Source organism: Pseudopipra pipra, chromosome 2 (genome assembly GCF_036250125.1).
Source record: "Pseudopipra pipra isolate bDixPip1 chromosome 2, bDixPip1.hap1, whole genome shotgun sequence".
Taxonomy (NCBI): Eukaryota; Metazoa; Chordata; class Aves; order Passeriformes; family Pipridae; genus Pseudopipra; species Pseudopipra pipra.
Window position 1 is genome coordinate 115,213,339 of NC_087550.1, and position 72,089 is coordinate 115,285,427.

General features: G+C 42.9%; 1 long non-coding RNA gene across 1 annotated transcript; it reads left to right on the top strand.

The window, feature by feature from the left end:
- The first annotated feature begins 13,364 nt into the window (after positions 1-13,364).
- LOC135407188 (uncharacterized) lies at positions 13,365-19,917 on the top strand. Its single transcript, XR_010426749.1, has 3 exons — positions 13,365-13,545; positions 15,632-15,893; positions 19,776-19,917. It is a non-coding gene; the product is annotated as an uncharacterized LOC135407188 (long non-coding RNA).
- Positions 19,918-72,089: the final 52,172 nt, after the last annotated feature.

Here is a 72,089-nt window from a genome sequence, read left to right on the forward strand (position 1 = left end):
AAAAAAGAAAAGATAGGAAATCCTGTATAAATTTGTCTCAGGAAGATACAAATAAAATTCCTTAAAATGTTAAAAAGAAGTCTAGTTATAAATAATTTGCACTTTCTGCTCACATGTTCACTCTCCAGGATGCATTTTTGTCTGACACTGCAATAAAGCAGCAGCCCGAGCCCTGTCGTGTAGGTCCATTCATACTCATGGCCACCGGGTGTCACTATGATATAGATAAAAAGAGGCTCCAGCACAGGAAGAAAAATTCCAGCTCTGCAAAGCTTTTCTACCAGAGTTTATTAGTCATGGCAGTCTTGTAAAGCACATTCGGCTCTTCAGGTCCGGGATAATGGAGTCTATAAGGAACAGCCATTCTGATGGCGCTGGCACTCATTCAGGATGCCAAAATCATGCCAAGGTTGAGGTTCTGATCTGGAACTCAGGGCAGAGTCTGGAGCATTGGGATGTTCAGCAATTAGGGCAAGTGGCAGGAAGGAGATTGCATTTGTTTATGAGCATCAAGGGGTTTCTGGTTTTACTGTTTTTCATTATAAATTCCTGTGGCCAAAATGTGAGGAAAAAACCCAACAACCTGCTGTTTCATCTATCCAGCACACTTCTGAATTTATGGCTTCAGAGCTGTAATGGCAGTTAATTGGAATTGGAACATTCTGTCCTTGCAATGCTCACATTTTCCAGTTTTTCCTGTTTTATTCCAACATCGCTTTGCCCTGCCTCATCTCTGAAATTGGCCTTAATCTGAAAATGAAGGTAGAGCTCCGTGAAAGACATTCATTCCATGTGGGAACTGTGCTGCTTTGAATGCTGGGAGAAGGAAATAGGAAGTCTTCTTGTGGAATCGATTGTTTCTTTGTTTGTTTCTTTGATTTTTGTTTGTTTTTTGGCCACCTTGTCTTGTTCTTGGCAAACTGAGTCACTGAAGCCTCCTGAGTTCTGCCTGCATGGGTGACAGCAATGCAATTAAAGGAAGGTGCTGCTAAAAACAGCAGGCCTGTTTTTTCCTGCGTGGGAGAAGGTTCCCTTCCAGTTGTGACTGTGCCTGGGATTAGTGGGTGGACATTTTCTGTGGGACTCAAGGGAACATTACTGCTCTCCTTGCCTGTTTCTCATGGTATCTGGGATTATGTGGCTGTCTGTGCCCCAGCCTCTGGCTTTTCCCACAGCTTCCTGCTTTAGGCTCTTCCCTGTGACAGGTCGTGGTTAGAGGTGGAGATTTTTCACCTCCTGCACAACAAGCTCCATTTGTCTTGGTGGGGTTAGACAGAACCAGGCAGGGTCTCAAGGCCAGCATTTTAAACAACTGGCAAACAGCAAATGATGGAAAACCTTTGAGGCTCCACATAAAAGATCAAAGGAGACAACTGGCTATCTCCTGATCCTATGGAAATGTTCAGGACATATCTTTCATGTGGAGCCTACCTAACCTTAAAGGAAACACTTCCATCTACTCATCTTTGTGGGGAAGAAGAAAATCCAGAGGTGTGAACTGATTCCCTTCAGATCAGCCTTGGAGTCTGGATCTTCCATAATCCCAACCACAGCTTGATCCAGCTTCCATAGCCAGACTGGGTAAGGCAAGAACTGGATGGTATCTCTTGTATTGTGCAAACTCTGACATTCATTTTTCAAAATTACCAAGGAGTGTTGTGCAGCAGAGTTTTTTATGTGCCTCATTATATTTTTTGGCTGGTGTATTGCTGGCTGCCATACGGCTCAATATAAAAATCTTTATGGGTATCTGCTGTCTCTCATAATACACAAAGATATGTTAATTAACACTAATTAAATCAATCTAAAACATATATGAAACATAGCCCCACAAATTAGATAATTGAAGTCAGTTGGCCAAGTCCTTAGTTTTTGGCTAAATGTTGTTGATGCCTCATGAAATCACTGATAACACTCTTCTGCTCTGTGTGTGTCTGTCTTGTGCAGACATTCCTGGTGCTCCTGACTTTTCTTAGTCATTGAGGGTACAGGAACAGGGATGTGCACGTTGTCATTTTGAACACAGTTGGAAAAACTAGTTGCAACACAATGGGATTTCTTGCTGTTGCTCTGAATGGGGGAATTTTTTCTCAAGTGTCCTTCTGACATCAGTGGCCAATTTGGATTCACAGCTCAAAACTGGTCTGTTCTGTAGCAGGGCTGAGTTTAAAACCTGATTTAAAAAGCAGGGAACATCAAGCAGATTTGTTTACATGATTGTATCTGGAAAAATTGTTCAGAATACTGAGAAAAGACAAAGTATCACAGGCAAAACATCTCTGCTCAAGGAATTTCACTTAATTTATTGTCAGTTAATGTAAGCCACTAACTACTGACTCAGACATTGAGAAAAGATGGAAAGACAAATAATTAAAAAAAAAAAAAAAACAAACACTTAAGGAAACACTTTTCCTCTCCTTCCCCAGGATAAAGTTCAGTCCAGCACTTCTCCTCCCTTCTTCCCACTCTCCACATCCCTTGTCCCTGTGTGCTGCAGTGAGTCTCCACTGACTCCTTTGGGCAGGTGACAGGCAGCACAGGAGGTTGGCTCAGTGTGCAGTGGTTTCTTTCTGCTAATACTTGCTTTGGTTCTTTTCCTCTACTGCTCCTTCCTTCTCCCTGCTCCGGCCTGGGATCCTCCAAGAGCCACCATTCCTTTGGGGGTGCCACTGCTCTGGAATGCCTACAAGCTGACATCATCAGTTCCCAAGTGCTGTCCTTACCCTGGTTTGGATCACCCACATCCTCAGACCCTTTTCTGTGTCCTCACTGCAGTGAGTCACCCACAGCCAGAGTCCCTTTGGGTGACCACTGCTCCAGCACAGCTCATCCATAGCCAGGGCCTCTCCAGGGTGTCCCTGCCTCAGTGGGGATCACCTGTGGGCTACAGTCCCTTAGAGGGGAAACTTCTTCTGCCAGAGAGTGTCTCCTTCCAGGAGTGTGTCTCCAGCCCTGTCCTCAGGAGCATCTTCCATGTGCTCCCTCTGTTCCTCCAAATCTCTCTCTTTACTTTCTCCTCACGGATTTTCTTGGGCATCCTGAGAAGATGCCTTTGTCTTCTTTGTCTCCTGTGCCTCCTGCCCTCAGTGCTTGCCCCCATTTCTTAAATATGTCTGAGCAGAGGAGCCAAGTGCTGGAGTCCTCTGGCTGGTTGAAATGTTTGAGGTATGGGTTGTTTTCATGTTTCAGAGCTGTCTGGCCGTGGCTGTGATCAGCCCAGGGCAGTTCATGGCCTCCTCCCACACAGGTCACCCCTGCAGTCCTCTGCTTCCCAAATCCTGCCAGTGATGCCCAGTACAAGTATTCCCAGTGGGGTGTGAAGAATGTCCTTACTTGCACTCCATGTTCCTATAAAGCACTGAAAACTTTACACAGCTCTGTTATCCAGAAAGAAATAGTCAATGCAGCAGTTAAAACACAAAATTAAAAAAAATATATAAAAGAAGAAAGAAAAAAGTGTTGTTGTTGTTGTTTGTTTGTGTTTTTTTCCTAAAAGATTTGTCCAGATCATGTATTTTCTTTCAGATTACTTATTTATTTTAAGGAACCAAAGTGTTTGCTGACAGAGTCATAAGACCTTTTATAGGCTAAAATAACAGCAATCTATCTCCTCCTGTAACTCTCTGACAGCTACTAAATCAATGACAATAAAGCATCAATGGTTAACGCTGTATGGTTTATTCTGGAAAAAAATAGCTATGAGGGTGCTTGTTGTGATTCCAAAGTTAGGCACAAAAGGGAACTTGGTCTAAAACTGGACATTTGGGATCTGCATTATGTAGAAAAACATGGCAACTCAAACCGACAATGTAAGAGCCAGACTCAGAAAAATTGTAGGGGCTAAAGGGCAAAATTCCTGACTCGGGCACTGATTTGCTGTTTGACCTTGAGAAATCACTTTAATCTTTGATGAAGGCAGGGCTGCTGATACTTTCCCGTTGGTTAGAGGAGAATAGCATCAGTTTTTGATCTGTTATTCGAGGATCTCTGGTGGAAGGCACTAAGCAAGTATTGGTTATAGCAGTTGTGTTATAAATGTTGGCTGGAGCAGAATTCAGTTCATGGTTTTCCCGCAGGAACAGGAGAGTCAGCACTGTGAGAGAACCTGCACATGATGTAAAGTAGATTCCTTTTCTGGTTTGGTTGGTACAGGTTGCTTACAGATAAATCCATGTTTGGAATGAAAGAATACAGCATCTTCTCAATTGGGTTTTTGCTATTAAAGTTACTTAGTAGTAAGTTTTAAACCTCGTAGTGTTCCTGAAAAGAACAGAAAGTACTAGTAAAGTATTGCATCTGCTTGGAGTGCATTTTAAACAGAGGATTATTTACTGTTTGAGAGAGGGCTATGTATGCATTTTCTTGAAACAAGACAATTTAAACACAAGATAGAATTTTGCCAACATTAGAAGGAGAAGTCACTTTAAAAAGCCTCATAATTAAAAGTTATCAGTGTTGCTTATTTAGAGGAAGGGGCTGTAAAATGGATTGTAGAATATGTTTCTGTTCAGAAAGCCCATTGATTGTGAGGTAAGGAGTGATGTGTGTGACTGCAGGAGAAAGTTCACTCATTAAGATTTGGGTTTGTTTGCTGTGGTCAGCTTATAAATCACACAGGTTATAGACACAGAGGGACCTCCAAACGTCTAATCCACTCCTCTAAATAGTATGAAGCAGACCTATATGATTTCTGATATGTTTCTCTAACATACCACTAGACCTCTAGTGATGGAGATGCAGCCTCAGCAGGAAACCCACTGCACTGCTTCACTAGGCTTTCCAGAAAAATGTTTTTCCTAATGTTTAATCTTTCTTGCTGCAAATTAAACCTCTCCTAGCTTATATTTCCACAAAGAACAGATTATTCCCTCCCTCTTTTTATGACAACTTTCTATTAGAAGATGGCTACCTTGTATGCTTTCTTCTTTACTTTCAGCTGAACATCCCAGTTCTTTCAGTTTTTCCTCCCTTCTGGACTCTTTTCTTGTAGTCCACACTTTCCTGGAGTGCTTTGCCCCAGCCCAGCTGTGTTCTTGCCAGTGCTGGGCAGAACAGAAGGATTGATTCATGTCTCAGAAACCTTATTTTTGTTTCTGTATCTCAGTATGACACTTGCCATTTTCACAACAATGTGATGCTGCTGACTCATGCTCAGTTTGTCATTGACTGTAACACCTACACCCTTATTTGCAGAGCTGTTACCTAACCTGTTTCTCCACATCCAATATTTGCACAGTCTGTTGAGTGTAGGGTATTGCAATTGCATTTTTTTAACTTTATTTTTTCCCCTATTTTTCTAGTTCACAAGTACAATTTTGCATTCTATTCCCGTGTGCCTCTAGTCACATTTAGCCTTATTCCATGGTGGTAACTATGAATGAAAACACTGAAGAGGACTGAACTAGGGTATAAGTATGTAGACAGCTCCTCCTAGACTGGGTTTTGCAACTTGCTTGTGTAAATGTTATGTCAGACCATATAAACAGACTTACCAAAGTCAAAACAGAGGACATAGACTCATAGAATCACAGAATGGTTTGGGCTGGAAGGGACCTTAAAGATCATCTGGTTCCAACCCCCTGCCATGGGCAGAGACACCTTCTACTAGACCAGGTTGCTCCAAGCCCCGTCCAACCTGGCCTTGGACACTTCCAGGGATGGGGCAGCCACAGCTTCTCTGGGCAAACTGTTCCAGTGCCTCACCACTCTCATAGTAAAAGAATTTTTTCCTAACATCTAATCTAAACCTTCTCTCTGTCATTTTGAAGTCATCCCCCTTCATCCTGTCGCTCCAGGCTCTTGCAAGTAGTCTCTCTTCATCTTTCTTTTCTGCCTCTCCCATATTAAAAAGACTCCTTATCCTTTCAAAGTTAGAAATTAAACTCACTTGAAGTAAAAACCTTTTTTCCCCTTGTGACTAAAAGCTTGTGAGTGTGTTCCTTTGCTCCAGAACGTTCACAAGGGTGACAGTTACAAAGACCAGTCATTGGTTCCCTGTTTTTTCTGTCCCTTTTTAATGATGTGCAGTGTTTTGCATCATTCCAATCTTCTACTGCCCCCTCACCTGCCCTCCCCTTGTCCTGGGAGGTGACTGCTGGTGCTTTTGAGGTTGCTTGTGACACTTCTGTAGAAATCCTTGGATGAAGTCCATCTTGCCAAACCAATTACTGCCATCTTCCCTCCATAAGGGAAGGACCCTTGGTTCTCTCTTCTGCTATGTCCTTTTTCTACTATTAGTAACAGAGTAGTTTAAAGGGTACAGTTTTCTAGGGGAGACTTGATGCAAAAGGGGCATTGACCACTATGGTGTTTTTGGCATCACCTGGCAGTCACTTTCCCTGCCTGTTAAATAGCTGAGTAACACTTCCCTTGTTTATAGTGAACAAAGATTTTCTCAGTCCCTTTATTACTATTAATGTATTTATGGAATGACTCTTGTTACCCTGAGTCTCCTGCTTATTTCTTTCTCCTTTATCCTTATGTGCTCATGTTTTTCTTTTATATTGTCCTTGGTGACCTGATTTAGTTCCCATCTATTGTGTTCCTCTGTCTTATATCTGACATCAATGAGCAGCTCACCATATATCTTAATTGCTCTATTATGCATGGTAGCAAAATGAAGGGTAAACAGTTTCAGCTCCTGATAATTTTTGCCTAAATTGCTGCTGTGCAATAAGGGTCACTCACTGAGAACCTTTATCATTCATCATTTTGGGAGATTTGACAAGGTGAATGTTCAGGGCTCGCTTTTCTCCCCTCACTGCAAAATCATAACAAATGCCTATCCAAAAAGTTCCTTGGTGTGATTAAAAGTAGGATGACCTATGGTTTAGTCAGCTGTTCTGCAGAGATAGATCCCTGGTAGTCCAAAGAGGTGCCAAATGTGTTACTCATTCCATATATCTTACTATGCAGTGGCTCATAATTAACAGGCACTGGTCTCTCTGGTGATCAGGGACAGGAACTGAGGAAATGGCATGGAGTTGTGTCAGGGGAGTTTTAGGCTGGATTTACGAATGTGTTCTTCCCCCAGAGGGTGGTTGGGTGCTGGAACAGGCTCCACAGGGCAGTGGTCACAGCCCAAAGGCTGCCAGAGCTCAAGGAGTGTTCGGACAATGCTCTCGGGCACCTGGTGGGATTGTTGGGGGGTGCAGGGCCAGAAGTTGGGCTCAATGATCCTGATGCATCCCTTCCAACTCAGGATATTCTATGATTCTATGATTCTGTGACTACTAACAACACTAAACCAATCCAAGAGCTGACTTCAGCTTGTGTTTTGGTTTTAGATCCCTGTTTGAGCTGCCAAGGCTCGGTGTGGTGAGATGATCGCACACGAGTGACGATCATCTGCACCTCCCACTGGGGTGAGCAAAGTGCTTTATATTAAGTGCTGCAATTCAGCATCTCATGGTGTATGAAAATGAAAGAGATTAGTGCATTTGTACTGAACCTATTTCCACATCAGTAAAGTGAAGGTGCAGTGACAAGACAGCTCTCTAAACCCAATTAGCTAAAGCAAATCCCAAAGATCTGGTCCTATCTTGTTTAAGAAATGTCACCCAACATTGGAACATGTGTTACCAGGAAACACACCTTTTGATCATGTCAAAAGCCTTCAAGGAACCAACGTTCAGATAACCTGCAGATTTTCTGTCAGGAGACATGTGAAGGGAAGAGCAAGGCAAGTTAAGAGAACTCATTTGTAGAGCTTTACATCAATTCAACTCATCAAAATCCTCTAACAAAAATTCCTTTAAAATTAAAACAAAAAGAATATGACCTTAGATGACTAATTTCATTAGTTTGACTAATGTTCATTGGGGATTTTGGAGATTTAAAGCACCATATGAAGCTGAGTATTCTTTTAGACTGCTGCAGGGTTGGATAAATGATCTCACATTTCTCACCTGCCTACACTCTGTGTTTCCACCCCCTCTGCTCACAATCTGGGTTTTGCTACTCTCTCTGGCCTAATGTCTCAGCGTGTTCTGACTCCTCCTTCTTAGTGCCAAGACGTACTGAGGAACAGGCTAGAAATAAAGGCAGGTTCCTGTTTACTTTGTACACATACTCCGACATTATTTAACTTCTGTGGGTCCTTATACATACAGGAAAAGACATATTTGTTGGGAAATGGTAATATTTATTAATTTTCATGTTCATTGTACATGACATTGAACTGGAACCTGTGCTTGGATGTTGTCTTGGAAGACAGTGCCCAAAGCAATGACCAAAACAGCACTTTGTACAGCAGGAGGGGTTTGTAGAACTGGTTTCCTTGTGTTCCTGCACTTTGTTGTTAAATGAGCAGGAGTGTGCTGCTTGATACCTCTTACTAAGTCCTTGTTTTGAAGGGAAAAAAAAAAATCCTGCAAGGCCTCATAATTTGGCTAACTACTCAGGCCTAACATTGAATCCTTGGAGACATCATGAAGAGGCCTTCATTCTGCAGCAAACAGATTGGCACTGCAGTGATGATAATTGTAATTATCATGAGCATAATAAATAAATGGCAATGCATTTTGCTAGCTTTAGGAGACTGAGTAATCTGGCAAACAGCTTGCTGCACTCTATCACACAATAATGATATTCACTGCCAGCCCGGGAAGTTTACCTAGGGGCTGTGACTCATGTTTGTTTTGAAAGGCACAGCATTAAAGGCCTGTGAATTATGTCTGTTGTGAAGAACACTGCATTTAAGTAATTACAAATGCAAAACTAAAACAAATCCACAAGGCAGGAAAAAAAAAATAAAAGAAAAAAGCCAGTTGATCTCCCTGCTTCACACACAATTTCAGTCCTTATTTTTCTTTATAAAATTTTTGCTGCTGGGGCAGATCTCTTGGGGTGGTTTAATTTCTGGTGCATTGGTACTGAATGTCTACTGGCCCATGTGTGGGGTCTCCTGCCCCTACTAGAGCAGCTGGACATCTCCCCCTTCAAAATGTTGGAACATTGTGGGGAATGGAAATGCTCAGGGAACCCAAGGAGAGTGGGTCACTGGGTGTGAGAGTCCTGGTCCACTGTGGGAGCAAAGGTTTCAGGTCTTTTTTCTTGCCATGCATAAAACCCACTGTTTAACAGTCACAGGACTCATACTGGTCATGCCTGAGGATGATCTGCTGGAGACAGACACCACCTTGTCCCCCGGCCCAGAGCACTGAGTGCCACGGCCAGTCCTTCCTTGGACACCTCCAGGGATGGGGACTCCACCACCTCCCTGGGCAGCCCCTTCCAATGCCTGACCACCCTTTCCAGGAAGAAATTCTTTCTGACATCCAACCTGAACCTCCCCTGGCACAGCTTGAGGCCATTTTTTCTCATCCTGTCACTGGTTGCCTGGGAGCAGAGCCCGACCACCAACCGGCAACGTTCTCCTTTCAGGGAGTTGGAGAGAGTGAGAAAGTCCCCCCTGAGCTTCCATTTCTCCAGGCTGATCCCCCCAGCTCCCTCAGCTACTCCTTAGACCCTTCCCCAGCTCCGTTGACCTCCTCTGGACATGCTCCACCACCTCAATGTCCCTCCTGAACTGAGGGGCCCAAAACTGGACACAGCACTCGAGGTGTGTCCTCACCAGTGCCCAGTACAGAGGGATGCAGAACATGGAGCCAGGCTCTGCTCAGTGGTGCCCAGTGTCAGGACAAGAGGCAATGGGCACAAATGAAAACACAGGAAGTTCCATCTGAGCAAAATAAACCCACTTTTTCCTGTGAGAGTCAGCAAACACTGGCACAGCCCAGAGAAGCTGTGAATTCTCCTTCGAAATACTAAAAATCTGACTGGGCACAGTCCTGGGCAATCTTGTCTAGCTGACCCTGCTTCAACAGGGAGGTTGGACCAGGTGATCTCAAGAGGTCCCTTGAACCTAAATGATTCTGTGAGAATAGAAATAATTGCCTAAAATCTTCTGGAATGACTCAGACTTCTGACAGTGGTTTCTTGAGTGACTCGGGCCAAACTAAGTCCAGGCTGCTCACAGTCCTGCCTCACTCTCTGGTGCTGGGCACATGCTTCTAACATTCTTTAAAGGCCAATGAGAATTAGCATCAACCCTAAGGCTTTTCAGACTTCTGGGATCACTGATCACTGGGGATATTTTCACCAAGCTCTGATTCTGGGAGCTCGACACTGCATGAGCCTGAATTTGGGGAATGCTGAGGCTTTGCCCTGACCTGCTTGGGCAGATAAACTGTGTCATAGAAGGTAAGTTAATTTCTGGGGGTATAGCAGGAAGATGTTAGGAAGATATTAAACATGCATTTGTCTTAGAAATTACAGACATTTATGTTTTTATTTAAAGAGATATGTTATTATATATGTGGTTTCTCCTATTGTTTATCTTACCTGTGGGTAACTTCGTCAGCTGCTCACAAACAAAAGCACCCTTGTGCTCAGAAAACTTCCAGGACCGGTATTCAGATATTTTTCATGCTGTAACAAGCACATGAAGAGCCCTTAGAATAAGGTGCAAAACCTGAAAACACATTAATATCACAAATGACCATTTAGACAAATATTAGGGATGGTGCCTTAAGCGAAATGCTTCAGATTAGACTCTAATAACCAAGAGGAAAACATAATTCCAAATCCCTTTTCTGTTCTTTAAAAATTGCTCCCTGTAAAACGTAGCACACAGGCCACTGAAAAATTTAATTTCAGTTTTGCTTCTTATCCTGGACAGGCACTTAACAGCTTTCCTAAACTGGGGCCAGAGCAAATAATAGATTATAACTCCAGTCATTTCTTGTGTGCTGAACTGCAGGTTTCCCTGGTGTGCTCCCAGGAGCTGTAGCAGGGAGAAGCTTCTTCTCCTTGTCCTGTGCTCCTCTGGGTCGTGCCACACTACCCAGCATGCCTGGGGTTCAAGTAGTGAAGCTACTGGGTACCTGACTTTGCAGATAAACTGGGAGATTTATTTTTTATCAGCAAACCCTGTTACCTCTGCCAGCCTTCTAGTTTCTCACCCAAGTGTTGTTTAGAGTTACTGTCAACCTTTGCTATTGCCAAGCTTTTAGTCAAGATGAGTCAGGCTAAAATAGGCATCGAAGAGTAATGCATAAGACTTGGGAAAATAAGTTAGAAATCTTTCACATTTGCCTTCTAGCTTCTGAGTTATTCACAGCACATTTGTTTGGTGTTTCTGTGCAAACTTTGAGGCTGGAAATCATTTTGAAAAAACAAGTAAGATAAAGTAGTGTTACAGAATCATAGAATGGTTTGCTAAGGAGGGGACCTCAAAGATCATCTTGTTCCACCCCCCTGCCATGGGCAGGGACACCTTCCACTTGACCAGGTTGCTCCAAGCCCTGTCCAACCTGGCCTTGAACACTTCCAGGGATGGGGCAGCCACAGCTTCTCTGGGCAACCTGTGCCAGGACCTCACCACCCTCACAGGGAACAATTTCTTCCCAGTATCTACTCTCTGCCAGTGTGAAGCCATTTCTCCTTGTCCTGTCACTCCAGGCCCTTGTAATTAGTCTCTCTCCATCTTTCTTGAGGTCCTGGAAGGCCACAATTAGGTCACCCCAAATCCTTCTCTTCTCCAGACTGATCAATCCCAATTTCTCTCAGCTTTTCCTCCTTGCCTCCAAGACTTGAGGCATGATGGAAAACACCCAGGCTAACCAGGGCAAGCTGAAAACTGCTGTTGATGCTGGATGCCCCAGTACCTCTGGCGTTTCCAACAGCCCTCTATCAAGGAGAGCAGCCCATGGCCATGGCACAGTGGCACCATTTCAACTGTGTGACCTATTCTTCTCCTTCCTTGTAATTTCTTGAGGTCTGAGGTGCTGTGTTCCCTTCCTGCATGAAAAAAGTACTCAGAAATTCACTTGCATTTTTCTCTTCCGTTCACTCAATGTGTGATTTTTTTTTTCTACTGCATTAAGAACAATTAACCTGGTGCCACATCTTAGGTCAGCATTAATTATGTCATTGCTGTGTATCATTCATATGTGATATTCATTCTGCAAGTTGCATTATCTATGTAAGACATTCTATGCATTTTGATTGTATGCATCTAGTATAACATATTGATAAATTTTAAAGTTGCATAGCTTAAGTATTGCAGTAACCACTGAAATTTCACACAGCAATAATGAATTACTCTTGTAACCAAGGAGTGCAGTGTGCTTAAGCATAGTGAATGTGGAATAATATGTACTAAAAGCAATAGTTCAAAAATACATTCTCAGTTTATAGGATGGTAGCTCAATAATAATCCCTTGCTGTGTGTTTTGATTCACAGTTCCATTATGGAAACTGCCTCTTTCTCTGCCAAAGTCTTGGCTCAGAAGATTCACAGTTGATCCCCGTGAAAAAACAGGTGATTGGATTTTACTCTCATTATCCTGCCTCTAGTTGTGTTGCTTTAAAAATATGATTCTGGAAAAGAAGAAAGGAGAAAGGATGAAGTTTAAAACAACCCTTAAGCATCAGAAATCAGAAAGAGACTACCTGGGCAGCAGACTGGGCAATATCTGCCTCTGGAATAGTTGATACTGGCCTGTGTCAGAACCCAGAGGCTGAAACAGGAGGGCTTTGGATCTCATCAAATATGGCAGTTCCCTCCTCTAAAAGAATTATCAGAGGGATAAAAACCCCAACCCCACTCCAAGGCACTTGGGTAAGTAAAACTTGGAGTGGAAAGAGTGCAGACTGGAGGAAGAGCCAGAGAAGGAAAGAAATATTGGTGTGGAGAAGGGATTAAAAGAGGACAACTTTCCATAGCCTGCTCATGTGGAAAAGAAAAAAGAAAAAAAAAAGACAAACTCATGAAAAGAGATGGAAGACAGCTGATAAATATGATGCATGTGAAGTTTTTTTGCTTTGTTTGGCAAAACAAGAACTGGTTGAGACTTTTGGAAACATTTGCTGTAGAATTCTAGCAAGGAAGTTGCACAGTGCTGGAAGAAGGTAATGATGTGCTAATTTTTGGAAACTTTAATAGGTTTAACCCAAGAAACTTTAAACTGGCTCGCTTGATCTTGCCTCCAGGAAGACTCCTGGATAAGCTTTTGCTTTACCTTGAGTGGGGCAAAAACTAAAATGTGGTTGTGTAGTGCTGTCATCCAACACTCCCTCCAGGTAGAAAAAGTATTCTGTTGACATGATTTATTCTGATTTCTGAGAGGTATCTGAATGGCTCTTGTGTGCCCTTTTGATAAAAGAAAAACCACAAAGGCAGTAGGGTGGGTTAAATTGTCCTTGCTCATGGGCCATGGGAATGATGCAGGTAATGAGGGTGTTAGCATAAGGTTTCTCCAGGAATCTGTTCTCGGTTGGGTGCTGTTTAGTATCTTCAGAACTAATCACAATAAATCACAGGTGATGTCACAGACATAAATAAACAGAAAAGAGAACTGGTTACTGATACAGCCTTGCTTTGATCTCCTGAGGAGGTGGGTTCATCTGAACAACATGCATTTTACTAATGTGACATGCCAGGGCACACATCCAGGGACAAAGAAAGGACTTCTCACTTGTAGGACGGGGCAGTGCATTCCCAAGGCAGCAGATCTGGAGAGGAGGCAGAGGCAGTAGCAGGTAATCAATCAAGCATGAGCTCCAGTGCAGAGGCAGAGCTAAATAGCAATGAAAGGAGGAGGAGGGGGGCAGGACTTCTGATTATTAGCGGGATCACCTCGGGAATACCATCTGCTTGGATGTCAACGCCTGAACAAAGGGATGTTGACAAGTTAGAGGTGATGAACCATGTGAGGTCTGCGCAATTTGCCTCAGCAGAGAGGAAGTTGCAGCTCTCAAATATTAGTCAAGATAATAAAAGGTATCACATCTGAGGTATTAAATGCATCAGTCTTTTAAAAGCTGGCTGTGTAAAATGGCTTGAAGCTCCAAAGATGCAGAATTCCTGCAGCTGCCTTTGGCATAAATCAGATTTGCAGGTGCTTCACTCCTCTCTTTCTACTTAGAAGCTTAGACATGAAACCAGGAACATGAATTTTATTTTCTGGTTCCAAAATCCTTGTTTGGAATCAGGGAATATCCACAGCAAGCTGGCTCTGTCACACACCTTGATGCCATTTCAGAAGAATCTCCCTGTTCTTCAGCTGAGGGGAAGGCATCTCTCTAGGCATGTGGGATCCTCAAAGCCATCCTTGCCTTAGGTTTGTGCACCTTTAGAACTGAAGAACTGATTTGTTTTCCCCAAAAGCCAAGCATCAATTCCCAGCAGAGCAGTCTGCTTCCTGTGCCAGACTTCCAAGCTAACCCAACTGATGGTATTTCAGACTTTTCTCTCTGCTCTGCTCAAGTCTGGAGTTTTCATCTGAATATTCCTAACTTTGAGGAAATGATTATTTGGCTAAGGATTCCAAGTTGGATATATTTTGTCAGGATATTAACTCATTAATATGGCAGAAAAACTGCATATGTTTCCTTCCCTTCTAGCACTAAGCAACCAGGCAAGGAAAAAATGTCAAGTTTTTGGCCGTATTCGACACAGGAGTTCAGCACAGCTTTAAAATTTTTTCCTTCAGATGCATTTAGCAGTATCTATTCAAGGAGCTGTGCAGAAATACTGTGGGTACATTGGCATGTTCTCTTGAAATCCTAACACTGCTCTTTGAGGGAAATGCATCATGCATCACAGGAATATTTCAGGTGCCGTGCTGCCCATGAATCATGCATAATGCTCTCACTCCAGGAATGTTTTCTTTCAAAGGGTGGTGTTTTTTTTTTTTTTTTCCTGCAATCTGGGACCCCAAGCATTCCTCAGAGTACCTATTAACAGTGCCTGTTCTTAAAATAGCAGTTTCTGGCAGCAGAAGCACACCCTGAGCTCTGCCACGCCGCTGGTGCTCAGGTGAGCAGTGACACCTACACTGACGCCATCTGGGCTCAGCGGCAGGACCGAGGACAGCGGCAGGGCTGGGGTGATGCCTGGGGGAGAAATGTGTTTTCCAACTCCACAGAGCAGGGATTATAAGAAAAACAAGCACCGAAAGAAGGCGGAGAAGTCTTCTGCTCAGCTGCTTTTTTGTAAGACTAATGTTGTGTCAGGGGTGTTCATGCACGAGGGAATTCAGCCACACGAACGTCACCCACTGGGGCCTCTGCCACTGCAGTGTCAAATCTGGCACCTGAGTATCCCCCCAGCCAGGACACACTGAGCAAAACCAACAAAAATGTGGGGAGACTGCTAGTGAACCCCTTGAAAGGAGCAAAGAGAATTGCTAATGAAAGAATGAATGTTTGGTGGCAGATCTGTAAAAGGGGAATAGAAGTGTTAGCAGATCGAAAATAAGAAGTGATCCCAGCTTAGATAAATTCTGGAGGGTTTAAGTTTTTTTTCTTCATAAAATGCTTTTTTTGTGAGAAAGCAGCTTGTTCTCATGCTGGTTTTAATTTCTTTCAAGAAGTTGCAGGTTTTTCGTAGGACTCAAATCAAGGGCAACTCTTCTCTGCAAATCTTTCCATTTTCAACACCGAAAGCTCTCCTTGTTGAGTGAGTAGGAAGGGAGAATATGGTACGAAAAAAAAAGCCCAACTCCCTTAAAACTTTCCAGGTGTCAAATTGCATCCACAACATCCGCAAAACAACCATTTATTCCAGCCAATTTAAAAAAGAAAATCCTGTTCTTCTCCCTTACACTCTCCAAATTTCCAACAGCAAGCCAGTACCACCATGGGGTGAACCATTTGGGTGTCATGAATCTGTCAAAGCTGCAGGGACACTCTCCAGGGAAAGGGAGAGCAGAGAGAGCAGAGGAAGGCTCATCATCATCATCCCCCACTATTGAGGATTGTTTAGTAAGGAAGGCAGCAAGACAGTGGCTGTACTGTGGGAGGAGAGAGAAATGGAGCTTGAATTTGAAGAAGTCAAGAAGAGGATGGGGATTGCATCACAGTGACAGTGGGCATTTCAGTTCTGGGTAGGTTTTTGGTAGAGCTTTTTTCCGTTTGGTTGGTTTTTTTTGGTTTTGCTTTTGTTTTTTTAAAGATTAAGTAATTGAATTCAAATGTTTATTGGGTTAGCTGAGCTCCACAATGAGACACCTCTTAAATCTTTTTCTTGTTTGTGAAGAAATATACATTCAGAACTGATATTTTTAAACCTCCTTCACATACAGTGGTTGCTTTCCAAGCCCTCCAGGAAATCCTGGATGCATACTTAATGTCTGCCTGGCTGCTAACAGCCAAGTAACTGAGCTTGAACACATTTTTCAGGCGAGGAACTATCACCGGGATATTACCAGGTAAAGGTGAGCAGTTCAGGCAATCACTGGGAAGACAGACTTGTGAAACTACTGATTCAGCACCGTAATGTTTAGGTAAATGCTACAACAGCTCTTTAAAAGAGAAAAGCAAGACACTTCTTAGGTGTGACTCACTAATCACTGTCTGTGCTGTAGAGCCTGGAGTACAAATTCCTTTTGTCATGAAAATGCTTGCTCCTTTGATCCCCACAACATCATTAAACAGTTTCTAAAGAGTAAGTAAATCTTTTGGCACATTCTTTGCAAAATAAGCGTTTCAGGACTCAGACGCATGTGGGTGTGTTTGTGATGCTGAGGAGATTGATACCGATACAATTTTTAGCAGCGGGTGCAGACTGTGCTTTGCTGAAGGAAAGAGGGAGAGGGAGAGGTTTCTCCACCTCCTTTTCCAAAGCAAACATGTAGAAAATTGAAATGCACGTGGTAGCCATGCAGGATTGCTGCAGAGAGGCTGCTGTTGGAAATTAAACCCATTTTGCCTGTCTGTAGGACGGCTATGGATGTAAACCACCCAGCTGACACATGACATGTGCCCATCAGCACACTTTCCAAAGGGTTTTGAAGAATTTTATTAGTTCTCATAGGTGAAATGCAGAGATGGTTTTTCTGGAGAGTCTGGTGCTGTTGAGGGCATTACCAGCTTTTGTTCATGACCAACCAAGGCTACAGGCTGGTGGTTGTGGTAACTTTAGGTTGTGTCCTGTCTCCTTGAGGACTCAGTGCAGGTTGAAGGCACACGGAGGTTATTTTGTTTTTCAGTGTGTGTGTGGATCACTTTCTAAGCTGCTTTAATACCTGGCAGTTGTGGGGGTTTTGTGGCCCCGTGCACATCAGCCCAGTGCCTGGAGCAGCTGCCCTGCTGACCTTCTGGTAAATTTAAGGGGCAGGGGCCAGAATAGCTATCCATAAAAATTTCTCTGAAGGTTTTCTGGTATTTATCTAGTAAGTTCACAAGGCTTTAGCTAAAATGGGAAGAGCTTATGAGCTTACTGAAAGAATACTGTAAATCTGAACCATTCAAAGAAGCACGACTATTTAGGAGTGTAAGAACAGCATTCTCATGCCACATAGCACTCTGTGTGAAACAAGTTTATACCCTTCCAACACGCCATCTGGCAGCAAACAGTATATTGGTTTGCATCCCAGCCTGTGATCTTGCAAGAAAAATTAAGTCATATATAATAAAATGCATTTTTAAAAGACAACGTTTTCAGTAATTTTCACTGGAACGAATGAACTTAAAAATGTTTCCAGTTATCTGTCAGAAAATGTTTTGGTAGGCAAGTGGCTGCTCTCAATTGCAATGTGCATGTGAGCAAAGGGGTTTATGTCACAGTCAGACACATGTTGTTGGGGTGCATCTGCACCTCTGAGTGCTGAGAACATTCAAATCTGCACTCCTGCCTGAGCCATTGCACTGGGAGGACTCAGATTGTGGGCTTTCATATGGTACCAAAATGTGGGTGGAAGTAGTTGTATGTTTGGGAGAAAATGGAGCAAGTCTGGTGATTTAGGAAATTGGAGGCTGATTGGAGTGAGATACAATCTCTGGAAGTTCATACGCCTGAATTCCTCTAGAACTGCTTTCTCTCTCTGATAATGATACCCTTAAATTTTAGGGAAGATGATTCTGTGTTGGATAAGGCATCTCTCCAGTTTAAAGCATCTTCATTCCTAGTACTGTGATATTTGAAGGAAAAGAAAATCTGGTGAAAGGAAGTAACAAATATTTGTTTAAAATTCTCAGCAAATCAGGCAAAAAGCTTTCATGTAGTTGGATTATGGACAAGTGAGTATCTCAAGGAAAACAAGATAAAATACATGCTGATAGATCTGTTCTTATTAGGTTTAATATGGGGAAATTAGGCTGCCCACTTGATATATGATGAAATGATTAGGAAGGACCTTCTATCTGGCTGTATACACAGGGCTGCAGAGATTAGATCATGTGAAAAATAAAAATTGGAAGCTCAGATTTATAGGGATGAGGATGGGTTAAAATAATTCATGGAGAAACTGCTGTAATTAAAAACATTCTATCTAATATTCAATCTGTCTGTCTCCTTCCATTAAGGGGGCATCTTCAAGTTTACATTAATATTCTCTGTGCCTCACCCATGTCTAGGAACTCTTTCATTTGTCACTCCATGTAAATTTAAATTCTACCCTCCCAATCAGTGTTTTGAATCACTGGGATATTGAATAAGTATATAATTCTTAGCTTAGACACTGAACATCTGTTGCCATTTGTGTCCAATATGTAATTACAGCAGGGGGAGCTGGACAGTCGGAGATTAAAAAGATGCTGCTTAATCTTCCACCACATGTTTCTACTTAAAAAGAATAACACACTAGAGAAATCTCATACTCATGGTGTATCTTCTTCTCCCTCTATCCTTACTCAAGGCTTCATTTGATTTCTGCCTGGAATTGCCACAGTCCTTTTGTTTGGATCTGGGAGTGTGTTCACTCAGACCTTGTGTAGCCCCTGTGGTAGGGCATGTTCTGAAGGACTCCCCGATTCTCTCCTAGTAAAATATTGCATCTTGTGCTCTTCCTTACTGCAAAGCAATGTGCCCAGTGTCCTTTGCAAAGGACAAATGTACACAAATGTGTACCTAAGAGCTGATTCCACACTTTGACCTTTAAAAAGAGCATGGAAGGAAAAGCAGGGTGCTGATGGCTGGGCTGGATGGGGCTCTGAGTAACCTGGTCTAGTGGAAGGTTCCCTGCTCATGTTTGTTTGGAACTAGATGATCTTCAAGGTCTCTTCCAATCCAAAATATTTTATGCTTCTCTGTGGAGCAAGAGATGATCTTGCAGGAGCAAACAGTGGGAGAGGGAAGGGTCACACTGGAACCACGTGAGGTGGGGGGTGTGTTGCTGCAGCTGCTGAGTAAGAAAGTCATGTCTCTCAGAACTTTCTATCCCCTGGAAGCCCTTGAAAAATGTGAGCACAAAGTTTCATGAGACTGACAAAACAGTTGTTGTATTTCAGTGTAAAATGTTTCGCTCATTTTGTGCTCAAGAGGGGAAACTCATTTTACTGCTGGTAGGAATACAATGCCTAAAGAGATGTGTCCACACATACCTATTCTAAACTAATACAGTTTTTATATTTGTGCTGTTGGCTTCTGTACTTTTCCAAGTACATCCTTCTAATCTTTATTAAAAGTCAAAAATTATATTTGTTTGGTTTTGTTGGTTTGGTTTGGTTTTGTGTTTTGTGAGGGTTTTTTTGGGGGGTGGGTTTTTTTTGCCTTTTTTTTTTTAAAAAAAACTAATATACTGAAAATTTTATTTTGTCTAATTTTCTTTAGGATAAAACTGCAAACATTGGTAAAATATAAAGTAATTTCTTCTTCTCCTTTTTCTTCTTTTTCTTCTTCTTCTTCTTCTTCTTCTTCTTCTTCTTCTTCTTTTTCTTCTTCTTCTTCTTTTTCTTCTTCTTCTTCTTCTTCTTTTTCTTCTTCTTCTTCTTCTTCTTCTTCTTCTTCTTCTTTTTCTTCTTCTTCTTCTTCTTCTCCTTTTTTCCAGAAGAAAATTAACTTCCATGCCACCTCGAGAGGATTCTGATTTTCCTAGGAATAGACTTTGGGACTCAGAAGGATTTACTGAGAGACATATGTGAGACTCAATTTCAAAATGTCACATATATTAAATTCATCCCTTAACATTATGGCATGGTAAGATGGTCTGCCAAACATCTTAAAAGGTGTTTTGCTCAAACAGCAGGTTCTCCTAGCTGATAGAGACAATTCAAGAAGAACTACTGACTTGTTTAAACTGAAATATAAACACAGTTATACCCTAAACAACCTCAGAATTGCTTCTGATGTGAAATTAGTAACAGTGATGTGGATGAGCGAGTGCACAACATTGGGTGTTGAAAGGTGGTCACAAGTAATGCTTCCCCTTTCCAGTCCAACTGCATTTTATACCCTCTCCTAATCTTTAATCCTGAAAAAAAGCAAATTAAGATAGAAGAGACCTGGGCCCAGAGTCAAAGCTTGCTGAAAGCAATTGCAAAGAGTCCCTTTGGCTTTGGTGTGACCTGCAGCCATTCCTGCCAGCTCTGTCAGCCCTCCCATGTGCCCACCCTCTCTGAGTCTGTGGTTTCTGTCCCTTCCCTCCTTCTCCAGGCATGGACTGGGGACCTGCACAACCACCTCCTTGAGCTGCTTGCCCTTGAGCAGTCCACTTACAGAATCACAGGATCATTGAGTCATTCACGTTGGAAAAGACCTCAGAGATCACTGAGTCCAACCTTTAAACGATCTGCACCTTGTCAACTGGATCATGGCATAAAGTCCTACATCCAGTCATTTCCTGAACACTTCCAGGGATGGGGACTCTGCCACCTCCCTGGGCAGCCCCTTCCAGTGTTTAACCATCCTTTCAGTGAGGAAACTCTTCCTGATATCCAACCTGAACCTCCCCTAGTGCAGCTTGAGGCCATGTCCTCTTGTCCTGTTGCTGGTTGTCTGGGAGCAGAGCCCTCAGCTGGCTACAACCTCCTTTCAGGCAGTTGTAGAGAGCAAGGTCCCCCTTGAGCCTCCTTTTCTCCAGGCTGAACACCCTCAGCTCCCTCAGCCCCTCCTCATATGATTTACTCTCCAGACCCTTCCCCAACTCTGTTGCCCTTCTCTGGACATACTCCAGCCCCTCAATGTCTTTCTTGTCGTGAGGGAACCAAAACTGAACCCAGGATTTAAGGTGAGGCCTCACCAGTGCCAAGTACAGAAGGACAATCACTTCCCTGGTCCTTCTGGCCACATTATTTTTGATATAGGCCCGTGGCCTTCTTGGCCACCTGGGCACACTCTGGGTCACGTTCATCTGCTGTCTCCAGCACCCAAGGCCCTTTCCCACTGGGCTGCTTTCCATCCACTCTTCCCCCAGCCTGTAGCACGAAACTTGAAAAGCTTCAGGTGGCTGAAATGGAAAAAGAACAGTGTACAGGGAATTCAGATGTGTGCCAGACCACTTCAGTGAGGGGCATATCAGGAAAGCTGTTCCATATCAGCTGAATGCTCTGTTTCCTCCACCCCAGGTAAACACCAGACCCTTTGAAAACACGATCTTGAGGCCCTGGCCAGGTGGGCAGAATTCTGCCTGTGGAGCAATTTTTGCTTGAATCAGTTTTCTGGTTCCAGGAAGATGATATGTGGAGCAGCAAAATGCAGTCCTGGAACTTGAAGGTGACAGATTATTTACAGAAAACGAGTGGGTGTGTGGCTGTGTGTGTTTGTCTGCAGGTTTTGTGCTGCCTAAATGCCAGTGGCCATTTAGCATCATTGCATTACAGTCACATGCTTTGCAGAGCATTTAAACCATCCACAGGAGGAGGTGTGGGGGGGTTAAGAGTCAACACATTAATTACTTGCACGGTTCTCCATGTGGCTGCCATAGCTCATTTTTGGTCAGTGTTAAATTTGTATCCACAGTCAATACTGAAAAAAAAATATTCTTTTATTGCACCATTACTGTTTTCATGTTTCTTTGGTTACTCACTGTTCAACTCCTTTGTTCTTTCTGGGATCTATTTTTCCCAAGAACCTCCAACTCGCCGCAATTTCACAGGATTTTGATTGCCTCAAAAATTTTTCAGGAGTTTTTCCTGTAAGCTTACAATTTTTAAGGGGTTGCATAATACATGTTTTCATCCTCTGTGGTGTCTCTGGAAAATTGTGTCAGAAGAAACATACTTAGAACAGTAGAATTTAATTATGCATTAAAGTGCTTCAAAACCCATGTTAGTCTATGGACCAGAATAATGGTACAAGCATCTTCACAAAGATTTGCTGGATTTTGCCAATATATGTTTCTTAGAGCAGCCTGTGCTACTCCTTTGTTTTGGATGTGCACGAAATCTTTATTTATGTGAGTTCTTCATTCACATTGACTGTCCCCAGTACATAAACAAATGAGAGCATCCAAACAATATGATTTCACCTCAAAATTATGAAGAAAAAACTGTGACAGAAAAACACCTATATACTTAAAGAATAACAGACATTATTGTAGCTTGATTGCATCTTTTCTCCCTTATTTTAAAGACCTATTTCTTTTTGTGATTAATGATTTGTTGTTTTAGTGATAGTGATTTATATCACAGAATCATTTACTGTCAGAAATGGATACGTAGGTGCTTGCATATTTCTGATAATTCCAAGTTGAAGAAATCTTTTTCGTGGAAGATCATAAGGAAAAATCAGGTTTATCGTTTTCTCAAAACACATTAAAAATGAAGCTCTAGTTTTCCATCAATGAATTTTCCCCCTCGCTAGGTGGTGGCTTGAGTTTTATTTATTTAGTACTGTGCAGTGAGTTTGTGGCCAAAGGTAGGCTGGGACCCGGAGTTTGGGCTTTCTGTGCTGCCCACAGCCACAAGATTGTCCTGTGGAGGGGTCTAAGGGCCAGATAGTTGTGGTGTTTCACAAACATACCGTTTCAACATGGAAATGTGCTTTATTTTTATTTTTATGATGAAATAGACCCGGTTTCCGAAGCACAGAATGTACTGTCTGCCCTTCTTTCCTCCTAAACATGCTTTTAGAAAATGATTGCAAATTCTTGCAGAGCGATTACAGTGACAACTGCAGGAAAGCTCCAGCTCTGCAAGAAAGTGATTGATGGTCAGTGCTGGACACCTGCATATTGTGTCCCTCCTGAAATGCATTCACTTAATCTCAGGGGCATTCATTTAATCTAAACTGCATTTTGCAAACTTGAACACACTGCTCAAGCTGGAGGGAAGTAGTTTTCTTTTGACAGTATCCATTTGTGGGCAATAGTATGTAACAAGGAGTGTGTATTACTAGAGCTGTCTCAAAGTAGAAAGACCTGGAAATTTGCTGAAGATGAGATACACTTCCAAAGTCCTGTCCCTTAAAATGCAGGTAAAAATAGCCAAGGTTTTCCCTCACAGACGTCACTTAATTTGTTCTCCCTTTGTGAAAGTCATCCAGCACTTCAGGGGCTGCAGAAACTGCAACTCGGATCTTTTCAGAGAAGAGAATTTTATCTTCTGTCTCATTAGCTTCCTTCTAAGTCCATATTTTTTTTTTCAGTGCCAGGCAACGTTTGCAAAGCTTCCAATCTCAGAAATTCCTTAAAACTTTGATAGTACCATCACTGTTTCAGTGTGTTTTTCCATTGACTCCACCAGGCTCTGCGTCAGTGTGTTTGCAGTTCCTGAGCTCTTTGGCACAGCAAGCCTGTCATATGCTTGGTGATGCTCAGAAATCGCAGTTTTGTAGTTCTAGGCAAATAACAACAATACTACTAATACTATTTTGCATCTGCTAATGGAAGACATGAAGTTCTTTTAACGAATCTATAGGCTGCTGTTCTGATGGGGGCATTTGTCTCTCGCCCCCCTCCCCCCAACAAAATGGATTTTCTGACATTTCTGTGACCTCTTAGAGAAAGAATTAGGTGCACAGTTACCAAGCAACAGAAAGTCAGGCAACACACTTTCGAAGCCCTCTAATTGCCCATAATGGTTAAGAGCTGCATCCACGTTCACATCCTTGATACTCTGCTGCGGGAACTCATTTACCTTTTATTATCAGCGTGGTGTTAAGATGTAACCACCAAAGGAGGAGGTGCAAGTCTGAAGGGTCTGCAAGACTTGGAGCTCCTCTGCATATAGAGGGCCATAAGGATTGTCATTTTCGCAATTCATGCCTCACATTTCATTTTTCTGGAATATTTTAAGTGCTTAACTCGCAAGAGAGAAGGCACATTCATCTCTGCAATATTAAAACCAAAGTGAACGCGAAAAAAATAACTTACAAAGTCTTTCAAAGATTTAAATGAGAGACCAAAGAAAGGCTTTAAAGCACAATATATTCTGACAACTTATCCTCTAAGGTTTTAAAATGACACGTTTCATGAGTCACACAATGAAATCTCTGGGGGGGGGGGAGAAATGCATGAATACATGTTTGAGAATTTGAAGGATTTCGTTGGTTTTTTTTTTTTCTTCCATCTTGTACCTGACTGCATGTGAGGAGCCAAACTGTCCTCTCCTTGCATGGCATATCTGGGACACTGCATGCCACTCCTTCCTGAAGCTTTTCCATTGTCTTCAAGGGCTGTGGCAGTCTCCACCTGCTTTCCTCAGGGGGAATTTGGGAAGTGTTTTGCTTCTCTCTCATGGAGATCATCATGGAGGGACAGTCCTACAATTTTCCACTGGGCATTTTGACCTCACCTTGTTGTTTCCTGTGGAGGATGGTCTTGGCCATGGGCTGGGACAACTGGCAGTCACTGACTGCTCTCTTCCACTGCTGTTCCTTGGGGAATCCCTTTCAATCCTGAGTAGGAGAGGTGGTGTGCCTGTGCTCTGGATACCTGTGATCTGCTTTCCCCCTCTGCAGCAAGGGCTGGTTTTCACATTCAAAAATGGCTTCTGGGTATTTCTGTATATGCTTTCATTTATTTTCAAGCATACAGACATGTTTCATCAGATACAAAGCTCTGGAACTTCCTTCTCATGTCATTTACACTGGGGTTTGCTCTGGTGAAGTTAATAGGCATTATATTTGCATAAATAAAGACAGGTCCAGAAACTCAGCTTTTTTTTTTTTTTTTGTCCCAAGACATAAAGAAAAGCATACTGTAAACTTGGCATGGCATTCTGAGCAGGAAAGCACCTTGCACATGATCTGTGCCTCCAATATTCTTTTTTTTTTTTTTTTTTTTCCCTTTTGCTGCTGTCCTCCAGCCAGAACTGAGGTTTAATGGAGTGGTATCATATAGAGGAGGTGAAATGGCCGAGGGCTCAGTCATGCAATCTGTCAGTGCTAGAGCTCCAGTCCAGCAAAGCCCGTAGGCACCCGACTGCTTTCAGAGAGCCTCACAAAATGATACAATTCTTCAAAATGAGCCATGAATTGCCGAGAAACACGCACACAGGGAAGGTGGGTACTCAGTATTCTGAACTTAGAGGGGGAAAAAAAGGAAGCTGAAGTTAAAGCAGCTACATATACGAAGACGTTTGAGCTGTGTTTTTCTATTTAGGACCTTTTTACTTCAATGACTGCGCAATTACCATAATTTCCAGTGGAGTTACTTCGAAATTGCTATGTAGTTTATTGTATCTGTCTAATTAACTTGTCTCACAACTGTAAGTGGAATGTACCACCATTTCCAATCTGGAAAGGACTTCTTTGGAACGATATTCTGACAACTCAAGAATATTTCTGCTGCGTTTTCAGTTCTGAGAGTAGGTATTGTTTGGAGACATGCAGTCTGGAGGCATGGGAGGAAAGGGAGAATTACTGCGTTTGGCTAGTGCCTAAAATGAAGCTATTTTTCCTGGTTTTGGTTAACCTCTTTTTAATAGGAATTCATCATAGAGTGAATTAGAATTTCCATGAGGAGCTACACGTTAGAAAAGCAAAAATCCTGGCTGAATTTGGATTTCTATTGCTGTAGGACGCCTGAGAGCACATTTATGCTGATTCTTGCAGTTAATATGGAAATTTAAGCGATATCTTCTTACAATTATACAAACCCCTTAAATCTTGCCCACCTTCCTATTATCAGAAATTCAAATATTAACAGTGTAATCAGCACTGTCGTTGGTAGACACATCGAGACATAAATATCAAGTCTTCTCCCTATAAGCCAGTTTTACACCTGGGAACAGCAAAGCTGTAGTGGGAGGCTGCAGAAAGATTCCCATCCTAACATATATTTTATTTTTCCTTGTTGTTGCAACAGTTGTGCTGATGTCTAGCACATCACTGCTGTACTTTATGTAACACCCTGCTACCAGCAATAGTTGTCTCAGCCTTTTGACAGCAGAAAGCCAGACAGATGTGGTTCTCTAGGAATGAGAAGCCTTTGTAGGAAGCTTGCTTTAAAAAAGGAAGGTTCATATCTACATGGTTTTTTTTGAAATACACTCGTGAAGGATAAAGCAAGTTCCTGATGATAAATTTGCTGGTTTTGAGGGCAGTGAGAGAAAAAATATCATACATATGTGCCCTCACAACATAGGCCTCTGGAGAAAGATGCTGTGGTTCTCAGAGTAATTGGGCACAGTTCTGAATTTTTGGTTGGTGTAAAGGATACAGACCAGAAAAGAAGGGTTTTCTATTGGAAATGAAAGGAAGATCAAGAATGCAATTTCCATTGCTCATTCTTCTCCCCAGTCCAAAGGACACACACATCCTTATGTGTATCCATGTGTTCTCTCCAAACTGTTTGCATATGTAAAATCTTTATAAGACTAAAACACTACTTCTTCTCTAAGAGTCCTACAAGGGCTACAACCAATATATGTTCAGTTCTGATTTACTTCTTTTCAGTGGGTAACATTATACTACATAGCAGAATATTAACCATCTGCCATGAATTTTCTTTACTGTTATTCCAGCTTTGATAAAGTCTCTGAAAGATTTTTATTTGAACTTTAATCCTCCCCAGCTCACATCCCTGGACATTTCTATCTTTGCCTCCTACCCTGAGGACCTCTGGCCCTGATCAGAAGTCCCCATTTTTTTTGTATTTAGGGTGGAATCTAGAGCTGTCAGCAGAGGAAGACATGAAAATATCTGTCATTCTCAAGTTGCAATCTCCTTTCTATTGATGGCATTTCTGGATTCTGGACTAGCAGCCCTCAGCATCTCACCCTCTGCAGATTTCTCCAGCTCTCAAAAATAGAAAATTGCTCTGGGATTTTTCCTGGAAGGCACTATGAGTTTGCAAAAATGATTGCTGCAGAGGACCTCAACTGAATAGCAGCCCTTGTGAGTGCACTCAAGAAAAACAACTCCAGAATTGCTGCAGAGTGTAACTACAACTGTATTTTGTTTATTTCATGAACACCATACAATATTACAGGCATAGATTAGCCAGTAAAGTCAGATGTAGGTGCTGGCTGGGGCTTCTGGCACTTGCTTGTTATGCAAATAGCAAACAGCAGTAGTAACTCACTCCTAAAGGTAATGACAACATACATCTGCTTCCTTATTTTAGCCTGTTCTCGGAGCCGTCTGCACCTTGGGGCTAGTGTCAGTGAAGACTTACTAGTTCCAGCCATGCACATGTAATATTAAAAAGCCAGGGAGCTGTAGATGGCATCTCCCTCTTCACTGTCAGACCCTCCTCCTAAATGCAGTAAGTACCATTTCACAGCAAGAAATGGCCTCGTTATCCAGCTTGGATTGTGGCAGCAGCACACCTCTGACCGATTGCTGCTCGGTCCTCATCTGTTTGACTCCCAGACTGCTCACACGTTCAGCCCTCTCAAGTCTGGGTCCTGCCACAGATCATCTTGTGTCTGGTGCTAATTCTTGGGGGTGCAGCTCACGTGAGTACATTCTGTGCCTCACAGGGACCCGCTCCTGGAGGTGTGCTCTTGGGCAAGGGGGTTTGAACAGCTGGTTCAGAGAGGCTGAGACAGCAGGGGGCTGGCTGTGGTCCCCACAGCTGCTTCAGTAGCTGCTCAAGTGTGCAGATCTGAGGTTGTCCCTGAAGCTGGTCGTTGTCAGCCTCATCAGACCGGGACGTGGGATGTGTGCTCAGCTCAGCGTCGGGCTCCGGGAGGCTTTGTGGAGTTGTCTGGGACATTCCTCTGGGAAGGAGAGCTTTGATGTGAACTCATGCTTCTTTTGGTTTTGATCACCCCAGGTGTCTCCGTTTCTGGTGGGGATGTAGGCACTGCAGTGATGAAGGCAAAGGCTGGCCTTCACAAGGGAACTGGCACTATTTCGTGGGAGCTTTTTTTGTTTTAAAAAAATGAAAGCTGTCTCCTGAGCCAGGATGAATGAAGATGGAGGGGAAAGGTTTTTGTATTGAAGAGCATCGTTCTACAAAATATCCATGTCCAAATTATTTTCAGGTTTCGCAGCCAAGAGGCTGAGGTCTTCAGAGTCCAGCTCCATGGAGCAGAGATAAAATGGGAGAAAATGTCAAATTGAGGAGCCTTGATTTTCCCTTCTGAACTTCCCCTGCCCAGGCAGATATGGCTCTGTTTGGGGCCTTTTTTTTTTTTTCCCCTGAAAAACTTGACATGAAAAGAGTTAAGCAACCAGCTTTTTGACTTTGACTTGATTTGTCCTCACTGTCACGGAGAAGATTTCACATTCTCACCTCAGATCCTTACCGGTCATCCATGTGTATTCCCTGCACAGGCTCAGCATCCTTGTCTGTGAAAGGGATTTTTTTGCTGCAGACCAGGATTCAAACCTTTCAGGTCGATTCCTGACTCACAGTTTCTGAGCTCAGTTGGAGAGCAGAGTGACCCCTTTTCACTGTATTATTTTTTCTGAGAAGAGCTGCTCCATGGGCACCTGCCCGGGTAACTTTGCTGTTCCTCAGAGGTGACCTTCAACGCAGGCTTGGCTCGGGGAGGGGGGGCATTTTTGTGCACAAGCTCTTGGAGAGTGCAAGCTGTCACAGGGTGACCAGGTTGCAAACTCCTGGGTGCTACAAATTAGTTTTTAGCACTTCAGACACACTCTTCAGGTGTTTCACTCAGCTGTTATCTCCATCTCTGAGTTTTTTCTGGGAAGCTTTGCCAACAGAAAGAAGGATCCTCTAAATAACCTTTTCCTCCTCTTCTGTAAGGCCCTCTAAATAAGAGAAAATGAAAGTATCATTTTTGATGTAAACAGGTTCACGTTCTGGATCTGCTTTTTGCATGATTTGATACATTTTATTGTCCTATTTACTCACAAATCAGAATGAGGCCAAATCTGATCCTTTCCAGAAGCAACATGGGTTTCTTTTTCAGGACCACAAAGACCTGTAGATGTTCAGACTTGTTGGAAGCTGAGAATGTTCTGTAGCAGAGGTTCTATAGCAGCTCTTTCTCCTGAGGCAGGGGTATGGTCTGTTATGGTCTGTTCATGGTCTGTACCAGTAATGGTTGGCTGTCTGCTTCAGGTCTGGCTCCAGGTGCCTTTTTATCTGGCACACAGACTTTCCTCTTCCTCTCTCTCAATTTTGCACCTCGGTGGTAAAGGGAATGGAGACCCATGACCTGAGATGAACATCCTGATAATGTCCATCTTCCTGCCTGAATTGACGACTTTCTCATGCAAAAAAAATGTGAATGGCACTTTCTTCTCCACCTCCATTCTACTGTTTCCATGTTTCTATCAGTCCAGACCCACCCCTTACATGTGCTATCCCTGTTCCACACTGTTGGAGCTCCTGTCATGCAAACCTGTATTTGGGTCAGCAATATTGTGTTGTCTTTGCTAAGGCACTGACCAGCTGGTTTGACCCAGATCCTGATGAGCCACTTCATGCTAACCAAGACATGTAATATTCACTCATTCTTGTTTCCCCCAAGACAGAGCAGGTTAGTGCTTTGCCACCCTTTGCAGTGGATAAGAGAATGGAGGATACTGTGGGATACAGGCATGGTCTTTGTCAGCAAACCCCAAACCTGCCCACAGTCTAGTGGGCACTTAATATTTTACATCAAAGGAGTACCAAGGCTGAAAAAGTCTGACTAAAGGCAGATCTTGCAACCTGCTTTCACAGTAGTGTGTGCTTAGTCTTATCCCACTCGGAGAAGGCTTATAGATCAGAGTATGTGATTGCATAATAAAAGCTGTGCATGAATAAGGAACTAGATTTATAGATTCACAATTCCCTTTTGTTTGACTTTAAAAAAAAAAAAAATAATTTATTTGTTACATTTGTTTTGTTTTGTTTTGTTTTGTTTTGAAATTCTGCTAGGTTGAGCAATGCAACTTTTTGAATGTAATTCCTTGAAAAAGAACCCTGGAAGACTGAAATCAAATCACACGAAACCTCACTGAGTCCTTTGTACCAAGAGTCATTAGATTCCCAGTTCAGGTCTCAACCACATGAGCCCCATGAATGTCAGGGAGCAGCAACTGCTTTTTCTTCTATCTATTACCCATGAGAAAAGGACTGGAAGACAGATGTTGCTAGGGGGTCATATACTGTTTGCTAGCTACAAATATTTGAAGGATATTTCTTAGATCTTATTTCTGACTTTGGGGGCTGTGGTCACTTATAGATGTCACTGACAAGCACATAAACTTCATATGCTTATGTGGAAAGACAGCATGAGTCATTGGTGGAGACCTGAATCTGCCACCTTGCAGCTGAAGTCATCATTTCACATCTGCAGAGAGTGAAATATTCAACTGGCAAATGATCCCATCTCTAAAATGGGCAAAAGATTACACTGGCCTTGTCCGCTCATGAAGACTGAGGTTTCAGACACAGTCTTTGTCCCATGACTGGAATCATATATAGGGAGAGTAATAAGGAATTCCCCTGTGTGTCTGGAATTTCTGATCAGTAGTATCCTTTTCTTCAAAGAGGGGCCAATATTTCTGCATGTCCTGTACACTGACATGGCATGTTGAACCTTTCAGCAGAGGCTGCCACACCTTCAGGCAGCTTTGCAGGCCCAGTGCAGCTCTGTAACCTATGTTTTCTTCCTTGGGGCTTTTGGAGAGCATTGTCATACCTGGAGGGAGCCTATGGGGAAGACGAAGAGAGGCTATTTTCAAGGGTCTGGAGTGACAGGACAAGGGGGAATGGCTTCAAACTGAAAGAGAATAGGGTTAGATGGGATATTGGGAAGAAATTCTTTACTGTGAGGGTGGTGAAGTACTGAAACAGGTTGCCCAGAGAAATTGTGGATGCCCCATCCTTGGAAGTGCTCAAGGCCAGGTTGGATGGAGCTCTGAGAAACGAGGTCTAGTAGAAGGTGTCCCTGCCTGTGGCAGGGGGATTGGAACTCCATCCAACTTGTCAGCTCCCTTCAGGTCCTGGAAGGCCACAATTAGGTCACCCCAAAGCCCTCTCTTTTCCAGGTTGAACAATCCCAGTTCTCTCAGTCTTTCCTCACAGCAGAGCTGCTCCATCCCTCTGATCAGCTTGGTGAACTTCTCTGGACCCATTCCAGCAGATCGACATCCTTCCTGTTCTGGGGACCCCGGGGCTCAAGAGCCAATATCCACTTCCTGTGTCATACTGTAGGTATGATAAATATCTGACAGTGCAATAATCATTTGTTCCTGTTTGACAGAAATGGATGCTAGTTTTGGTCTCTAAAACAGCTTCCTGGCTGAGCATAATCAAGAATGAATCAAGAATGAGTATGGGAAGAGAAATTCATGGCAATGTGAAAGAATTCAAAGTAATGCATTTAAAAGGGACAGGAATGAGGAAGAAATCAGTCTGTGAGGTCTGTGGACAACCAGGGCACAGGTGCTGCACAGACTCCTGTCTCACCCATTGGCACAACTTGGGATGTGTGGCATTTGGTCCAGTGCTTTAAAGGTCTAACGAAATCTCCCGCTGTACCACATAATAAACAAGAGAGGTGTTGACTGACTGTGTGCTGATTGCAGTTTATGAAATGAACAGCAGGTGGGAGAGAAGCAATATGCATCCTCCTGTAGACCTCCAGCTAACAATGCCACATCTGACAACATGTAGCCTGCTAGTCCCGAAATCAAACCTTTTATACCACGCTCCTTGGAAACGGGGAGAGGTGGGAAGGAGCAGAGTGGTGGGCTAGGGGAAGGGGGAAGGTGGAATAACGGGATTTTTGTATGAAATTATTTTTCTTTTCAGTCTCTTTGGTCCTTCTTTTCCTGTCTCATACTCATATTTCTCTGCTGCCTGGCAGTTTTGTCATTCGTCAGCCTCTCCCAGGCAGCCTGACTCCAGATGATATTTGCCTACCCTGGTGGCAGGCACCTCCCTGACTATTCATCTGTCTCTTGCCTCCTGCCTTTATGTTTTGTCAACCTGTTTAATTTCAAACCCGCTTCTCTGTGCCCCACCTTGCTCCCATCCTTATGCTTATCCATCTCCATTAAAAATCTAAATATTGAATATCAATAGAGATAACACAGCCCGTTTGGGGAGGAGGTCATTTGCCTGATGCTTTATGACTGACTGTTGATTTGTGGTCAAACGCAACGGTCATAAAAGGGCTGTGCATCAGGCAAATGACATAAAATGCACACATCAGCAATTAAAATCAGCTGTATTATCTGGGCACCCAGCAGGGCTGCCTAGTTAAGGCCCTGCCAATGTTTTGATTATTACAACTCTGTACAAGAATTCATGCTGTTCCTCTCTCCTCACCCCCACATCTGATATCTGACCCTTCCTCTCCTTCTGTGTGGCTTTGCTGCTCACCCCATGTTTGGATTCTCCCCTGCATGACGTAGCTCCCATGATCTTTCCCTCCCTCCAAGTCATTACAATGTGATGCAATATTGTCTCTCTCTCCTCCCCAAACACAGACTGTATTCCTCCACCTCAGGATTCCTGCCAGGAATGTGTTTTCTACCTCTCGTGTCCATTTCAAATGCCCTGTCCTAGTGTAACCCCACCTGTGTCTCTCTCTCCATCCTTCTTTTTCCTCACCCCTCCCTGGCTCCCCTCTTGCAGGGGAAGGTGTTCCCATCCCCTGAGCACTGCAGGAGGGGGGAGGACCCCAGGATTTGTGTGGAGCTTATGGACTGCAGCAGGAGCACTGGATCTGCCTGCCTGCAGCTGCTTGCAGAGGGGCTGCATGGATGTGGTGTCTTTCTTCATCACCTTCACGCTCACTACACGCCCTAACATCCCTCCTCTCAGCCTCCTCTCACATTTTCCCTGCTGTGTTTGACTCCCCTCCCATAGGCTCTTCTCCCATACCTTTTTAGTCTCCCTGGCTACTGAGCTCCACCATGGAAATGTTCCCTGAGGCATCTGTGCAACCCTCTGTCCCCTCCATGCCACCGTGTATTTTTGGAGCCAGTGGGACATCTACCACTTGAAAAAAACAGTGTGATGCACAGACATGGAAAAGCCTATGTGGTTGTATTTGAGCACTCACCTGTCTTCATATCACTATAATATTCCTCCATTGTAAACACTTAGGCTGCTCTTAATGAGAGTGGAAACTCCATGGTAGTATTTAATTTAGTGTTGTGGGTTTTTTGGCCAGTAGACAATCTTCAAAAGTAAGAGAATGCCTCTCATTCTTCACTAAGAGAGTGGTGAGGCCCTGGCACAGGTTGCCCAGAGAAGCTGTGGATGCCCCACCCCTGGAAGTGTCCAAGGCCACGTCGGATGGGGCTTGGAGCAACCTGGTCTAGTGGAAGGTGTCCCTGCCCGTGGCAGGGAGGTTGGAATGAGATGATCTCTGAGGTCTCTTCCAAACCAAACCATTCTGTTTTTCTATGATTTTGTGGTGTAGATTTCCTTTCGGTTGAGAAGTTGCAAAAGGGGCTGGAGAAAAGAACTTCCTGCATTCTCCTTGTGGTCACATCTGGTCATGGAGCAAAGCAGAGGTGGTGTCACTGAAGCACAGGCAGGTGATGCCATTTGAGACTCTCCAGGGTATCCAAAACACCAGACAACAGCTGACAGATGTGATGCAGCCCCTAGAACAGGCATCTGTGGGGGTAGTGAATAAATGATCTATACTCCCTTTCGCTGCTGGAGTTTTAGTGTCAGAATTAGATTGTCCTGAGAACATATCCAGATTCCATGCTGCCACCTTCCCACCTGGTAAGAAACTCTCTTGCAAAGTGCAGGCATGGGCTGGTTTAGATTTTTCGGCTGCTTTATTTCCCCATGCTAATCAGAGCGTGCAGTTGCCATCCTTGCAGCCTTAGAAGATCAGCTTCTGGTCTGATAGTTAAGGGAATGTGAAGGAGGAAAGCTTTGAGATGTTTGGACAATCTCTGGATGGCTTTGGAGGAACTCTGAAGAAAAGCCACCTACCTTCCAGAAAAAAAACTTGCAGTCTATGAGATTTAGGCCTACACTAATTACTCTGGTAACTCTCATGATCTTTGCTAAATGTGGGTCGTTCCCACTGGCAGAGCAGGATAAGGGAACAATCTACTTGCCTGTGCTGCCTGCACGGTGTATAATGAAAATATTTTACAGGGAGTTTTGCATGAAATTCAGATTTTTGTGTGAAAGGACACAAAATAATATTTTTTCAGTGGTGAGTTTCAAACTTTCAGCTTCTGATTCTGTCTTGCTTAGACATGTATCTTACACAACACATGATTATAATTTTTGGGTAGAAGTTTCAGAATTATCCAAAGTGATTAAACAGGAACAGCAAAGGAAATAATATTTTTTTAGTCTCCTTTTCCTACTGTCTAGCATGCAAAGAAATAAAATCAACCAGGTAGCTGCACACCTCTGACTTCATAATTGCTGGAAGTGAGTTCTTCTGCTTACCTAATACTGAGCTTCCATTTCCAAACACTTGTGGTTATCCATGATTCCTGGCCTTAGTGAAATCAGTGACAAAATGCTAACTAGCTACAGTGCTACTGGATCCAATATTGATGGCAAACACTTAGGCTCCAGATGGTTAGGAAGATTTCCATTTTCCATGTGCATTATTTCCATATTTTGTAGATTCACAGACATATTTTGCTTTAATCTGTGGTATTTGTTTTGTTGTGATAGCAGACAGTAAATCGTGCCTTAAAACTGATGCTTTCAAAGCCCTGAGACCAGCTTTAGAAATATTTCATAAGGTTCTCTGTATGTTTGTTTAGTGTTTGTTTAGCTTTAAAACTGCTTATATGGGCTCTGTAACGTGGGAGGTCAAACCAGGAAGGTTATGCTGCTTGCTGAGTCACCACTGAACAGACAGGGGCCTTCCTTAATTTCATAGAATCATAGAATCCTAGAGTGGTTTGGGTTGGAAGGGACCTTAAAGATCATTTAGTTCCAACCCCCTGCCATGGGCAGGGAACCTTCCACTGGACCAGCTTGCTCAGAGCCCCATCCAAGCTGGGATGATTGACAGCAATTTTTACCTCATCAAACCATATTTGGTTAATTTTTTTTGGTGTCTTCTTCTTCATGCCTTTATGATAAAACAGGCCAAACAAGGTGTGTTTCTCTTGAGGGAGAAAAGGTTGGTTTTCCTGGGTATGTGATACAAACCTGAACAAGCATTTGTCCATATGCTGCTTGGAATAGTTAAGTCAGCATCCAGCTGCAAAGGGAGCAGGTTAAATTCTATTAGTTTAGCTGGAGAAACAGCTGCAAGGCCCACCTGGCCAAAAGGGCTTCCCACTCCTTGCAAGTGTACGGCGTGAGCATGGCCTCACACTCGGGAATGTCGGCAGGGTGAGGCATCGGGAGCTGGGAGTTTTCCCTCATTAGCAAACAGTTCTGCTGCTGTAAAGCCAAGAAAGAGGAGATGGAGGGACAGGATGGGGAAGAGCAGTGCCCCTAGAGGGAGGGATGCCAGGCAATAACAGGAAGAACAATTCCAGGGTTTAACTGAAGTGGCAAGACCCGGAAAGAGGACGAGACAGCAGCAGGGAGGGCTTGTTGCTCCTAATTTGCAAGAGGGTTTATTCCATGAGCTGGAAGGGAACCTGCCTGGGGAGGCAGGCAAGGAAATGGCACCTGACACGTGGCATCCTCAGCATGTCAGTCATGAGGCAGGGAGTCAGCAGCAGGGTGCTTTTAAGCAACTTGCCCCTCTTTGCAACCTTTAGCAGCCTCGTCTATGCACCGTGGCAGAGACTGGAGGGACGTGACAACAGTGCTGATGAGGGGATGGTTGTGGTTGTGATGATTGGGAGATTCAGTGGTGAGATGCTTCCCTTCAGTGTGCAGGTGGCTGGTGATGCTCCTGGCTGCTGTTTGGGGAGGGGTGCTCTGCTCCCCTTCCAAGTTTAGAGAGGTGGCCAAATACAAAAGAAATTAAACGGTAAAAATGCATGTCGGGAGAATCCGAGATAAGCTAACAAAAGCCAGGGAATTCAGGGCTACTTCCAGTTAATGCTGTGATTTTTACCAGCCTGGGGAGAACAGGGAAAAAGGTAGTCCCAAGGTCACTTCAAATCACGGGGCTTTGTGAAGCATTGCTACTGTTAGCAGAGGAGTTGAGCTGGCAGAGGGGAGCTGCAGAGGTACAGGCCTATAAAATGCATTATTAAAGAAAATCTGAACGAAATGGCAACCAGAATGGAAAATAGCAAATAATACTTACAGCATTAGAAATTCATTTCAGTTTTATGGACTATAGCTTGGGTATAAATATAAAGCACTGCATTAAAATTCATGATAACAGATTATAGTCTTCTCCCCTATCTGTTCCTCTGCAGACATTGTGCTTGCAAGAGAGCTCAGCCCAGCAACTTAGGGACAGGGCTGGCAATTCATGTGGCAGGTATTGGTGGCTCCCTCCATTCCCCACTTCAAAGGTAGCCAACAGGTAGCACCACCAAGCCCAAGGACAGCCATCCAGACAGTTCAGCCTGACATCAGGAGACAAACTGCTGCAGGTGCTGAGCGATGCTGAGAGGAGCTGTGCTGATGCCTGACAAGAGGGGAGATGGAGGCAAACGCCTTTCTCCACCTGGACTTCATCTGTCACTGCCAGTTTTTGATCTCCTACAGTCTTAATGACTTATTTTCTACAACTGTAATGCGTTCTAATTCTCTTTAAGATTATTCCAGCTGAACTGGACACATATCTATGTGAAACAGTGGCATAGCTAAGATTTTGTCACAATTTTCCTTTTAATACAGCTTTATTAATCTCCTTGCTGTGTTGCTACTGGAGGTTTTTTGGGACTGTGTCCTGTGTGAGAGATAGGGATTGCTTTCTATTTCCCACAATTTTCTGGAGAGCATCATTAAAACTGTCAGGGTGGGATGGGAATGGATGATGTTACTCTGTATGTGGAAGTTAGGGATGGATGTAGATATGATTTGTTGCTGCATTTCCTGTGGCTCCAAGTTTGAGGAGCAATTACTGTTCCTAACATGTAAGGATGATGGGGGAAACATGTTCAGCAGCCTCTGATGGGACATCATTTTTCAGTCAGTTGACAGATTTGAAAAACTTGCCTGAGGTATTTATTATGTTTGAACAATATTGTAAAACACCTTTGATATCCAAACTTCATGATTGCTGGCCTGAGCTCCAGGTTCATGCGATGTTTCTTGTGAAGCTGATATGCAACACAGAGCTACTTTGCATTATAATACTCTTTGATTTAGCGGTGTGAGCAAAGTGCTGCTGTGGGGAATACCTGAGCTGAGGAGTTATCTGAGTTTTCTTTTTTTTCCAAAGAAAGACAGGGTTCTTCAAAAGACAGTGAACATTTTGTAGTGAACATTTCATAAGACATGAACAGTATTGGCATTGTGATCCAGAGAGACAGGGAACACTCACAGTTCTGATTATCCTGGATTAGGGCATGGATGTGTAAACTGGAGAACAGAGTCACAGCAAGGAAGTACCAGCATTGCCCCCATAAACACCTGGGGGTATTTATGTATTTATATGTCCTGTTGAATGCAAAAAACAAAGGCATGTTTGCTTTCCTCAGCCACAGCAGCAGGTGCTGCTCAGCACAGGTAGAGCGAGTCGATATTTAAAATTAATTGTTGTTGCTGTTCTAGTGAGGGTCACAGGGACCTCCCAACCTGATCATTCATGAAGGCACCTCAGGGTGCGGAATCTCCCTCACTGGAGATGTTCCAGAACTGTCTGGACACAAACCTGTGCCACGTGCTCTGGGATGACCCTGCTCAAGTGGGGAGGTTGGACCAGATGACCCACTGTGCTCCCTTCCAGCCTGACCCATCCTGTGATTCTGTGACTCTCAGTGGCTGTCAGCCCAAGGGAACTACCAGGAGTTATTTCTTTTTTAACTATCAGGCCACTGAGGATCTCTGGAAAGCAAGGCAACTCTCTCCTACCTATGCATGATGTGCCTGCATGAAGCTTTGTGTCTTTGAATTAGTGTTTGATGCGATAAACTCATATCGATCCGTGTCAGTTCATGCATTTTATTTGCTCCGTTCAGTGAGGAAACCTCTAATGGTCTCCAGTTTTGTTAGGGTGTATTTAATATCATAAATAAAAATAGTTAGTCCTGTTCATCAGCAGTATAACCTTGGAATGAACTGCCTGGAGGACCTGAGCTCCACGTGGGTGGACAGCACTGTATCGAGGAAGAGCACGTGCAACTGGAAATGTTAGCACTGGCTCCCTGGCTGGCTGTGCAGCTGGGGTGCATTTTACACTGCACAAAGGTCCTTTCTGGGAGAGGGGAAAAAGGGATGAGTTCATCATTCAGGGGGTGCATTCAGCAGCACACAGTCCCCACTGAGTCACTCTGAAGTGGATGGCAGGGCAGGAAATCACAGCTGTGGGCAGCGAGTGCCTCCCGTGCAGTCATCAAACACCCCCCCCGCTGCCAGAAACAGCCACCCACGACAGGAGCAAGAGGAGGTTTTTGCCATCTATTTTCTCTAGGTTTGCGTGGCTGAAACAAGCCCAGTATTTCTACCCCCTGTAGCTGCACAGAGAGCTTTTTAAAAACAATGACATGAGCAGTGTCCGCCCGGTGTGGTGACAGCTCCTGTAGGCAGTGATCAGACAGCAGCAACAGCAGTGGGATGTATGAATTGCCCAAATTAATCTTTTGGGTCAATTTGAAGCCTAAAGTTGGGAAAGGCTAATGTAGCTAATTTCACTGCTAATCAATTTAGCAGAAACCTCCAGTTAATACAGTTGTGTATTAATCCTAAATAATTTCCTTGGACTTTCCCGAGGGCCTCCACTGTGATGATCTTTGATGCTGAAAGCTCTGATTTTCTCCCCTTCACTTCCTACTTTGAATCTGCAATTCTGCATTTTCAGAACAAAACTCTGCAGCATGCAGAACATGATGATACAAAGCAGGATAAAATAAATTAAATTAATTGCAGTATAGATAGTGCAGTGGATACTGCATTAGTTTATTTCTTTTCATGTTTAATTCTAAAAAAATCCCTCTACTGCCATTATCTGATTATTTTTCTCTGGATGGTACTTTGCAGTCTTTCTTCAGATTTCTACTCTAGTTTTCTGGGCCTGCACAATTTAAGGAAAGCCTTGATTATAGTCTTATAAATAAAGTAAATGTATTTGAGGACAGGAGTGGGGATAAAATAGTAAATACAGCAAAGTCTACAGTAGGGGCAGTAATTGGATGCCTTGTCAGGGCATTGTCTGGGTCAATCATCTGGATGTGGAGGGGAAAAGCTGAGAGAATCCATTCCATTCGTGTATGAATTTCTAATGACTGGATGTCGTAATTAATGCTGTGGTCCAGTAGACAAGGTGGTGTTTGGAAAAGACTTCCTAGACCATCAAGTCCACCCTGTGCCCCATCCCCACCTTGTCCCCCAGCCCAGAGCACTGGGTGACAAGTCCAGGCCTTCCTTGGACACCTCCAGGGATGGGGACTCCACCACCTCCCTGGGCAGCCCCTTCCAGTGCTCAACAACCCTTTCAGTGAAGAAATTCCTCCTGATGTCCCACCTGGACCTTCCCCTGGTACATCCTGAGGCCTGACACTGGGAGAGGAGGCCGATCCCCACCTTGCCACAACCTCCCTTGGGGCATGAGCAGAAATGTGAACATGTATAGCTTTGCTATCTTCCATATGCTTTTTCAGTGTTATGCAGGAATGGGTAGAGAAAGAGAGAAAATTAATTTTCTGGATGTTTGTTTTGAAGGAATTGAGACCACCTGTCAGCCTGATGAAACAGCTGATGAATCAAAACTGGAAGTTTAAAGGGGAGGATGAAGTATTCTGTCCTCCCATATTAGAGAAGTGAACTAAATCCAAGGAAAAAGAGGGTTGGAGAACACAATGCAGCACAAAGCAAGCCTTGCAAATATTGCAGCCTGGGAGATTTCTCTTTGGATGATCAGACAGGAACAGGACAGGATGGTATGCACACACACTCTGAGCCTTAAATCCTCTCTTTTAATCTTTATCAGACACAACTATTTCTAGGGAATGAAGGCACTTGGTACAAAGGGAAGGGTGACATGACAGGAATACTTGTAAGCAGAAGCTGTCATGTGTTTTTGATCATTTTGCCGCTGTAAAGAACATCTTGATGCATCTTGTCTTTCAAGAAATAACCGTAGTTGTGTCTCTCATTCTGTCTTGTTACTTGTTAATGCTCACTTCTGCAGACCTCTGTGTTTTCCAGCTGCTACAGATGGGATAAGCTGTGGTGCCAGGCAGCCTTTCCATGTTCTGGGCTTTCCTGTGTGGAATAAGAGAATGTATTGAGCTATAAATGGGAACACAACACAGTGCTATATGGGAGACAACAGGGTGGGATTGTGGGGATGTTGGAGAGGTATTTATTTATTAAGTCTCAGAAAGTGAAGTTGCAGAAACAAGCAATTTTTCAATTTTTTTTTTTTTTTTTTACCCAGTAGTTCTGGAGTCTTTAAGAAAACCAGCATAAATCAGTGTGTTCACCAATCCAGCAAGCAGTTTTTTATAAACACGTCAGATGGTGACCAAAATGTGTTCAATTGCAAATGCACCCAAGGAAGCAAGAACACACCTACAAAAGAAACCACAGGCACCATCTGTCTTTATTTAGGAAGTGCAGTCTTCCCACTTCTTCCCCTTTCCTTTCCACTCCCTTCCTCTTCAAATGGCTTCCAACTATCATACTGTCCTTGTACAAAGCTCTTGAGTTCTGTCAACAGGTTTCAGGGCAACAACAAAAAAAGCCTTATTTCTTTTTTCTCCCTTATCGTTGTTTATGTGGAGTCATTCGGCTGCTGAAATGAAATGTCCACCATTCTCGTGCTGTAAATTCCCTTTTCCCTGGTAGGGAAGTGAGCTGTGGGAGACAAGGATCACAGACAATATTTCTTAGAATGCTTATTATTCATTAAGCTGTTATTGGTGATCAAAACAAGCTGTTATTATTAATGGCAAATAACTATTCACATGGCACATTCACTCTCACAGTTCACTTGCACGGTCATGGATCATACAGCTCCCAGTTGGAGCAGCAGCTTTGAGGCCATTTGCTCAGAAGCAGAGGGTTGTACTGATGTCCTGGTGGCCCCTGTGTGCAAGTGACCTTTAACAAATGTAGCAAACTCTTGGTTCTGTGTTTAATAACTCTTGAAGGTTCAAGAGGATCATTAGTTCTCCTGGGCTTATCAGTTCTCTGGAAGCTTTCAGTCTCTACCTTCTCTTTTTGGCATGCTGTTGTCTTGCAGCTTCTTCCACCTAAATTTATAGGTACCTGCAGTACCCACTCACATGAAAAGAGCCTTTATGATGCTGAAGATTTACATTGTAAAGTTTACTGTGTGTATTAACATTAAGAGGCAATACATTAATGACATGCAAGTAAAAAGAAGTAGTGGTAGTTATCACATCCATCCATCACTTATGCCAAAGACTGCTGCAATGAGGAGCTCACAAAACATTCCTTCAAGCTGTGCCATGTCAGTTAAGTTTCTACAGGTTTGCAGTGCAAGATCAACCCCCTGACTGCTTTCTGCAAGAGACTGGAACTGTTCTGGATGAAATGGTCAGAGCAAACAGACCCACCATTATGTCAGCTCTTTTCTCCTTCCTCGTTTTTAAAGGTTAAAATATAAGAATTGATGTGAAAAGCCTGGCATAAGCCATAACATCCTCCCTACCTTGATGATACTCAAATACTGAAAGTTTGAAAAAAAATTGTAACTACACAGAAAAACAGTGTCTTTATCCTCTGTTTATTATGGAGTGAGGACTAGTTTTGCATCTATACCACTCCCAAACCTTTTTCCCCTGTACTTGTCACTGGTGAGACTGCACTTGGAATCCTGTGTTCAGTTTTGGGTCTCTCCCCACAGCAAAGATATTGAGGTGCTGGAGCGTGTCCAGAGAAGGGCCACAGAACTGGGGAAGGGGCTGGAGCACAAGTTTGATGAGGAGCAGCTGAGGGAGCTGGGGGTGTTTAGCCTGGAGAAAAAGTAGGCTCAGGGGAGACCTTGTTTTCTACAACTACCTGACAGGAGGTTGTGCCTCTTTTCTCCCAGGAAACAAGTGTTGTGACAGGATGAAATGGCCTCAAGTTGCGCCAGGGGAGGTTCAGACTGGATATTAGAGGAAATTTCTTCATGGAAGGGGTTGTCAGGCTTTGGAACAAGCTGCACAGGGAAGTGGTGAAGTCACCATCCCTGGAATTGTTCAAAGAACCTGTGGATATGGCACTTGAGGACAGGATTTAGTGGTAGTGGTGGTGGTGGTGCTCAGCTGATGGTTGGACTTGATGATCTTAGAAGTATTTTCCAACCTTAACATTTCTATGATTCTGTGATTCTAAACAACTCCATATAACACATAAAGCTCCTTTCTATTTGAAACCACTTCTCCAAACATCTCTGTCTTGGTTGGACTTTCTCAGCAAGAAGACCAGGGGAATTAGGGTGGTTCTAATGTTTAAAACCAGTGAGAGGAGACCAACAGGGTGACTTTCCACAGCAGAAACACTGCACAAGGTCAGAAAAAGCTGGTTAAAGGAGGAGGTGACTCTCTGATCTGGACAAGTCAGGCAAGGGAGGAGCAGCCCTAGATGACCCTGACTGCACCCCAAGCCATCCTCAAGATTATTGAGGAAACTGAGGGCAGGGAAGGTATCACAATGTTCATCTTTTGTCTTGACACCTACAGTGAAGGGGGCTTCGCTGGCTGACCCTGCAAAGTACATACACAATGGGCTTTCTCCAAGAAGGTCCTTGAAAGATAAACTTAGTGCCAGAGCATGTTTTGGATTGCAGAGGTAGGGAAAGATGTGCTTGTTTTATGATGCTGGAGTCTGCACACGTCCTGGTGGATGCCAGTAGTCCTTTTTCTCTGGATTTTTGTCTAGGAAGAAAATCAGAGAGGACAAATGAAGAGGCACTGCTGGAGTGTCACTAGAAAAAGAGAAACAGAAGAGCACATTTATCTACAAAAGAGAACATGAAGAGCTGAGAAGGTGGTGGTACCTGGCATTAAAGTCACCCATTTAAGCCTGGGAAAACATGTCCTTATGGCACATATCTGAGTAGCTGCTGTGTTTTATGAACACTGAAAGACATGACTTGTATCATATGTTTTCCCTGAGGTTTGTGTGACTACTCAAACAACATATGTTTCACTGTCCTTGTTCATCACCAGAACATCTTGACAGAATGATGGTCTCTAAATCATTCAGTTCTTTCTCCTGTTACTCTGTTACATGGGACATGTCCTTCTCTGAAGTTTTAGAGTCACAGAATCACAGAATCATAGGAACTGGTCAGGTTGGAAGGGACCACAGTGGCTCATCTGGTCCAACCTCCCTGCTCCAGCAAGGTCATCCCAGAGCACATGGTACAGGATTGTGTCCAGATGGTTCTGGAATATCTCCAGTGAGGGAGACTTCACACCTTCTCTGGGCAATCTGTTCCATTGTGTGATCAACCCACAGCGAAGAAGTTCTTCCTCATGTCCAGGTGGAACTTCCTGGGCATCAGTTCCTGCCCGTTCCTCTTGTCCCATTGCTGGGCCCCCCCGAGCAGAGCCTGGTCCATCCTCTGCCCCCTCCCTGCAGCCCCTACAGACCTGGGGGAGGTCCCCTCTCAGTGTCTGCTCTGGAGGCTGAACAGCCCCAGCTCCCTCAGCCTTTCCTGCTCCCAGAGATGCTCCATCCCTTCAGCATCTTTGTAGCCTCTACTGGACCAGCTCCAGGAGCTCCATGTCCCTCCTCTCCTGAGGAGCCCAGAATTGGACACAGCACTCCAGATGTGCCTCACAGGGCTGAGTGGAGGGGCAGGATCACCTCCCTGACCTGCTGCAAATGAATATGAAAGCCCCTGTTGTTCTTTTAAGTTTTTTCCTGCAGTGTGCTTGCACACCCACGGGTGCTCTTGAATAGACTGGCTCAGAAGAGAAGGTTGTGCCTGTGCATATACATCATGATGCATATACATTATCTCCCTGCACCTTTGTTACAATATCCACACCTTTCAAGTGACATTTGTCACCTCCTTGGCAGGGTGGGAAGAGAGAAGAGGTCAGAATTAAACAGGAAACATTTTCACTTTTTGAACATTTTCTTCTTTCAGAAGAGAATAAATGCACCCAGAAGACCTGCAGAGAAATACAGGAGAACCAGAGGACCACAAAAAGTTACAGTGATGGTCATACACTTTTCTGTTTCATTTTCTCTTCCTGCCTGCCAAACCAGTAATTAAGCACATCTTCTTCACCACAGAATCACAGAATGGTTTGGGTTGGAAGGGACTCCGAAGATCATCCAGTTCCAACCTCCCTGCCATGGGCAGGAACACTTTCCACTAGACCAGGTTGCTCAGAGGCCCATCCAACCTGGTCTTTATTTGGCAGAAAAACAGGGATGGGCCACCCACAGCTTTTCTGGGCAACCTGTTCCAGGGCCTCACCACCCTCACAGTAAAGGACTTTTTCCTAATATCTCATCTAAACCTACTGCCTTTCACTTTGAAGCCATTCTCCCTTGTCCTGTCACTCCAGGCCCTTGTAAATCGTCTCTCTCCATCTTTCTTGTAGGCTCCCTTCAGGTACTGGAAGGCCACAATTAGGTCACCCTGCAGCCTTTTCTTTTCCAGGCTGAACTTATGCTCAGACTAGCAAGGAAAGACGTTCTTTTCCCAAAATTCGGTTCCAAACTAATTTCCTGGTACAATTTATTATTGTTAATACTGTTGTTACAAGACCACCAGAAATTAAGCAGTTCACATAAAGCCCTGGAACTCAACAAACAGTGGGTTTTGTGCTCTTTTCCAGGTCCTCGATTCCCAAGCCGTTTACATGAGATTTCAATGCACTCTCTTTTCCTGAGACCCACCTCTTCACAATCATTTACATTCTCCTCCAACAAGCCATACCATTGTGAGGCTTGCAGAAGTCTTGTTCCCTTACGAGCAAGTCCTTGTTTGTTGACATTCAGCCTGTGGAATTGGCTGTGCTACTCTGCTAAACTGGTTTTTCTAGTGAGTAAAGTCCTTTGGCTTCACTAGATTCAAAATCTTCCTGAGTCTTTCCCTATCTTTTCAGTTTGACATCACTGCTCTTCACAGATTTCCAGAAGTCTCCCAGAAGTCTGTCCTCCTCAAGAGAGATCTTGGCATGTTTTCACTGCTTCCTCAGCCAGCTCCTCATCTCTAGCTAATACCAGTGTTGCATGTTCTATCAGGAATGCTGTGAGACAATTTACTAGTTGCAAATGTTCTAGTGCTGATTCTTCCTCATGGGACACATTGCTCTGTGACAGGGACCTGCCCTAGCCTGTTGTCCAGCCAGTTTCTCCTTCAAAAAGCCTTCTTCCCTTAATGGAGTCCACTCCCTGCAAGTGTCCCCAAAACACAGAGCCACCATGTCTCTGCAACATGCCTTGCTTTGGCCAGACAACTACCACGTTGTGCAGTTTCAATTTTTGATTTATCTTGGCCCTTAGAAGATGAACCACAGAATTGTAGCAGCGTTGCTTGTAAGGGACATCTGGTGTTTAACACTCAGCCTGGTGTCCAACACAGCAAATAAAGCTCAGCTGCTGCTGAGCCAGTTGCTCCTTGGCTGGTACCAATGCACAGGGTTATCCCATCCCCAACTTATAAGGGGCCTACAAGGAAGCAGAGAGGGACTCTTCGTTGGGAACTGTAGTGACAGGGAAGGAGGGAATGAATCGTAGAATGGCTTGAAACTGGAAGAGAGTGGTTTTAGATTAGATGTTAAGAAGAAATTCTTTACTGTGAGGGTGGTGAGGCACTAGAACAGGTTGCCCAGAGAAGTTGTGAATGCCTCATCCCTGGAAGTGTTCATGGCAAGGTTGGATAGGGCTTAAAGAAACCTGGTCTAGTGGGTGCCTCTGCCCATGGCAGGGGTTTGAAACTGGATGATCTTTAAGGTCCCTTCCAACCCAAACCATTCTGTGACTCTATGATTTCTCCCCTGCCCACACAGCCCTCCCATGGATGGGTTGGCAGGGAGGTGGAAGAGGAAGAGTTCCACATCTGCTGCATCCCTCAGAAAACCACTCTCCCCTGGACCAGACTGTTGAAGGTATTTCTGTGCCTGAGAGTTTGGCACTCTGAGCTGGTGTCTCCTGTGCTCTGGGGAGCACAGGGTTCCTGGGATGTGTTATCCCTGCACACTGTAGGGGTGGGGGAGCAGATGGGCTACCCAGCTCTGATGTTTGTGCTATCAATAGTTCCTGGGAAATTCATCTGTTAGTGAGCAAAACATGGCTTTTCCATTGTTCTGTGGGTAATACACTCTATTGATCAGATCTCTCCACTAAAGCACTGGTAAAATATCTAATGACATGTCTGAGAGAGGAGTGTCTGGTGCCTGTGGTCCCTCCTACATTGGACTGAAATGCCCTCTGCAGTCAGAAAACCTAAAGCACTTTTGACAGCTGAACACAGTCCATAGCAGCTCTTTCAAAAAGGTTTGGGGTGTGTGTCTTCTTGTGATTCTATGAAAAGATCACGAGCAGCTTTTCTAATGAAGCCTTTGTTTTGGATGAAGTGTGTTGTATAATAAAGCTGAAAATAGTTAGTTGTTTTTTTTTCTGGGTCAGCTGTCTGTCATTTCTGATGGTTTCCATATTTCTGCTGATTCCTCTGAGAATACTGAAATTATAGAAAGCATGCCATATGAATAAACAGATCAGTCAGGTTGCTTTCATTAAATATTTAAAGTGTCGACTTACCACAGGCTCTGTAACTTTTTCTGTTACTGTTCTCTACACTTCCCTGCCTTTGGTTCCTCCTTTTCTTTCTTTAGCCAGCAGGGGTGAGGGATCCCCTCCACTCCCCTCCACTTCCTCTGCTAATGGAAATCTACCTTCCCACCCCTCCTCCAGTCAAGGTGTTGCTCAAAACACCCATCTAGAAATCTTCATCCTAGTTTAAAAATCTCATTTTCTGTCCAAACCCCTTCCCATCCTCAGCTCTTTCTCTGTATCCTCATTTCCTAGTACACAGTTCTCATGTAAACAATCCATTCTGGCTTTGTTGTTATCTGGAATAAAAGTCCTATATGTCTATAAAACTGTACTCTGAGGTTCAAATTCTGCACAGTGGCCTCTGTACAAAGACCTGTATAAAGGTTTTATGAAAAAAGAGACACCAGAACACAGAAATATATTTTTGACTATGGCTCAGTCTTCTGAGTGAATAGAAATGAAAGAATAAATGCCAAAGATGATGTGTATGAAACTACAGTACTTAAAATATTGTTAAAATAATAGATGGGGGCCGAGTAATATGTGTTCTTGTCTTATATGGGTTATTCTACACAGAGAATGTGAAATGCTGGGCAGCAATGTCACGATTCCACAGAGAAGAAAACAGGGATTTTATTTTTAACAGCGCTGCCTCTTGATCCATTTCTGATAATGTCAGGAGTTCCAAGAGGGCTGCAGACCCATGTGGTGACAAACAGCCTGGCAAAACCCTGCTGGTGCCTATTGTGGAGCAGGAATAGATGTAGGTGTCTATTTGGAAACACGGCGCTCATGTAGTGCCTTTCAAGCCGCTGTCCCTGCTCCCGGGGAAGTTGTCCTCGTGCCCCATTTGAGAGGTGGCCTCATGCTGCTGGAGGAAGAAATGCAAGCTGAGAGAAAGAAAGTCAGAGTTTGCCCTTTCAGAAATGCTGCTGCATCGGGCCTTGAGCCTACAGTTTCCATTTAGGAATCAATGCTGGGGAAACCAAAGGATTTCTTCACCGGTAAGAACCAGGTGATCTGGCCCACGACAAAATTGATTTGTCTGATTCAGGAGGTACCACAAAGACTATGTAGATAATATATTAAATATAATATATTATATTATTAAACTCATATCTGGCATGATTTCCTGAAATCTTATTTCTAGGGAAACAAAGGTTGCAAAAGTGAAGATGAAGGAACCTGTGAAGATTTCTTAAGTGAAACTTAGAACAGAGTCAGTACGATTGATTTTATAGGACATTTATACAAAAAATATAAAAAGGCATATTTTGTTCCAAATGTGATTTGTAAGTGGAGCACAACCTCAGTTTTCTCATTGTGGAGCATCTGCCCTTTGCTATTTCAGTAGATTGTCTAGACTGAAATTTCAAATCAGACCAATCTGAAAGTGCTTCAAAAAGATTAATGTAGTTCTGTGGTTGTGTCTAAGAAGTTGACTGCAAATTTCAAAATACGTTTCATTTTTAGATGCAGACACCAACACTTTTCCTAAGGTTGCCACCAATTATCATAGACAAACTGGTGCAATAGTTCTTCTTCCTAAAATCAGCAGGTCTTGAGGATAGAGGTGTTCATGAAATAGTATTCAAGAGCCTTAATTAGCACCACGACTGCATTTTCACAGAATCACAGAATATTCTGAGTTGGAAGGGCCCCACAAGAATCATCAAGTCTGACTCTTTTTTGATGATAGTGAAGTTGATATCCTTATTGCCACACCACCCATATTCTGTTCTTCCAAGTCAATAGTACATGGGATCCTTAAAAATCCAAAGGAATAAGTTTGCTCTTTTTTTTTTTTCTCATTTGACTACAAGTTCTTTCTTACTAACTCTTGATTATATCTCTCTTACTCCTTAATTTTTGACATTGTTCATATCTTGTTTTGAAATACTTGGATTTTCCACACTTAATTCGTAGAACTCCTCCCATTACTTTCAAGTCTAAGCATATTTAAATGGAGGCATTCATTCAATGATATAATCACTACAGTTAATTGAAATGGCTGGTATTTTTAAGATTGCTGTGAAATACAAAAGTTTGAAATATTAAAAACCCCAGAGCATTTTCTATTTTTTTTTTTTCTGGGTGAACATTTCTGTCCATTACCCAGCCCCTCGGGGGGGGGTGGGGTGGTGGTGTAATTTTTAATTCCTTACAATTTTGATGGGGAAAAAAAAAAAGAAACAACTTAGGCTGTAGATATTATTTTAAATGACAGCATTTTCCGTCTTTCTAACAATCCCCTTATTTGCAGTTCAGTGGTGGTATGGATCATCAGCTTTCACTTTTTGCACAGCAGACTGCAAAACAGCTACTCTGTGTATTGAACACTGAAAATTCAAGCTGGTGATTGTTTTTATAGAGAACTTCATTCTGGGAATGAACCTACCCACTGGAAATTTCTAGTTCCCCTAATAGATCACAATTCCACTATTTTCCTATTAGGTATCCAGTGGCTTTGGGTTCCATTTACTGCTTCCTTCTGCAAACACAAAAAGGCTCCATCATTCTCTTCCCCATTCACGTGTCTCAGGCTTTAGTTCTTGTCTTAACTTTCTTTAGTTCTTAAACTTACCTTGCTTTAGTTCTTGTCTTAACTTTCTCAGGGTATACAGCAAGGATCTCAATTTTCTCATTAAAATGCCCCTTTAATTTTTTGAAACAGCTTTCATTCACTGAGTGACAATATTTTAAAGCATTTACCTGAATATATACTAAGAACATGTATTTCAGAGGGATATAGGAATTCAGCAAACTGGGATGCAAACAATAAATCAAATTCTTATACTCTCTATCCCACCTTATTAACCACTGTTGTGTTTTCATTTTTTAAGAGGTTAATATATATGACTGTGTACATATACATATATTAAACCATAGAATAGTTTGGGCTGGAGGGGATCTTGAATGAAATGAACATCATCAGCTGGTTTGTTCCATGTTCTCATGATGGCAAATATTAGCATTCTCTTGAGTTTGGTCTGGAAGGGTTACAAGGCCTCTATAAATGTCTTTTGGGAGTTCAAAAACTCAAGGAGTTTTGAATGAGCCTTGTTTATACCTTATTTTACCCGATTCACCTTTCCCTATTTTAAGGCACTTTTAATCACCTTGTTTAATGTGCTACAGTAAAATTCTTGCAGAGTATACAGATTTTTTTTCCCCAAAATTTCTACCAGCACTTACTAGTGTACCAAAATTTCCATGTTAACCTATTCTTGTAAATTTAACTTTCATATTTATCAAATGCACTTCAGAACTAATCAAATACAGTCCGAGTGAGCATCCCACATCTTCAGTTGGAGCAAACATGCCCAATCTTTATGCTCTTTCTGAAGGAACAAGCAAATGTGTCAGGCCTCAGTTTCCTCTGCTTGTGTATCTGCAAAATTCAAACAGCAGAACCAATCAAACTGTCTGCTGAATTTTGTAATATTATTCTTCCATTTCTTAGCATTTACCTTTAAATTAAAGGGAGGTACACTGAGTAAAGTAGTTCAAAGCTAACTCAAATATTGGAAGCCTGCTGTGTCTCTTCTTTTCCTCAAATTACAGATAAAGTAGCTTTCTAAACAGCTGCACTCACTGAAAAAATTGAAATCAGATATCCCTACAATGTGTTTCACTTGATAATGAGCATATCCCATCTGAAGGACAATGCACGTTCACATTCACATTTTCCCAGTTTATACTGTTTTCTGCTATTTTGTTCTAATGCCAGAAATAATGTAGATAAAATGGGGGTATGACTGATTTAAAAGCCTTTGTGTTACAAGAACACATCTGAGGAGATGGGGTATAATATATAATAATACATATGGTCCATATATATATATATATATATATATATATATATATATATATATATATATATATATATATTTGGACAAGATTCTGTTCCTCTATGAATTGGCAGCTTCTTTTAAGGGTAGACATCAGGGTCCTGAGGGTGATAAAAGACCTGAGTGGCCCTGACTGGCCTAATCTTGGCCCCCCACCCTGTGTCCACGGGCACGGACATCAAAATTCAGCCCTACAATCAGGTGATGTAAAAACCTTTCACAATAAGGACCAAAAGTTTCTGTCATTTGCTGATACTGGCAAATGTTAATTTTATAACCATCACGAGTAACCAAAACAGTGCAAACTGCTTTAGCTGAAATATTCCCTGTTGTTATTCCTGTGGCACCCAGAGGGTTAGATCAGGGCCCTGCCAGGGCAGTGTTCTCTCCATGAACATCCAGTGGGAGAACAGCTCTGGCTCTGAGGCATTATATGCTGAGTAATGAAAAGCTGAGGAAAGGGAAAATCATCACCTTTGCAGGGAAGGAACACCAAGATATGAAAGGTCAAATTGATGCCAATCAGAATTATAGAGACCGAGTTGATCCAGCGTGAGGAAGCACGAGATGAACTTTTCATTCCTTCTTGGAACTCTTTATAATAGTGGGGTCAGTTGTTTTTTTTGTTTGGTTGGTGTTTTTTGTGGGTTTTTTTGTTTGTTTTGTTTTTAAGATTCATAGCTTAGTTCTGTAGATTATGGAGCTGGTTAGAATTTGGAAATGGAGATGGAGGAAATGGGAGAGACCAGAATATGATAAAGTCCTTCCTCAATCCTGGGTGGCTGTACAGCTGTGGAACTTTGCTGCTGGGAGCACAGGATTGATTTCAGGTCCACAAGCTTAAAGAAAGCCCTTGAGGGAACAGATTTGTTGCATTTATTCTATTTCTTTTCCCCCTACTTTAAGCAGATTTGGGTTAAGACAGTGTTTGTTCCTGATTTGGCAGAAAACCTGGGATGACTGTCAGCTTTTTCCTGAACATGGCAAGGCCTGTCTGTGACATAGTGTATCAAAACTGAAATGGCAGTAACCTGCGTCCCTGGGAGGTTTGAGACATTTGCTTTCTCTGCATGTTTTTGGTTGCAAGGTTGGGGTTAAGGATACTCTGCATTGTTTCCTTTGGCAGACTCACATCACACAGAAAAAACAGGTTTCTCAGATCCTTGTACTCTTAAAAACCTTCCAGAGAACTCACTGGTGCACACAGAAATATCTCTGAATGGTGCACAACTATCACCTTTTAAGGTTCATTCAACCATCACTCAGTCAAATATTAAATCCCTCTAAGCTTTCTCCTAAACCTTCACTGTTCATAAAGTTTCTACTGAAGATCTTCCATTGCCCTGTTTGGCCCTTCCCTTCACTGCTGTCCTGGCTCAGATTAGGAGTCACCTGCAGGCACAAGACAGCCAGTAGTTTGCCTTTCTGGCTCAGGATAATGGCAGAGGTGCTAGAGCAGAGGGAGTTGGGAATTCCTGCATCTAAACCTGGAAAACTGTCTGCAGCTGCAGCAGGATAAAATTGGAGTCAGGTCTGGTGCATTGATGGTGGTTCACAAAGAGTTGTGAACATTAAAGGTTCCTGTTGCACAAGAAGATCATTCTTTTCTTGCATGGAGAGCAGGAAAAAGGGTAGCTTCAACTAACAGCTGGTGGTGATGCCTTCTCATGTTTGGGATATACTTTCTCTGCCTTTTACAGAAGCAGAATAATACAAATAACTCATTTTGGCAAAGATTTCTGAAGAAAAGGCCCTGTTTCTCACCTCAGAACAATGAGTCAAGCTGAGCCCTGCAGGAAGGACAGAGATGTTGGGGAAAGAGCCTCGAGCTGACCTTCCCAAGCCCTGTCACAGTCAAGATGATCCTACTGGAACTCAGCAAGACACGACTAATACCTGACTGGGTGTGGCTCCTCCTGCTGCCCCACCATGGCTCTTGCCACTGGAGATGGCCTTGGAAAGTGTGCTGGCTGAGGGAGGAAAGCTCAACTGGCAGGTGCTGCAGAGGAACTGCTTTACCTGCTGCCTGGACTGGGGCTGTCTGGGGCAAGAAATGAGTGCAATTCTCTGCTGCCATCAGTCCTGCATTACCAGCTCGATGGAGTGACAATGGGGGCCAGAGCCAGGAGCTGATGGCTGAAAAATCACCCCAGAGGCTGCCTTTAGCTTTTGTGTGGCCTCTGGGCAGCCTGGCATCATTCACCAGGGCTTTGATGGTTGTTTTCAGTAATGCTACTCCTTCCCCGAGGTCTCTTCTGACCCCACAGCCCGGTCACTGCTCAGTCTGTGACCCTGGAGCTTTTTGTCTTTTTTTAGGCATCCTGCATTTTCTAATGAGAAGAGAAAGCTCTGTTGGCTTGGTGGATTCACAGCTTGAGTCACTGCCATCGCATCGGCTTGTTCTTTCCACGAGCACTAAATTCACTTTAAAAACAGCCAAAGAGTTTCATGAGAAAAGCCAGTCTTTTCATAGGTGTGCCAATATACAGAAACAGTTATTTCCCATCTGGGATCTCTCTGTATGGTATGTATACATAATTTTATAACTCATCAACTTTAATAGGTGCCCAAGAATGCCAAAAATAGGACCATAAATTTGTAGGAGATAAAACATTTTCACAGAAAAAGAAAATTCCAACAAGATAAGCAAGGTCTGGGATGTTCTGGCACCCACTTGAAAAAGATATTAAAATGCCCAATCCTGTCTTTTATTTTATGACTGTGTATAGGAAAGCTGAAAAATTCCCAACTTCCAGTAAAAGATAAAAGATTAAAAATATACTTCTCTCCATTTCGTAGAAAACTGCTCTGTTAAATCTAAAATTTAAATCATAGTGTTTGATTATCAGTGCTCACCAAGAGGATTACAGAGCAGTCATTAAATCTTATTACAAAGCGAAGTGCAGAAAGTAATTGCACATATTTGTAAGTAGCTTAGAATTGATTAAAAATGCATAAAGAAAAACTGGAAAGTTTTCTGCAGGCTCAAGGCTGCTAACCCCTCTGGGTAAACACACATCAGCTCATCCCACCAGGAACCTCCTCTGCTTCCTCCCAGGGTGGCAAGAGGAGGATTTCTCCCTGTTTTAAGGACAAGGACTCTGTGATCATTGGAACTGCTGTGAGCTATAGGAGATAGGGAAGGCCTGCAGTCATGTTAAAGTTAGGAAGCTTTAGGAGAAGTTTAATTTAAGCTTTCCTCGGGCTAAGCCTTTCCTTCCCCACCCCCATCCTCCACCGAAGGCTGCTTTAAGGCTGCATTTTCAAAGCAGTGTATGGGGAATTAAGTGCTCCAGTTCCATGGATGTTAATGTGATTTTGTGAGCAAATATCCTCTACTCCAGCACGGCTGAGGCTCTGCTCTTCTCTGAGGGTTTGTATATTCCTTGCGAGCAAAGGAGCTGTGCCAAAGCACAGTGACTTCAGAAGCAAATTAACTCTGTGTAAGTTAGAGGCACACGGGGTTTTTTAGTGTTTACTTGGTTGGCTGGTTGGGCTGGTGGGTGAGGCAGATTTTCCCTGCAGGGGCTGAGCAGGAGGTTGGGCTGGGTGAGGTGAGAAAGACATCGAGGTGCTGGAGTGTGTCCAGAGAACAATGGAGGTGGGAAAGGGTCTGGAAAGTAAATCATATGAGGAATGGCTGAGGGAGCTGGGATTATTTAGCCTGGAGAAAAGGAGGCTCAGGGGAGACATTGCTCTCTACAACTCCCCAAAGGAAGGTGGAGCCAGCTGGGGGTCAGCCTCTTCTCCCAGGCCAGTAGTGACAGGACGAGCAGGCATAGCCAATAAGCTGTGCCAGGGGAAATTCGGGTTGGGAATCAGGAAGAATTTCTTCCTGGAAAGGGTGGTCAGGCCTTGGCAGGGGCTGCCCAGGGAGGTTTGGAGTCCCCATCCCTGGAGGTGACCAAGGAAGGCCTGGTCGTGGCACTCAGAGCTCTGGGCTGGGGGACAAGGTGGGGATGGGGCACAGGGTGGATCCATGATCTTGAAGATTTTTTCCAACCTGAATGATTCTATGAATCTGAGGTGATGGAGCAGTTTAAACACCCCTCTGCACTCCCTTTTGCTTGGCTCTGCAATGGTGTGGCCCCAACAAGTCAGCCTTTGCCTAAGCCTTGACAAATTCAGCACAGAACACAATGCGAGGAGGAGTCTGATCCTCGGCAATCCAGGTCTCAGCATGCGACTTGTTATTTTTAACTTTCCATTTAAGCTACTCACACATCTTCTCTGCCAGTGTTCAGAATATTCCTGAAATGCTGCATTGTGTCGTGGTTTGCCTTTCTTTTTGGATTCATGTTTTTCTCTCCACAAGAGTGGCAGGTTGTGTTTAGTAGGAATGGAGGTTTTCCCTACTTTCTGCTTTTTTTTTTCTCTTTTTTATAAACAGTGCTTTCTCTGGCATAAATCATAATCATAATAAAATCTTATTTTTCCCATTGGACCCAAACTTTTCAGGGAGAGATCAGATGTACCTTTTCCACCATCACTCTCTTACCACCCAGTGGCTGGACAGTGACAGAGCTGGGACTGGTGTCTTGAACCTCTGGGAATGAGGCAGAGAGAGTCATGGCCTTGAAGCTGATGAATCCACAAGGTAACCTGTAGTGCAGTTTCTCTGGAGTCACCTCTTTGATCCAACTCCCAGAGCCAAGGCAGTTTGGTTATGCCCTGCTGTGCCCATTTCTGGGGGTGTCATAGCAAGGGCACGTTGGGTTTCTAATTACCAGTCCCATATTGATCAATTCACAACATTTCATCTTATTTTCCTGTCTCGGCTCTGACAATCATGTGAGTACAGAACTGGAGAGATTACAAAATTTTCACTGTTCTGTATTCATTTAGAACATCTATAAGGGCTTTTGAATAATCTTTATTTGTAACTAGGAGAAAAATGCACATTTTGTCAATTTTTCTTCAACTCACTGCATGGGACTTGACCTGGGTAGCTGTCCTTCATATTAATACAAACTTAGGAACTAAAGCACTACATAATGAGTTGAGAATATATCTCTCAAAGTTTACTATTGATTTACTGCCGTAACATTTCTGAGAATTACCCACTGCATAATCTATGGAACCAAATGATTTCTCTGCTAGGTTGCTGCTATCTCTTAAGGTTTTATCTAAAGCCTTGAGAACTGGTGTTTTTTTCTCAAAGTCATATAAGAATCTTAGTTTTCTTTCCGTACCAGGAAAGTTTCTTGCCATGGGGAGCATGGGGGAAACTCACAGATGGGAATGTCAGGGAGCAGTGAGGGTGTGAGGACCAGGGAGCTGGGCTTGGAGATGACCCTGGCACTGGTCACTGATGGGGGGAAGACCATGTTACTTCCAAAATTTCAGCTTGTTGAAGATCAGAGGCTGCACCAGAATCATGGAATGGTTTGGATTAGAAGGGGACCTTGAAATCACCTTGTTCCGACCCCTCTGCCATGGGCAGGGACACCTTCCACTAGACCAGATTGCTCAGAGCCCCATCCAACCTGGCCCTGATATAGAAAATGCTCCCTGTATGCTTTCATTGCACGTGCTTTGTCTTTTTTGTATCCTCTAGGCTTCAGCATTGGTGACACTTAAACCAGGTTACTGCTCTAGACAACCCCACACCCAGCATGTCTATTCATATCTTCCTATGTCCCCCTCAGGTAATATTTACAAGTGACCTGAAAGCAGTGAATGCATTCAAATCAAGGAAAATCACCCACTGAACTTCCTTTGCAGAGTGTTTACACCAAGCAGTGTCAGGATCAGTGATTTTCAATTGAGGTTTTACCACTCTGGCCTGTGGGAGACACTCCAAATCCCCTGTGAAGAACAGGAAAGTGAGTTAAGCCCACAGAACTCGTCTTCCCACAGGGCCTGGGAGCTCAAATGTCCCTTGACTTGACATCCACATCATCCTGAAGTCTTTGCTTTGGTTTCTTCCCTATCTCCCCCTAATAAGTCTTGTGTAAGAACAGGATGCTCTTCCCCTGCATCACATAATAGGTCCTAGACCCTTCTAACTCCTTCATGGGTGTCACCCCTGAGACCATGGGGCTGATGGTAACTGGGGCTGATGATGACCTGTGGTAGCTCAGGCCAGGTCAGGTCAGGGAGCTCTGTTGTCTCTGGCAAGGTTATTTGGGTTCATACAGCTCCTCTCCTTCCTTGGTGCTTCTTTTTGTTCATAGAGAGGAACTTTTAATTACATAACAACACCACAGAACAGAGATTGTTCTCTACTATATCCCACTTCTGTCCTTGCAAAGGTTTGAAATAATTATTCTTGCCCTGAAAATAAAAAAATTGCCTTTTTTTTGTGTTGAAAATGATGTGGTATGTTTAAATCAGCAGCAGACCACTGTGTCATTGGAATGAGTGGGTAATTTCAGTTATATTCAGTATTAATGTACTTTCCTTTTCTTGGAAAACAGCAACACAAAAATAGTTTAGTTCATCTTGTCATTGGGAGGATTGTATCCTGTGGTGATGCCATTAGATAAATTGTTATTACACAGGGGATAGATTGGATCCCTTTTCTTTGTTTATTTTGCAGCTGAGAGCCTGTTGACTCTCAACAGCCCCTTGAGCCAAGTGATGAAGATGCTCTTGTTGACCTTAATTTTAAAATAATGACCCTATTCTTGACTTTGAACACTAGGTCAAAATATCACTAATTTTCAACTCATGGGCCAGCAACTGTAATTTAGGATTGGCCAATATGAGTATAATTGCACAAATGATGGTACAAGAGAGAGGTGAAGCTTTCCCTAGGAATGCAATTTCTGTAAATGAATAGAATAACATTCAGCTCAAATATGCACCATGAACAGAACGCAGGGAGGTTTTCTGTTTTTTCCCCCCATGTCAGACAAAGAGACACCTAGAACAACTCCCTTCCAAGCCTGGGGCTTACTCTGGCCTGTGACCAGAGGCTTCACAGAAAGCTCAGCCCCTTTATTCCCACGTCTTGCAGCTTCTGGGCCAGGCTGTGCCATCCCATCACAAACCCTAACCTTCTGCAAGGGTGTTGAGCCTCCTATTGGTTCCTTCTTTTGGGACAACTTTTTAAAAAGTGAAGGTCTTATCTTCCAGAGGTGGGAGAGCTGCACCTGCCTGAGGGGGTTTCCAGGTGTAAAACAAAATTCTGAATTACCTGACACCTGAAAAAGTCAAAACCCAATGCTCATGGGACTGTAAAATTCATCCCCAATGGGGCCACTGCCTAATGAATAATAATAATAAAAAAATATAACTTTGTAGTAGTTTTTGACATGGTGGATACACCAGGACCTTGAGGTAGAGCTGGGTGCCAGCTCCAACATCTTGTTGCACACAAAAAGACTAAGGGAAAGGCAAACCATTAAGGATAGCCTATGAGAAGCATAGAAAAAAATTTATTTCTATGATTACAACACAGTAAATTCCTCAGTGAATTCCCAAGGGTTGCCTGTAGGTCCCTCTCAGAACAAGTACCCTGCGGGTTTCTTCAAGTCCAGCAGCCAGAGGTTGTCCTGTATCTTCTTGCTCACATGAAGCAACCATGTCACAAGTTCCCTTATTCTTATCTTGAAATGCACCTGGGAAAATTGGGCTTCTCCTTGAAGTTTTCTGCAAGTTCTTGCCATACTGTTTTTTGTGACTCAGGAATGGGAACTTCTGCAACAGGATAGCCTGTCTCTAGGTACAGCACTTAGAAAACATGTCTGTTGTATTTCAAATTTTCAATCTGTTTGTCCCTATTCAGATATCTCCAGCTGGACTTATGATTTCATATTTTATCGCAGATCAGAGATCTCGGTGGTCCTTTAGCACTTTCAGATTGTCACTCAGCAACATTTCAGATGTACTTATCTTTCTTTCCCATCATGTCTCAAAGCAACGAAAGAACTACCAAGAAACCCCAGAACCGAGTTTGCCTTGAGAAGCCTGAAACCAGCTGTTACTATTGAAAGGGATATTTTCAAAATGCTTTTGTCCTAATTTAGGAAACCTTTTCTAACCAGGAACCTCACTTCAGCATGTGTTTTAAACACGTGGTGAAGCCAAGGAAATCAAGATGTCTCTAGGCCCATGCTTCAGTGTGATCCTAAATCTAGGCCTTTGGTGGTAAGATGTATTCTTTATTATTATTTTCACTGCTCTGCATTTTTCTATACTCATTTATACTGTCACTTGTTTATCAACAGCCAAAGAAAATGGAGGAAAACTGCAGTTTGTTTAATCGCTGCCTGGAGAAAACTGTAAGCTGATCCTGGTATAAATGAGCAGGCATGAGAATTTGCTTTAGCAGTTTTCAGTCCCTTTGGTAATGCAGAAATTTTGTTTGATTTTTGCCAAGTGGTGGGTTTGTTTTTTTTTTTCTTACTTAATGTTATTAGGTAATCACTATTTAGCTGGCTTATGTTCTTGGATTTTCCTTTTTTCTCCTTCCCAGGAGATAAAACCAGTAAAATCCTCCCCTATTGAAGTCAGTGGCAAAACTCCCACTGAATTCAGGGTTTTATTCAGCTAAAGAGTTTCTTGCAAATAAGGTATTTAGATACTGCACTCTGGGGTGATATTCATAAATTTAATGCTGTTTCCTCAAAATAAAAATTCGTATATATTAGTGAGCCACTGTGTGACTTCCACAGAAATGCTTCTCCTTGAAAACCAGTTCACTGTCCTGGAGCTTAATGCTTTCACCAAAATCCATAAGACAGCAGTGAACTCAGCTGCCCTGACTGCTCTACATGGTGCCAATAATACCATCAGTGATTTGAAAAGGAAAATAAACAAAAAAACCTACCAAAAAAACCCAACCAATCAACTAACCAACCGAAAAAAAAAAACAAATGAAAGGCTTCCTCTCCTGCCTGGACAGACTGGACATACTCAGATACCTCACACTTGTGTAAATCTCAGACAAACAGTGGTGACAGATAAGGGCTTCTGAATCTGTTGGAGCCTTTCAGGTCCCAGAATCACAGGACTTTTAGGTTGGAAAAGCTCTCCCAGCCCATGGAGTCCACCCTGTGCCCGATGCCCACCTTGTCCCCCAGCCCAGAGCACTGAATGCCATGTCCAGTCCTTCCTTGGGCACCTCCAGGGATGGGGACTCCACCACCTCCCTGGGCAGCTCCTTCTAAAGACTGACCACCCTTTCCAGGAAACAATTATTCCTGGCATCCAACCTGAACCTCCCCTGGTGCATCTTGAGGCCATTTCCTCTTATCCTGTCACTTGTTACCTGGGAGAAGAGGTCGATCCCCACCTGGCTACAACCTCCTTTCAGGTAGAGAGGAAGAGGGTCTCTCCTGAGTCTCCTTTTCACCCCTAGCTCCCTCATCTGCTCCTCATATGACTTACAGGCAACCTTAATTAGCTGCCCTGGAGTCGTGTCTGCACTTAGCTTGGGGACTTTTCCAGCACTGGTCTCACTGTGCTTGCCCAGACCTTTCAGTTGCTTCCTGGCCCCAGGCTGAAGATCCCCCAGGTCACCAAATGCCACTCCTGCATGAGGTCGCCTTCCAGGCAATGGAAAGTTCAGGTGACAGGGTGCAACAGGGACTTCTTTCTGGCAAGGCTCGTTTTTGGGGGCAAGTGCTCATATGTTGATTCAGGGCCAGTTTACCTGAGCTGAAATAAGGAAATCATTTAAGAAGGAAGCAGAGTTACTTTGTGCTTGAGAGAACCCCCAGGACTCCTCCACTGCCATGGTGATTGCTATTTTTGTGCTATCTGGGTGACATTATACAGCTAGGGCTGCATGGACTATAATGTTGCTGATTAAAAGGAGCTTCTTTAAATTTGAAGAGATTAGGCACATTTCAGCTTTGTATTTCTGTCTTCCATGCAGACCAGTTACTGCACAGGGAGATGCAAAATGAGAGATCTATGATATGACCTAACCTTTAAAAAATTACTCCTGAGCTTCAGTATCTCTGTGGCTGCATGTCCGTAAGGACAACACTCAGCGCATCCTGAAAATTATTCCTCTTAAAGGTGTCTCTGGGTAGGCACCCAGAAGGAAAGGGCACACAAAATCATAGGTCATATATCTTAGCTAAGCATCAGGCAGTGCAGTCAGAGATGTGCATTTTCACGTGCCAACACACACATACACAGATCTGACTGCACATCCCACTGTAAAGCAAACAGGTAAATCCTATCTATTGTTCAGCTCTGTGCCAAACCTACATAAAATGTGCCTAATTATGCTACATGGGCTCTAAAAATAAAATATTAAGGTAAAATAATACTGTACTCTTTATACAAGTACTTCAAATGGAATACATAACACAAAATATTGATTCAAGGGGGTTGCCGTATTGAAAATCAAATGAGTTTTTGCCATTGCTGAGAGCACAGAAGCCCAGCGTAATCAGCCTGTTCAACTAATCATTACAGCAGTGCTGTTTGTGGCACTCTACTTAACACTCTGTCAGCAATTCCATAAAAAAACCTTATTTTTCAGGGATTTATATTTTGGCCATAAAAGGCTGCTCCAATGTGAAATTAGAAATACGCCGAGAGACGTGAAAGAACAGAACTCCCCACCCCCCCCTCCACCCAAGTTGCTTTTGAAAGGTTCGATTCTGGGTCACCCAAGACAGCAAGAATTTTGCCTTTTATGTCAGTAGGAGTAGAATTGGGATGAAAGGGTCTTCTAGTGATTAGTTGCAGTTAACAGGAGCTTTGCTTTTGACTTCAGCTGAGCTTAGCTTTGCCGATATGTTTTAATCAGCACTGCGTGAGCAACTCTTGGATTTTTATTTATTTATTTATTTTTGCCTCAAATCATCATTCCCTTGCTGGTACAGTCCTTGGAAAAAGCTCTTATGACGTGACATTTTAGTCAATGGAGGCAAATACTGCGGCCCAGATTTCAAGTCCAGTACAAGCTGTTTCCTCCTGTGCCAAAACGGAGCCTTCCCACCATAATACTTGTGCTGGAAGCTGGCACCAGAGGCAGCAGAATTCAGGACAGTGGAGTAATGTATTAGTTTGAACACTCCTGACTACCTACAGTGTGACATGTATAAGGTTTGACACTCAGTTGGACCAGATCCTGAACTACCTGATCTGATATCGATGTTGGACCTGCCTGCTGGGGGTGGAAGTTGGACAAGGCACCTCCTAAGTTCCCTTCCCTCTTACATTTCTCTGTGTCTCTGGGAAGTTATGCAAGACTCTGCAATGCCTGCTGACACAGAGACCTGGCCAGATTCCAGTTTAGGTCAGCTATAAGTATAAATCTTTCTGTTGTTTTAGGGCATTTAGAGTCACAGTTTACTTTGGTCCCCTGGCACAGGTTGCCCAGAGAAGCTGTGGATGCCCTTGGATCCCTAGAAGTGTCCAAGGCCAAGCTGGATGGAGCTCTGAGCAACCTGGTCTAATGGAAGGTGTCCCTGCTCATAGCAGGGGATGGGACTGGATGATCTTTAAGGCCCTTTCCAAGCCAAACCATTCTGTGATTCTATAATTCTAGATGTGATTAAGTTTGCTGGAGAAATGGCTTGGATTGCTGTTCCACATCCAAACTGAGTGACTTATTTGACAAGCTGTGGATTCAAATGATTCATTTTTTTTTTCTCTCTCTTTGGGGAGCACTTAAAACTTTATTTATACAAAAATGAACTTGAATTAAAGTGTGGAAGTGCTTCTGAAAATTTTGCCCTGTAGAGTTCCATTAGCAGTAGCATTATAATTATGTTTCCTTTCATTTTCTCTGTACCACTAAGCTGCTAAGGCTGCATTGGTGTAGTGGAGGTTATTAAAAGGTACTTTTTTAGATTTCTTAGACAGTGGCTAAGAAATAGTATGGTAGCTACGAGAAAATTATCAAAATCAAGGGCCATATGTACAAAGTACAACACAATGCCATAAACCAGGCTAGATCTTAATGCGAAGCTAATTTACTATTTGCAGTCATATAATATAAATCACACCAGTCTCCTTGTTGAAAAGAAAGTAAAACTATCAATGTGATGAAAGAAATATCAGTTGCCAAGTAAAAGTAATGAGTTTTCTTGGAAGCTGGCAAAGCTCTCTGAGGCAGAGAGGGGAGAACGTGACCCTGGGCAAAATCTGAAGTATGATGACTTGGTGAACACTATGACTTTACTTCCATTCCTAAAATGGGACAGCAAGCTTGTATTCAAGTTCTGATAGATGTTATACATCAGAGTGAGAAGATAAAAATGAACATACATAAAGCTGTGTCACTTTGCAGTATGAAATATATTAACAAATTTACCTAGGGTATAAAAATAAAACATAAAGCTGTATTCACCTTTATGGGATCCCTCTTTAGATAGTTTGCTTTTATTTTTAATTGTTTACTGTCTCAGGAATTTTCCTGCAAATATGTAGGGAAGCCTTTCTCAAATTCCACATAACCTTTTTATCCTTATCTAGATACTTCAGGCATCTCTGATCCCTCACCAACTGCTAGTTCCCATCTTACATACCTTTAAATAACCTTATTTTTTGCCATCTTCTGTTGCCATCATTTCAGTGACTCTGTTGGATTTGACACTATCCTTTGGTCAGCGTTGAGGTAGTTTGTAACCCTGGAAAAAGTGGATGCTTATAATGCAAAAAAAAAAAAAAGGTGTTGTTCTATTGTGTGGATTTTAAAAATAAATAGATAAACAAAGAAACAGTAGCTTCTGTGCTCAGCCAGTTTGCAGTGTTACACCTTCCTCCTGAGTCAGCTCCTGTGCTTGTTTGCTCCATCATTATCCTGGCGGAAAAATGTCAGAGTGATGGAGTACCAATGAGCAGCTTCCCAGAGAAAAAATAGAGGGGTTTGCTGAGCAAGCATGAGATGTGTTGCACAGAGAATCCTAATATTTGACTGCAAATCCAGGACAGAGGCAGGTCCCCTTGCAAGGAGGCACCACTGATGGAAGCACAGTTGTCACAGGAGCAGAACTGCTTCTTACAGCTTTTAATTTTTCTGGTGGCTGTCACAGGGCCCACATATATATATATATATACTAAAAAAAATGCATATATATAAGAAAAAAATCGGTTTATACACATACATATATTTATAAGAGAACCACATCTCCAAAATGTTATAAAATGATAAGGCTCTTATGTCAAGCCCACAAACCTTAGGGAATGCCAGAACTAAGATTTAGTGGTATGTGGTTTAAATAAGGTTCCCCTCTGTATGTGGAATGATATAATCTTTAATTACATGACTGCACACTAATTATTCCATAGGCTGTGCCCTTGAGCACATGTAAGAGGCAGAGTCTTTGGAAGGGGGTGAAATTCTTTGTGACTGGCCTGGTTTTGGTGGGGTTTCCTACCTGTATTTCTGAACAATACTTAGAGTTTGAAACACAAAATAACCTCACAAAACAATATTTCCCCTCCTCAGTCCTCTTTCTGCCCTTCCCCAGGCAAGTGAGTCAGCTGTAGGATTGGGTTATAAATCAACAGTACAGTCTTCAAGCAGCTACATGGAGCTGGTGCAAGGAAAGCCTGGAGACATATCTGCCATGGTGGCCATCATAGATTAGTTTGGGTTGGGACCTTCAAGATCATTGGGATACAATCCCCTGCCATGAGCAGGGACAGCTTCTACTTGACCAGGTTGCTCAAATGATCCTTGGGGCTCGTCCTAAAGAGCATCTCTCCACCTTTTTCCTCTCCTTCCCCAGTCCTGCCTGCCTCACAGCTTCCTGCTGTTCCTTTTTCTGCCTATTTCTTTATTCCTCATTATTATGCCTCATCCCCTGTCATTGAATTTGGCATGTTTTCTTTCCTCAAAGCTTTGAGGCTCCAGACAAGTGAAAATTTGAGAACAAAATAGATATTCCCCTTGTCTTCTGCTCCTATTTCTGGTATCTCAGTAGGAGGGCTAGTACTTCTAGGAGGAAATCTCATTCAGCACCTCCATTCCCAGAATGACATTTGTTCAGTGGCAATGCAAGAATTTATTCTGTGTAGCACCAGAAACCTGTAAAGAGATGGATCAGGCTCAGCCCACGTGTGGTGGTTGCCCAAATGGAATATGGAACATGTCAGTCTGCATTAGTGAATTGGAATTTTCATTTTTCTCTTGGGGTTAAGCCTTAGCCAAACTCAACCCCACAACATGTCACTGGGGGTAGAGCAGGTCAACCTTCCTCTGCCTCACCATCATGTTTCAGGTTACTGGATTTTACTACAAGAGTACTTAGAATTTACAAAGTACATAGTTATGGGGTTTTTTTCCTAGATGGTCAGTTGTATTTTGCTGAGAAATGCCCAAAACCGCAGCTGAAACCTCTTAATGGAGGCTGTAGGCTGGTCATTACAGTTCAGTAACATCTAAAGCTGCTGAAATTGGGGTGGTCTTGAATGGAAAATCTTCTTTAGCTCTAATGATGCATTACCAGCCTGCATCTAGCATGTGTTGCACAGCTGTCCCACCCAAGCAGCATTGGAGGGAGAGGGGAAGCTTTAACCATATATACTGATAGATGTAGGGCCTGAGGTGGATATATGTTGTCAGACCCAAACCATCACAGCCACGGAGAATGATTCATCATCCCATGTGTGCCAAAAAGAGACAATTCCCAGATTAGGGAGCTCCAAAGCTTTCTAACCCAGCTGTAAAACAACTGGACCTGGACTGTAATTCATACTGCACATAACAGTTCACATCCTCAGGGACTCACATCCCTTTCAAGGACTAAGAGGAGAGATTTGTGGTCCACATTGCTTTAAAAAGTAAAACAAATCAGCTTTCTGTCCCCATGCTGATCTGAAATGAAGAAGAGAAGGTGTTCTCCTGTGTGCTGCCTGGTTTCTTGCATATTAGTTTCTCAGTGAAAATTGGCTCTCTTTTAATGGCAATTATTGTGTTCCACCGATGGCAAAACTGCCAAAATCCTTTGTGGAGGTGGAGAAATTAATTATTTTTTTTTGCTGGGGTCTGAGAGCATCAAAAAGGAAAACTTGAAACCTTTGTTCTGTGCAGTTTTATTCCACCCAGCTCTGAAGAATATAGAATGATGCCGTTCACTGGAGAGAGATGTACTGTATTATTTCAGAGGTTTATTGTTACCAATAGAATTTGGGAATGTGCTTTGCTCCCTGTGGAAAAGGAACTGTTTCACGATGTACTGTACTTTCTCTTCTGATGTTCTTGGTCCTGCTGGATGCAAGCAGTTTGGATAGGACATTCATTCTCCTACAAAGTGGTTAAAAATTATTCAGTGGATATGTCCTGGTCACACACTGATTCTGTTTCTCCCACAGTAGAACCCACAAATAGGTACAGCAATGTCTCCTGTTTCCCCCTACTTTCCATGAGAATAGGAATCACGCAGGTGAAGAGGAGGTGAATATCAAGCTTGGCATTGAAAAGTTACACAAAGCAGGGTGGTAGAGCTGTCTTTCTCTATCCTAAATCCTTCATAGGCACAAACTAACATAACAAACCTTATTTCCAGTCTGTCTTTGGAAGTGACTGTGGGATGCATCAGTACCATGGGATGGTTTAAGGGAACACGGGGAGTGCTGAATGGAACATGGAACTCACAGAGGTCAACCTGGTCACTGGGGCACCTGATTCAGGGATGAGACCCACAGATCCGACTACTGATCCCAGCTTTGGTTAGGAACTGCATCAAGGCAATTGTTGCCACAACACCACTTTCAGAGCTGTCCTCCCGGGTGTAATGAGATGCTCCATGAAGTGATGGGGGCAGATGGGGGTTCTCAGGGATATTTTCACACTTCTGGAGAGAGAGGGGAATTTTTGGGTGGTTTTTAGTCCCATTTCAAGCAATAACAATATTTATTTGTGATTGCACCACTTTAAGAGATCTTAAATATCATTTCTAAGCAGAAAAAAACATGTCCAACATGAACAAGAGGAAAACGCCGGGACTGTGCTTTTATCTCTTTTTCAAGGGGAACGCAAGGGGAACTTTGGGAGGAAAACTTACTTTTATTCAAAAAAAAGAAGCCTAAATAAAGACATCCACCATCCCATGGCTGCACAGCACCACTTCCACCAGCTCCTACCCATCAGCTGCCCTCTACTCCCCCTTGCATTCCGCCCCAGGCCTTGGTGCTCAGAAGTTCACTTCAGCTGACGACAGCAATGCTCTGCAGCTGCCCAGCTGCCCAGGAATGTCCAGCACTCAGCAGTTGGCAGGCAGCTGATTTCTGTGCCTTGTAGTCACATCACAGTGGTGCTGCACACTGTAATGACCGTGGTGCCTTCGTGAGGAAAACCTCTGCCCAGCGACAACGGGACGGTGACAACGGGAAGATCAATATCCCGCCGGGTCAGATGTCCTGCCCAAGATTTTTCTCTCTGATGTATTAAAATATGATTCAAAATGTGTGGCTGGTTTGTGGTGGAAAGCTGCTTTCTTTTAGCCCAGGGTTGGGTGGGCTTTCTTCATTAAATCTGAGAACAGCACTCTGTCCCTACCAGCTCTTCCTCAGGAACACAACCAGTGGGATGTGGTTTTTTTTAGGATGGAGTTACTTGCTGGGAGAAGTTACCCCTCAAAAATGCTTTTAATTGGACATCACTTCAGTTGAGGTGGAAAAATGCCCACGGTCCACATATATATTTTTGTTCAAGAAATGAGTGGATGTGGCACTTAGTGCCATGGTCTAGTTGACTGGGTGCTGATCAGTCAAAGGTTGGACTCGATCTCAGAGGTCTTCTAAAACCTAAATGATTCTGTGAAAACCTAAATGATTCTGTGATTTTTGAATGACTGAAGTAAACTTTCAGTCCAGTTTTCTAAAGCTAAAATTAAGAAAATATACTCCTTTACCAAACTCCAGTATAACAACTATTTTACATTTAAGATAATTTTTTTTTCTGATTTAGAATAAATATGGCAATGAAACATCTCATACTGCTCTAAGAGGGGAAAAGCCACATTCTCCTAAAATCTGAATTTTAATAATTTTAGAGTGAAAGTTAAAATGAGATTAAAGAGAGATTTTAGTGCAATAGGTGCACAGACCAGGTAGGGAAAGTAATTTAACAGATCTGTTGGTTTCAATTGGAAATTTTATCACATAGAAAGAGCTTCATCCTTTCCCTTACACAAAGAGCTTTGTCAGGAAAGTTTGCAGAAGCAAAATGTTATGCCTTATTCATCTCACAAATGGATCTCAATCTCTTGTAACCTTAATAGCAAAGGTTACATAAGGATTGTTCAAAATTCAGTTTTCATAAGGAAAAACCCTGGAGAACAAATGATATTAGTCCCGAGGAAATTACTTTTACTGCATGTATGTGACTGTAACAGACTGAGAACAAAAATCGATGGCTTATCCGCACACCGAGTACCCTTGAGATTATGAAAAAGCAGGGCCTGAATAACTTATTTTACTTTCTGAAAGAGCACTGGGACAAACATAAAACAAAATCTACAAAAAAAAAAATCAACCTTTTCTTTGTGCAGCATTCAGTGCTCACTGCAGCCTTATTTTCCCAATGTTTATTGCAATGCTGCAGAGTCCCAGTGCCTGAGGGAACAATAACCTTTTCCTCAGGTGCAGAACAAGAACAGGAGAAATGCAGGTTTTCGCTCCAGTGCAGATTTCCTGAGTGATTTTCAGTGATTCATTTAATCTCGCTGTGTATCAATTCCATACTATGAAAGGGGGGCTGCTGTTATTTGCCATTCTTTTCAACAATGTTGTGGAAATGTGTCATAAAAATCATATCATAAAAATGTTGGATGGTAAACAGTCATGTGAAGTACATGTGATTGTATATATATATATATATAAATAAAACTCTTCTTTCTCCTCTTTTTCTCTTTCTTTTAGATGCCTTTATTTGCAATTTTAGTAGAAAGAAATAATATAGGAGCCTGCACTAATCTGTGGTGTCTTGAGAACTGATTGCATTGGGTTTTTTTTTTTTTCTATGTGAGGAAATTGGGTTTCTCTTCTGGCTAGAAGCAGTATATAGCCAGTAAAAACTGCCCTAGAAAATGCACAGGCTTAGTGGCTTGTTGTACTTTTATATGGTCATTTGACAGGGGAACCTTGGCCTGCAAATTGCTGTAATTTAGGTCAGTTTCTGCCATAAATTCTTCTTTTACTATCTAGTCTGGGCAACAGATTAATGTTGGTTTTGAGTTTCTGTAGACATGACTCAGCTTTGCTGAAGTAATTTGCAGAGTCCTGTATCTTCTGGGGTTCTATTAAGTCAAGTGGGTGGTTTTAAGGGTGTTCTTCTGCCCAGACAGATTCACAAATAACATCCTGGCAATTGCTGTTGTGCCATGTTAAGTCAGGGTTACTCAACCTGCAACTGCTTTTACTATAAGCATGTAAGAAACGGTGTGTACAGTGACTCTTAAGTTTGACTCATGCAGGTGCAATGGATATATATTTTTTTATTATTATTTAATTTTTTTTTTCCACTGAAAGTTACTTTGGTGCTGAGGGCTCGCAAACAGCTTCTGAGGTCTGTTTGGGTCTATTTACACATTCAAGCTGTGTTGGACAGCACGTCCTCAAAAAGTTATTTGAAGACATTATTCAAACACCCCAAACTCATTTTCAGTCCACGACTGCCCAGGAGCACAAGGAATTTGGCCGTATGGCTGAGTGAAATCATGGCTTGACAGGGTGAGTGGCAGCTGCAGTCATTTGAGGTGATGGGTGTGTGTCAGACTGTCACAGCACACACCGGCGCCGGGCCGCCTTCGAGTTGGAAGCCCCATTTTCCTCCCTGTTTCAGCCGTTCCCTTTTAATCGCAGGTTTCCCCTTTTGTCTTTCCCAGGCAGTGTTGCCATAGCAACGGTGTCTCTTGACCACCCTGCCTTCCTCCCTTACCCCTGTCAGCCTCCCATCAGCGAGGTTTCACCCATCCCAGAAGCTCTCCCTTAAAGCCACTTTCCCAGCGCACACACGGGAAGTTGATGTGCTCCGCTGTTGAGGTGTTTCTGGACATTGCAAGGGGAGCTGCTGGGCTAGCACCCAGTTTTATGTTGCTTACTGGCACAATTTTCCATGCAAAGCATCTCCAGCAAGCTGCTCTTGAGCAGCTCAGCCAAAACCATAGGGATCCGTCAGCGTTGGTAGGCAGGGATGCGGCATGGCAGACACAATACTCTGGTTCTTTCAGTGTTTGCATCTCTCTTTTAATAAGCCAAGGGCTTTTCTCGAGTGAATTACTTATGACTTTGGATTGTGGAACCCTTGTCTCTTGAAAAAAGTCACACTTTTTTAATGTTGTTTATGTAGATCAAATAGAAAGCAGTCCCTTCCCCCATCCTGAAAGTCTCCTCTTCGTATTTGGACTTGATGTGATCCTGATGCTCTCCAGCATCACATTACCAAGACTAAACTGCAACTTCAAACCCACCTCCCATTTCCAGGATAGAGTTTTTGCCAGAAAAATTGTACAAGCAGAATCATAGAATGGCTTGGGTTGGAAAGGACCATAAAGATCATCTTATTCCAACCCCTCTGCCACAGGCAGGGACACCTTCCACTAGACCAGGTTGTTCAGAGCTCCATCCAACTTGGCCTTGAACATTTCCAGGGATGGGGCATCTACCACTTCTCTGGGCAACCTGTTCCAGTGCTTCATCACCCTCCCAGTAAAGAATTTCTTCTGGAAAAGCAATGTTACTGGTTACTCCTCAAGCATCTTCCTATAACCTGTTTGATTTATTGTGCTTTTAAAAGGGATTCATTCAGCAGGTGTAAATTTCTAGTCTCAATAAGACCCCAGTGGGTAAAAGAACCTTTTATGGGGTTTGGTGAATGTATTGAAAGGATTAATTAAAAAAAGGTTTCCATAAATATCTAAATGCATAAATGAATATATTTTTAATGAATTATGCAACAGTCTGTCACAACAGGCTATTTATACAAGAGATTTCCATTTGACACAAAGTAATGCATCTGTTTATTAAAATAAGGATTAATCTCATGTGTGTTACATGTGCGTGCCATTTCATACCTTTTCACAAAGAAATGCAAGTTCAAACTTCAATTATAACCTTCCATATGTGATGCAGCAAGTGAACAAATAAATGGGTCTTAAGTGGGTGGAAAAGAACATCTAGAGAGAAAATATCTGGGAATCCACAATATTGTCTATTCTGAAAATTTTGTTATTGAACAATAATTGACCTGAATCTAAGCTGAAACATCTACGAGGAACAGAATTAAGAACCTAATGAGAAAATTACACAGTAAACTGTTAGTAAACTGAATTTCCCGTGTTATGTAATGTAGCCACTGGATATTTGGGCCACAGGTGCTGTTAAAAGTACTGTCCCAGTATACTGTTGTATCTACGATCTGGTAATCCAGTAGATAGTAAATGGAAGGTTAGTAATAAATCTGATTAAAATGGTAGTCTATTGCTTTAAGTGGTGGAGAGGGTGGGATTGCAACCAATGTATTAATAATTTTAAGTGTAGAAACATGACAGACTCTAAATTAGTAGGCCAGCTCTAAATTAGGTGTTCCTTAGTGAAGTCATTGTGACTAATCCTCTGAACGCATCACCTCATTGTCTGTAGGGTTCAAAAAGCAAGTTGGATCAGGACAAAAGAGAAATAAATGCAAACTGGAAAGAAAAACCTTGTGTCTGTACAAAACTCCTTTGTGTATTTATATCCTGAACATTTTGCAATTCTGGTCATGGTATCTCAGAAAGAATCTCACTGAATAAAAAAAGTATGGAGAAGGGAAGGAAAGATGGCCAAGGACATAGAATAGCTTGCCTAGGGAGTGAGAATAAAGTCTTATGCTTTATCTTGGAAAAGAAATCAGCACTAACAAGGGAAACAGGACATGAATGCTGTGAACAGTGTGAATAGGGAATAAGTTTTGGTATTTCTTATAATACCAAAACTAGAGACACCCTGCAAGATGATTAGGTAGCACAGTTAAGACTGTGGTGAGTTGACCTTGGCTGGACCACACAGACACACACAAACACAAACAAAAAGTAGCTTTTCATTCACCATTTTACTGATTTTGTAGAGTTCATTTCCACAGGACACTGTGGATGTTAAACTATAATTGGTCTTGAAGATCACGAGTGGATCAAAGCAGGATTTGGCAAATTCCTGGACACACCTTTGTCAAGAGCTATGGAATAAGAAGTTCAGGTGCAGCTGTGGCTGAGGACTTGTGTGTTTTGTTGGGACAAAAAGAACAGGTGCACCAGGGGAAGACTATTCCATGTCCTTTCCTGGGGCATCCACCACTATGAGTGGGAGACCTTTCATGCCACATGGGCTCTTGGTCTGGTGAAATACAGCTCTTTTAATATACCCTCTGATGTGATTAGATGGAGACAAAATGTTGCCCTGTTCATGTGAATGAGTTTTTCTCAATTTCTATTTCTTCATGATTCTATGTTGATGGCTTTATGTAGATATATCCAGTGTCCAAAATATATATCTAATTGCTCTTTGAGGGTAAGTTTCCCACTGGAAAAAAAGTGTCTAGTTTATTTCA